The 71,824-nt window shown below is 48.5% G+C and overlaps 1 protein-coding gene across 1 annotated transcript; it reads right to left on the reverse strand.

The window, feature by feature from the left end:
• Positions 1-4,735: 4,735 nt before the first annotated feature.
• OLIG2 (oligodendrocyte transcription factor 2) lies at positions 4,736-5,731 on the reverse strand (the record flags this gene model as incomplete). The annotated part of the gene is made up of 1 exon (XM_080695679.1): positions 4,736-5,731. Exon 1 carries the CDS (start codon positions 5,693-5,695, stop codon positions 4,736-4,738), a length of 960 nt encoding a protein of 319 aa, XP_080551805.1. The 5' UTR covers positions 5,696-5,731.
• Positions 5,732-71,824: the final 66,093 nt, after the last annotated feature.

Consider the following 71,824-nt stretch of genomic DNA (forward strand, 5'->3'; position numbering starts at 1 on the left):
GCCCCCCAGACTGGGGGGGCATCAGGGACAGATGGGGTCCTGGCACTGAGAGGGAGCACTAGAGGGAGTCCCTTACATGGACTAGGAAGTGGGGGGCAGCGTCAGATCCTAGAATTCCCCAGGGACAGCTAAGCCAGCCTGGGGCTGCTGCGGTGGGGGCTGGATGTGGGCGGGGCCACCTGCTGGGTGTGGATTCTGGAGCCGGATTCCTGGCTTACAACCTCTCCACTTCCATTTACTGGCGGAGCCCCTGAGGGCGTCGCTTGCTGGTTCTGTGCCTCGGATTCCTCCTCGCCTGTAAAGTGGGATAGTAGTAACACCCACTCCAAGAGTTATTTGAAGAACTCCGTGGATTGCCTCACGTAAAGCTCTCAGGTGCCCTACCTTAAACCCACTAGACTTCCATATATGATTTCTGCCTCCTCGTCCAGCCTTTTTAATATCCTGAACTCCCAGGATAGTATCTTATTTTTTTAAGATTTAAAGGAGTTTATTAAAAAGATAGAAATACAGAAGACAGTTACGGGCCCATACCATTCAGGAGTGGCGTGGGGGGTGTTTCGAATGAATTCACCCGGGATAGTAAATACCTTGCCTGCCTTCTTCCAACTTTCCCACGAGCCCCAATGCACCCTGCCCCCACTAACCCACAGCCACAGGAGAGAGATAGAAAGCAGGGGTGTGATTGTGTGGGTTGGGAGGACTCATCCCCATCTCTGCCCTGCCTACCATGGCCCCTCACTTTGATAGCCTGGGGATGGGGGACTTACCCCCCACCCTAGCATGTGCTGTTGGCAGATTCCACACTAAGGATTGGCCACGCTGACTTTACTATCACGTATTTACTTAATAGTAAAGTAAGGAGTTCAGACAAATCGCTAGGCAGATTCTGCCCTAATGGGAGACAGACATTTCTGCAGTGCTGAGGTCGTTTTACCCAAGAGATCATGGAGGGAGCTTTAAGATGCAGCTCCTCTCAGAAGCTTTTGCTCACCCCAGTCTAGGACTGAGCGGCACAGGTCCTGCTGGGTGGCTGCGGAAGCCCCAGTTTGCCCCGGGTGCCCCAGGACCACATCTTCCTATGGGCCACGTGGGAGTCCCAGCCTTGCTGCGGGCTTGGCACCTCTGGGTCTCAGCAGCGTGCCCCTCCACTGAGATGAACAGCAGGTCTGCCAGGCTACTTGGCCCTTCTGCTCTCTGCTGGTCCCTGGGATGTAGCATTCCAATTCAGTGGACAGCAGCGTGCCTTAGAGCTCCTGACCACCCTCTAAGGAGTCCTCCAACACTGAGTCTGGGAACTCCTCCCTTTTCTATGACTCCCGCCTTGCTGGGAGTGGGGGTGGGCGCTGGAGGCAGCTGCAGAGGCCAGGGGAAAGAGGCTGGGGTTCTACCCGCTGGGCTCCAGCCTCGCCTTTCAATCTCCAGTGGAGCTCCCAGGTTCTCAAGGAGGGTTGGGAAGAGTCCCTCAGATCTTGGAATCTAGTGAGCCCCTGGGCTCCTCTGCAGGAGCTGGGGAATCTGTGAAGGCCACGCAGGACTTGAGGTTGGGAAGATGCTGAGCTATAGCTCAGTGCTGGGGGAAAAAATCTCCGGACTAAGGCTTTCCAGGTGCATGACTTTCCCCAAGTCTGCCTTCCCCTTCCCCTCTCTCTGACTGAAGAGCCCAGCAGCAACTAAGGGTACTTGGGTGCTAGCAGTTAAAGTGATTGTGCACAGTACTCTTCCTTTTCTCACTGAAGCCCAGCTGATGGCCAGAACCCTCCATCCTGTCATCATCGAAGGGCCACCTGCCCGGGCAGCCATGCACCACTCCGCCCTTGTGTGATCTGCCTGCATCCAGGGATGCTTGGTTCTCTCACGTGGAGCCCAGTGGACCCATAAGCTTAGGCGGATGGCTCCCGGAGAGCCCAGAGCCTGCCTAAATACAGCCCTTCCTTCCTTGGCTGGCGCCTGGACACAGCAGAACTTGGGAACCGGGTGGAGGGCAGGATTTATTTCAACAACTTTAGTGTGGACAGAAGGAGCAGTCCTTCTGTCCACACACCCCAAAGCCGGAGCAGGCACCAGAGCGCGCCAGAGCGAGGCACCAGAACGAGGAAGCTGGGATCTCAACCAAGTTCCCCCAGCCCACCCTTTCTAGCCTCTGTGCATCCCTCTGTATGGAGCTGCAGCTGGAGCTCGACCCGGTTTTGAATTCTTTGCAAGTTTCGTTTTAAATGGGATTTCAAAACGAGAAACTTCTAGACCCACCTGTTCTTGAGTTCAAATAGCAACACTGGGCTCCCTTCCTCTATCCCAAGTCTGCTGCTTGGCCTCCTGTGAAATCTTCCTAGCTTCTCTAGCCTTCGGTGAAAAGCAAGGCCTAAGGCACCGGATCCCTGGGCGCCTACAGTTCTGGCCGGCAGCCCAACATTTTCGAAGGAGGATGGGGAGCGCTTGTCCCCGAGCCAGAGGCTAAGGGACTCCTACATGGGCTGGGCAAGAACGAGACTCAGTAAATGGGGTTACAACCCGAGAAATCTCCATCCCGAGGCCCAGGGGCCTTCTACCCATCCTCGGTGGGACAGCCCTGGGCATCAGCCTGTCCTTTGAGGGGCGAGCATTCTTGGGCCAGATCTCTGGTGGAAGGACTGCGGCAAGATCTGTCCCTGTGTTTGAGCAGGCGAAAGATTTATTATTTCTGTTCAGAATCCCTCTAAAGAGCTGTATCCTCAATTTGTATTGAGGCTTTGGGTTGTAAGGGACCCAGTGTGCCTGAGAAGAAGTAACCCCAAGAAAGAGCACGAGGCCGAATCAGGGCACCTCGGAGCTTCGTTGCCTCCCAGCGGTCCCTGGCACCTGGCATTTGGCAGTTCACGGCTTGGGTGGGAGCAGGTGGGGAAGTGGCGGAAAGCTTGGAGAAGGGATGAAGAGTTCCCAGATCCCTAAGCAAACACTCCAGGGTGCTTGGCCCTGGATGGCCCAACTGCACTGCGGCGTTTCTCCAGGGGACCTCGGTTCTCTCTCTCTGAAGCCAAAGAAACCTACCCGAGAAGTAGGGGGAGCAGAGAGAAAAAGCTGGGCTGAAGAGCATATAGCAGCTCCCAGACGCCTAGTTCAAGGCCCAGAGTTACGCACCACGGGAGGGAAATTTTCTCTCTTAAACTAGCAATCTTCAGCTGCAGCCAAAGAAGTTTCTTGATTAGGTTTAACTGATTGGAAAATAATAATTGGGATAAACACCAGACGGGATGCTCAGAAGGCCCCTTAAAGAAAATGGGGATGGAGTGGGCTATAGACAATCCCCCTTATTTTTCTCCAGGGCAAAACCGGCAGGGCATCCCCAAATGGCCCAGAGGAGTTGTGTGTGAGTTGTATATGTCGCCATTTTCGAATCCTCCCCACTCACACGGATGAAACCGTAGGACTTACTTTAAATTTTATTTAAAATCTCAACACTCGATCATTTATTTCGTTTTTGCAACCAAACAAGTAATAAATATTATTTAGCACTTTTTTTTTTTTTTACAAAAATAAAACAGATGATACACTTTCTCCGAGGGGCCGCGCGATCAGAGTAGGGGTGTTACCGGGCGGATGCTCCGAAGCCCAGATGCAAATCGGGCAGCGCCAGGCGGTTGTGCAGACGCGGGAAACGCGTGGAGGAGTTTGCCGTTCGAATTAAAAAAACGGCAAAAAGAAACCGATACAGAGAGGAAGAACGGCTTAGACGCTGGTGGGGCTGGCCAGTCACGTGAGCAGACAGCTTAGCATCGCGCACTTACCTCGACACGGACATTTTATTTACACATCCAAGAAAGAAATTATTAAAGAGCTAACAGACCCCCCATCCCCAGAAAACCTCAAGCTATCTCCACAGCAACTTTCTTTCAGTTTTGTGAAGCACTTGGGTACCAAAATGACTGTCCCCCATCGGTAAGAAACCAGATCGCTTTTTGGGCTCAAGACCGATAGAAAGGAGGAAGGGCTAGTTTCTATTTTAAAATGATACCCTCCTCCAAAAAATAAAAATAATAAAAAACACCCGCACCCCCCATATCGGTAGTTTGGGGTTATTTTTTTTTTTACTCCACAAGAGGTTTCTATTCTGAGCGTCTATAAAACTTGCGCATACTGTTGAAAAGGGAACATTCACATATTTATTATAAAACCTCAACACCCCCTCCCCCCAAATCAACCGGAGAGGCGGGAAGAGCCAGCGTTCTTAAGACCAGGTGGGCTGCCCAGGTACGGAAATCGGCGCGGCCCGAGTGTTTCTGGTACCTGCGCCCACTTCTAAGGAGCTCGGCGCCCCCGCCCCGCGCCGGCGGCGACCCTCGAGAACCTGCTTCTGCAGCTCGGCCCCCCGGGTCCCCACGGGCCAAGAAAGTCCCGAAGGTGCCCGCCCCCCGGGGCTGCCCGGGCCGAGCCGGGAGTCCGGCCGGGCTGGCGGAAAACACTCCGCGTTTAGACGCTTTCCTCGAGGATGGGAAGGGCGCACCTGGCGGCGCCTTTTTTGTTTTTTTCCTTTTAATAACGAAGCGGAGTCTACCTGCGCAGTTTAAAGCCAGAGTGCTCCGCCAGGTCCCGGAGCGACCGCGCCCTCGCTCCTCGGGCTCCGTGCGCTCCGTCGGCCTCGGTCCCGGGGGAGGCTCGGGGTCCCCGTCGCCCCCGCCCCGGCCCCGGGCCCTCGCCGGTCCTGCACTCCCCGGGCCGGGGGCCCTGGCGCTCGCCACCGGGCGCCGGCTCGGGCGGCTCACTTGGCGTCCGAGGTGAGGCGCGGCAGGCTCGCGGCGCCCATGGCCGACACGTGGTGGTGCGGCGGCGGCACCTGGCACATGCTGCAGGGGCAGGGCATGCCGCCCCAGTGCTGGAAGCCGCCGCCGCCGCCGCCGCCGCCGCCCCCCGCCCCCAGCGGGGCCGCCGCGGCCGCCGCGGGGGACTTGAGCAGGCCGTGCGGGGGCCGGACGGCGCCCACCGACGCCAGCCCCGAGCCGGGCAGCGAGGCGCTGGACACGGCGGCGGCGGCGGCGGCCGCGGCGGCGGCGGCGGCGGCGGGCGGCAGGATGGGGTGGTGCACCGCGGGGTGGTGCGCGGCGGCGGGGTGCGCGGCGGCGGCGGGGAGCGGCGCCGAGTGCGCCAGGCCGCCGCAGGCCGGGGGGTGGAAGCCGGCGTGGTGGCCGCCGTAGACCTCGCTCACCAGGCGCTTCATCTCCTCCAGCGAGTTGGTGAGCATGAGGATGTAGTTGCGCGCCAGCAGCAGCGTGGCGATCTTGGAGAGCTTGCGCACCGACGGGCCGTGCGCGTACGGCATGACCTCGCGCAGCCCGTCCATGGCGATGTTGAGGTCGTGCATGCGCTTGCGCTCGCGGCTGTTGATCTTGAGGCGCAGCTGCTGCAGCTCGGGCTCGGTCATCTGCTTCTTGTCCTTCTTGGTGGACGAGGTGGCCGCCGACGACGTGGACGAGGAGGTGCTGGACGACGAGGACTTGAAGCCGCCGCCGCCCAGCTTGTCCGCCGGGTGCGCGCCCGCCGCGCCCACGGCCCCGCGCAGCTCGGGCGGGCAGTCGCTCGGCGTGGACGAGGACACGGTGCCCCCGGAGAAGCCGCCGCCGCCGCCGCCGCCGCCGCTGCCCTTGCTCCGGGCCGGCAGGAAGAGGTCATCGGGCTCTGGCGACGACGGGCGACTGGACACCAGGCTGGTGTCCGAGTCCATGGCCCCGGGAGAGAGTCGCGGCTTCCGGAGGGTCCTTCCGCCCAGGTCCTCGGAGCTTCCAGGAAAGGAGAGGAGAGGGGAGAGGAGAGGAGAGGGGAGACAGGGTCAGTACGCCCGGCGGAAGGGCCGCGCCCGCCAGCACCGCCGCGGCCCGGCACAGGTGGCCGCCCCTCTGCGGGCTTTGGCCTGGCTTCCAGAGGCACAGGTGCTCGTAACTAATCCCCCCCCCCGCGCCCCTCCGCCCCCATCCACAGGTTGTTTTCCTCCAGGAGCACTGGGCGACTCTCAGGGAAGGGCTAGAGGTGTTGTTCCTTAGGTTAGGAAAGGAAGAGCGGGGTCCCCGGGGCTGGTGTCCACGCGGGGCGGATGAGGGCTTTTCTTGGGGGAGTGTGGAGACCTACAGAAAGCAGGACTTATTCGTATCCTTAAACGCGTCCATCCTATCTCCAACGACACCGCTCAGCACACACACACACACACACACACACACACACACACACACTCGCACACACGTACACACGCGCGCGCTCACACCCGGCGCCGGCGAGGGACCCCGGTGCCAGGTGCTGGGTCTGGGGGGCCCCCGGGGCCGCCAGCTGACCGGGGTCGGGCGCGAGGAGCGGCGAGCGCTCGGACCAGTGGCTTTGGACTCACTCGGGAGATGCTGCGAACGGACCCGCAGGAGAGGCATCCGGGTCTCCCTCTCCGGGGCCCCCAGGACCTTCCGAGTTGGGGGCGTCGGTCCTCGGAGCTGGGCGCAGGCAGCTGGGGGCCGAGGGGCGGAGACACTTACTGGCAATGGGACGTGGGGCGCTCACTCCAAACAGCCGCAGTGGCGATCCTGGCTCCGCGCGCCGGGGCGCGTCGTCTATAATAAGCATCCGCACCTTTCGGGGATCTGCGGGTTTTTATAGCCGGGTGGCGGCGGCGGCGGCGGCGGCCACGGCCCAGGCAGGGGCGTGGACCGGGAACAATGTGCGTGTCCTGGAGGGGCGGCCGCGCCAATGAGCTGGGCGGACGGCAGGGGCTGGGAAGCTGACGTCATCCCGGCTCGATCCGCTCAATGAAACCCGCCGCGCCCGGCACACGCCTCCTCCCCGCGCACAGCCAATGAGCGCCGGCGGAGCAGGGCTGCTGGAGGAGCGACGGGAGGAGGGACCTGGGGAGGGGAGTGGGAGGCGAGGGGGAGGAGGAGCGGGAGGAGGGGGCCTTAAGTTAAGGGGATGGAGTGGGCCAAACGCGCAGGGAACCCGGGAAGATAGAAGCCCGTCAAATTTCTATAAAAACACGGTCAACACAGAGTCGGGCTGGGGGGCGGCGTGGCCCGGGGACTCTGCAAACTAACCAGATACCCAGTGCAGCTGGATCTTTCGGAGGACGTTAAGCGGATAACTCTGACGACCTAGAGCCCGGGCTGGAGTCTGCTCCTTAGATTTTCCTCGCGGGTTTCCCGCCGCTGGTTCCCCTCTCGCGGGGCTCATCAACACGCGAGCGCGCGTAAAGGTAAACCGCGCGCAAAGCCCCTACTTTTTTTCGAAGCTTCCTGCGCGCAGCCACCGCTGGATGCCGCAGCTCCGTCTGCGGGCGGTAGCGCCCCCAGGTGGGGGCCTGGCCTGGCGGAGCCCAGGGCTGCGACGAGCCGCGGTTTAAAAGAAATCACAACTCTTCCTAAAGTTGAGAATCGAGCAGGCGAAACGTCAAGATATTTCCTAAAATGAGCACTAACGGCGCAGAGGCGCGCCCAGAGTTCAAACCCGCACCTCCCGTTGAGTAAGCGGAGCCCCATGATAAACAGCGTCCTCAGGGAGGGTGTCCACGCTGGGGACAACACCAGTTGGTTTGCAGAGAGACGTCTCAGACCTGAGCAGTCTCCCCCCTCCCCGCCAGTGGACTAGGGAGAGATCGGACCGCTCGCAGCCGCCTGCAGACACATTTTGCCAATTGCAGCCTGACTCTCAAACAGGGGGACCCTTGACCAGGAGGTACTGAGTCCAATCTGGAGCAGCGCCCTAGGCAGTTCAGAGGCACCTACGCATTCCACCCATTTTACAGATGGGAAAACCTACAACCCGTCTGCCGCAAGCCTACAGATAAAAGGCTGCGACGCTTTGCAGTGCGCCCTGCCTCTAGAGAACGGCGGCGGCTGGCTGGGTGGTCCCCTAGGGGAGAGGCGCCTGCCCCTTCTTCCAAAACCATTCATTTTTCCACAGCTGAATTTCTCACACTCTTCCATTTCGAAAGCAGAAATTTGTGTCTGCAGATCTCAGATGCTAACGCGTGCGCGCACACGCACACTCATACCCCCCCCGTCCTCTCTCCCAGGGCCTATTAAAGATCCTTGGGTTACTTCCATTATTTTTGAACTTTTAATGGCGGTTTTTAAAACAAGTAAAGCCGGTAAGTAATTGATCTTCAGGCAGCAAAGTTAGAAAACACACAAACGCCCGCTCACTGCGCCCGGCTCCGCGGTAAGTCTCCGGTGGGCGCTGGGGAGCGGGGCGGGCCCCCGCCCCAGCCTCTGCCTTCTGGGGCATTATTCTCCAACCCGCGTGTTTCCCAGCTGGCTCTGCACCCATCCGTTAAATATGTTTTTAAAACACGAAGAACCGAAGCGTGCTGACACGCCGTCCAACGGTTCCCAGGGTGACCCACAACCGTTCAATTAGCGGAGTCTGTCACACAGGGCGCGGGCGCCGGGAGGGGCGGGCACCCGAGGTCCCTCCTTGGGCCTCCCGCCCCCGGCGAGGGCGTGCGTGGAGGTGTGGGCGGCGGGCTGGGGCGCGGGTCTGTGCCTGTGGGTCCGGTCTACACCCGGCCAGGCGGGGCTCCCTGCAGACCCCTCCTGCGCGGCTCCCGACGGGGGGCCCGTCTGGCCCCGGGAGGTGGGCGAAAGCGCGGCGTCCGGCACCCTTGACACGAGGGGTCTGCGGCTGGAGCTGGAGGCAGGGCCGAAAGTTGGGAGCTCGCCCCGGCACGGCGCGAGTCCGGAGTCTGGGAAGCAGAGTCCGAAGGCGGGACTGCGGCCCCGTCCCCTCCTGGACGCCCAGAAGGACGCCGGGGCCCCAGCTCTCCCCGGGCCGGGGCGCCCTGCGGTGCTCCCTCCGCAGTCCCGGGCCCCGGCTGGCCGCCTCCGCTCGGCTTCTGCCCTTCGCTAGAGCTGCTTTGGGGTGGGAGAAGTCCGCCTTAGTCCAGGGACACACACACGCACACACACACACACACACACACACACACCAGTTTTTAAAAAGCAACCTAAGCTGTGCACTAGGCACACAGCTTATTTTATTTTTTTCTACAGGGGATTCAACTTGGGGGCATTCTACCTCTGAGCTACACGCCCCCACCCTGCCCAGCCCTTTTTTAATTTTTGTTTTTGAAGCCAGTCTTGCTAAGTGTTTCACTGAATTATTGAGGCTAGCCTAAAACCTGTGCTCCTCCTGTCTCAGCCTCCCAAGTATTGGGATTACAGGTGAGAGCCACCACAAATGGCTGGCTTCATTTTATTTAATCTCTCATTGGCCCTAGAAGAAAGGATTACTCCCATTTTATGTTATTTTTTTATTTTTTTACAGTCCTGGGAATGGAACCCAGGGGCATTCTACCTCTGAGCTCCATCCCCAGTCCTATATTTTGTTCTTTATTTTGAAACAGGGTCTCGCTGAGTTGCAAAGGGCCTCGCTAAGTAGTAGCTGAGGCTATCCATGAACCGCGATCCTCCTGTCTCAGCCTCCCAAACGCTGGGATTACAATCGTGCGCCACCACGCCCGGCCTCCCATTTCACAGGTGGCCAATAAATGCCTAGAGAGCTGTGGGCATTTGCCCACAGTCAGGTGACCAGGGAGACTCCAGGAGGTTCTGGGGGCAGTGGAGGAGTGTGGGAACCAGAGACACAGAGATCTCCAGTTGTCCCTCTCCATCTGTTTCTTAAGTAGGTCTCTAGAGCCCATCGCTAGCCAGGAGCTATGATTGTGTCCACTGTGAGACCTGGGGGATAGCGAGCACTGGACACTCTCTTCTTGCCCTTTCTGCTAATACTCTTTGGCTCCTAGGGATTCTGGAGACCCTATCCTGTCCTGACTTAGATTTGCCTTCCAGCCAGTCCAGGTGGGAGAGAATTTCAGAGGAATGCCCAGAGCTCAGGGAGAGGAATTCCGTGTTAGAGAAGCTGAAAGGAAAACAAAAAACCCCAAACTAACATGCCCCCTCCAGTCTCTGGAGGGGCCATTCTTCCCTCTGCCCCTAATGACCAGGACATTGAAGCTAAGCCCTCCCCCTGACAAGTTCCAGGTGGGCCAATAGGATAGGTCCGAGGAGGGATGGGAACAAACTTCTGTTGAGGTTGGCTTACAATCACTATCTCATTAATCTTCCCACCAGCCTCCCGGTATTAAGAGAGATGCAAGTCGCTTTGCTTTCTCAGGTGAAGATCCTATGCAGGTGCTTGAGGTGGGGCGGGTTCAGTCACGGCTTGGCCCTGCACCTGCTTCTCCCCTCCATACCCAGGAGACAGGAGGCTGGCGCTGTTGAATTACTTGGCCAGTCTGCCTTTGCCCAGAGGCATCCACCTCCTGGGGGGGGGGGATTAATTCAGAGGCTGGGGAGTGGGGTGAAGAGAGGTCCTGGAGTAGCTAGAGAGAAGCGTCCCTGATCCTGTGAAGGCCTTCCATTTTGACTGATAAGGTGGCTAGGGCTACCACAGACACTCCTGGCCTGGTGCGTCTTACTATGAGGGCATGCTGGGGGGGGGGGACGTGGATATGGGGAAAAGCCTTTGATTTAGAGCCTTACCACTGTTCGTGTAATAAGTAACAATGGCCCCCCAGAGACCTCAAGTTCAAGGCCAAGCCCTGAAGGACTTGGCGCCCTCTGGGTGGTGTCTCCACAGGCTTCTTACTCCTTCCACTGAAGGTTCTGGGGCACCCAGGGGCTCTGCTCCATGCCCATCTTGGCCCACAGCCTCCGCTGTCCCTTCCCTCACGCCCTCTGCCCTCCTGTGACTTGTTTCAGTCTTTCCAGGTCAGTCTCTCCCCCACCCACCCAGCGCTCCTCTCCACCCTCCGCAGGGGGCTGCCACCCCCAAGCAGAAGGAGGCTCTGCACTCCTGGGCTCCAGGCCAGCACGTGTCCCAGAAGGGCTCAATAAATCAAAATAGGGATGGGTAGTAAGATAGTTCTTAATGACAGTGTTATCAGAATGCCCACATACCACAAAAGACTAGGGCGACAACATCAGGGTGTCCCCCCAAGCCCACCGCCCAACCAACCCAGTTTCAGAAATGCCCAAGGAGGCACCAGGCTGCCCAGTGGGGATGGGATGACAACACCTCCCCCTGTCCCATAAAGTGGGACCCTCGGCCCACTCCCAGACGGCCCCCAATACCTACCCACTGCCCATTACCCCAGGAAAGACCAGAGAGCGGCTCCTGGGCTCTCTCTCCCGGGCGGAGGGACCAGGCGCTCCCGGGTCTGTGGGGCTGGAGGTGGGCAGAGGCCACGGTAAAGGAGAAGCGGTGAGCCACAGGCCCTGCTGGACAGGCAGAGCTACCCCTGCCGGCGCCCTCGCCGGGCTGGGCTGCGACTCGCAGCTTCAGGGAACCCGCAGCCCGCGGGGACCCCCCCCCACCCCCGGCGCTGTCTTCCAGGCAGGAACCCCGACTTCGCGCGGGCAAATTGGGGCGCCGCGGCTGGCTGACCACTGCTGGGCGCCCCGAAGCCTGCAACTGCGGGTGGGAGCGGCCTGGGCGCCCAAAAAACGCCCTGGGCTGGGTCCTGGGTTTGGAAAAGGGTTCAGAAAAGACGGGAGGAAGCCGGGCGAGGTGGCGCAGGTTTGTAATCCCCGCACTTGGGAGGCTGAGACAGGAGGATCACACACACTTAGTGAGACCCTGTTTCAAAATAAAAGAATACAAAATAGGGCAGGGGGTGTAGATCAGAGGTCGAGTGCCCCTGGGTTCCATCCTCAGACCCACAAGAAAGAAGAGAGAGAGAGAGAGAGAGAGAGAGGAGAGAGAGAGGGAGGGAGGGAGGGAGGGAGGGAGGGAGGGAGGGAGGGAGGGAGAGAGAGAGAGAGAGAGAGAGAGAGAGAGAGAGAGAGAGAGAGAGAGAGAGAAGGAAGGAAGAAAGAATGGCCCTGCTCTGGGTTTGGGGGGCATCTTTGGCTATATGCACCTCCTCCCAAGGCCCTGGTGTCTCCAGTGCTAGACACAGACCCTTCCTCAGCCCACAAGGCCATCTCCTTGCATTTTGAACCTCTTATTCTGAATAGTCTTTGCCTGATGACCTACTAAATAAAATTAATGAATCATTTTAAAAAAGAGGAAACATACTTAGCAACTAAGCAAGGCCCTCAGCAACTTAGACTCCACTTCAAAATAAATTCCTAAAAAGGGCGGGGGTGTCACTCAGAGGTAGAATGAGGGTGTGAGGTTCAATCCCCCATAACATTCCCTCCAAAAAAAAAAAAAAAAAAAAAAACACTTTTTTTTCCGTATTTGGGATCGAACCCAAGGGCATTCTACTTCAAAGCTACACCCTCAGCCCCTTTTAAAATTCATTTTGAAACAAGGTCTCACAGAGTTGCAAAGGGCCTCCATAAGTAACCAAGGCTGTCCATGAACTGCGATCCTCATGTCTCCGCCTCCCAAATGCTGGGATTACAAGCGCGCACCACCACGCCCAGCTTAAAAAAAAAAAACAATTTTTAATGACACAGAAGGCAAAAGTCACTACTATTGTGCCCAGGCTGATGTCGCAGGAATTGAGAAAGAGAGCACCCACCAAACTTGGAAGATCGATTTATTTAAACGCGGAAAAAACAGACTAGCCAGACTAGGGAAGCAGTCCGACACGCTGTCCACAGCTGCGACCACGAGCTGAACTTACAAGGGTTTTTAGGGCAAAACCCACGCACAGGGTGGCTGAGGGCAGGGGGGAGGCTCATTGTTACTGTCTGACAAAATCGAGACATCTCTGGAGTGGGGCTAGTATTTGACTATAGGGTAAGCAGAATGTTGGTCTACATTTAAAATTATACCCTCTTCTGATGTTCCTTTAACCCCTGAAAATCTCCCAAGGAGCATTACTGTGCAAAATTTCTTTTAAAAGGCTGGTACAAAATGGGAAGCAAACAATTTTGGCTTCCTGGGCACAGTGGGGGAATTCCAGTAACTGTGGGGTCACAGCTGGGTCAAACATGGAGTCTCTCTTGTTACCAGGGCCTTCTACTACCCTCCCAGCATCCTCCAGCTCTCAAGCAGCCACTGTCACGAGGTCCACAAACCTCCTTCCAACTCTGCAGGCCTTGCAACTTGCTTTTCTTCATTTCTTGGCATTTCTTGGACATCTTTCCCACATCAATACAAGATCCACCCGACCCCTTTAAATGACGTAGACCTTTTGGGTCTTTCTGCTCTTTGCTTGGGTTCTGTCCAGCTGTGAAAAGCCAGTAACAGATGGAACCCTTGAAATTGCTTCCGTGGCGAGAGTGGAGGGGGACCCTGGGGTCAGGGGGCACCCCACGGTATCCGGGGCCTGTTCTCCTTTGCGGAGTCTTTCCCCCAAAGGTCAGGTGGGAAGAATTGGTTCCCACTCTGTACAAAGAAGAGCTGGGAAAGCCAAGTCCCTGGGCCTGGGCTGGCTAGAGGAAGGGTGTTCAGTGGGTGGTAGCGCGTTCCCTGGCTGGGACTGTGACCAAAGGCAATGCTTGAGTTCTGTGATTTTGGAAGACCATGAGAATTTTAGACATCCATTTCCCCTTTTCATTTCCTATTTCCAATAACAAACTCAATCATCTATTTCTGGGTTGATCACCTGTTTCTGGGCCTCTTTACTGAGGTGCCCCCCTGACCTATTTTTATATTTTATTTGGAAACAGGCTTTCACTAAGTTGCTCAGAGCCTCACTAAGTAGCTGAGGCTGGCTTCGAACCTGTGCATTCTTCCTGTCTCAGCCTCCCAAGCACGGGGATGCACGGGGATTACAAGCGTGTGCCACCATGCCCAGCTGGAATTTACTCTTCTTTAAGGCATAGTTTAAACCAGGGATGGTGCGCGCACGCGCACGCACACACACACCACATGCACATACACACCACATACACATACACACATACACCTGTAATCCCAATACTTGGGAGGCCGAGACAGGAGGATCTCAGGTTTGAGGCCAGCCTCAGCAACATAGTAATACCTTGTTTCAAAATAAAAACAAAGCTGGGTGTGGTGGTGCATGCTTGTAATCCCCACACTTGGGAGGCTGAGACAGGAGGATCGCGCAGGTGCAAAGCCAGCCTCGGCTGGTTTAAGAGACCCTGTTCCCAAACAAAAAATATAAAATAGGTCTGGGAGTGTAGCCCAGAGGTAGAAGGCCCCTGGTTTCCATCCCCAGTACCACAAAAAATAAAATAAAATAATAAATAAATAAAATAAAATTAAAATAAATAAATAAAAATGAAATTGGGTAGGGATATAGCTCAGAAGTAGAATGTCCCTGAGTGCAATCTTCAGTACCAAGAAAAAAAAACAAATTAAAAAAACTCCCAAACCCCTAAACAAACACACATGTTTTGACTAGATACTGTTTTACATATGCTTAAAATAAAGCTCAAATAGTAAAAAGAGTATTTGATTAAAAGTTAGTTTCCCTGGTACCATTGGCCTCCTTCCCCCAGGTCTCCAGAGGCAACTAGGGTTGCAGTTTCCTGTGTCCTTCAGGAATATCCTTTACATGCAAAAATATATGTTTAAAAAATTCCCCACCTTCCTCCTGCTTCTCCTCCTCCTGCTCCTCCTGCTCCTCCTGCTCCTCCTCCTCCTTCTCCTCCTCCTCCTGCTCCTCCTTCTTCTCCTCCTGCTCCTCCCTCTCCTCCTGCTCTTCCTCCTTCTCCTCCTCCTGCTCCTCCTGCTCCTCCTCCTTCTCCTCCTGCTCCTCCTCCTGGTCCTCCTGGTCCTCCTCCTCCTCCTCCTCCTCCTCCTCCTCCTCCTCCTCCTGTACCTCCTCCTGCTCCTCCTCCTCCTACTGCTCCTCCTCCTGCTCCTCCTCCTCCTACTGCTCCTCCTTCTTCTCCTCCTGCTCCTCCCTCTCCTCCTGCTCTTCCTCCTTCTCCTCCTCCTGCTCCTCCTGCTCCTCCTCCTTCTCCTCCTGCTCCTCCTCCTGGTCCTCCTGGTCCTCCTCCTCCTCCTCCTCCTCCTCCTCCTCCTGTACCTCCTCCTGCTCCTCCTCCTCCTACTGCTCCTCCTCCTGCTCCTCCTCCTCCTACTGCTCCTCCTCCTGCTCCTCCTCCCGCTCCTCCTGATCCTCCTCCACTACCTCCTTCTCTTGTACTGGGGATTGAACTCAGGGGCATTCTATATCTGAGCTACTACCCCAACCCTATTTTATTTGTTATTTTAGAATGAAGTTTTACTGAGTTAGTGCGAGTTGGCCTCAAACTTTCCCTCCTCGTGTCTGTTTCCCAAGTCCCTAGGATTGCAGGTGTGCCGCACGCGTCTGTCTGACTTGCCCTCTTCTTTTTCACACGAGTGTTAGCATCCTTTATATACTGTCTGTGCCTCGCTCTTTTCTCTTTCTGTGCACGTGTGCGCGCACACACACTCACACTCACACCAGCAGCAGCAACACCTGGAGCGTGTCTCACGTACTCACCAGAGTGGCCAGAGGTCCATCCAAATCCTCCACCCAACCAGAATGAAGACAGGCGCCCTCCCGGCCCTGGGGAAGCCTTTGGCTCCAGACGGCACTTTTCCTGCTTCTCTTGGTCACACAGAAGCTGGGACGCTCAGAGCCAGGTCACGGAGGCCAAGGGTGGCAAATACACTTCTAGAGCATCCCAGAACCGCACTTTTAGCTGCTGCCTGAGCTTGCGGGAATTCTTCCTTTTTTTGCCTTTTCCATTTTTTTCTTTTTAATTTTTTCTATTTTGTAATACAAAACAATAATACTTCTGATCTCCTATTTGTAAAGTAGTCAGAGATCTAGACAAACAGTATTGTTTTTGTTTTTTGGGGTACTGGGATTGAAGCCAGGGACGCTCTACCTTCACTCCCAGCCATATTTTCTTCTTATTTTAAAACAGAGTCTTGCTGGTTTGATGAGAGTCTCACTACTTGCTGAGGCTGTCCCAAACCTTTGATCCTCCTGTCTCAGCCTCCCAAGTGCTGGGATTATAGGTGTGCACCACCACGCCTGGCTAGACAAACACACTTGAAAGAATAGATATAAGACCACTAGGAAAAGCTTATTAGTGCTGGGCGTGGCGGCGCACGCTTGTCATCCCCGCGCTTGGGAGGCAGAGACAGGAGGATCGCGCAGGTTCAAAGCCAGCTGCGTGCCCTGGCTTAGGAGACCCTGTTTCCAAATAAAAATGTGAAAATAGGTCTGGGAGTATAGCCCGGAGGTAGAAGGGCTTCCAGGAACCCCAGTACCACCAAAATAAATAAATAAATAAATAAATAAATAAATAAATAAATAAGAAAAGCTTATTAGTTATTGCTATAGTTATTTTTATTTATTTGTTATTAGGTAACATCTTCATATAGTTCAGAATTCAAAAGCATATAACTAAAAGTTCTCACCCCTCTTCTTCCAGCCACACATTTTCTTTGGTGGAAACCAGTTCTTGTCTACTCTTCCAGAATTTTTTGTTCAAATACAAGCAAAAATAAATATATATGCCATATTCCCCTGTATGTGAATGGTGACATACTGTACACCTGCTCTCCATCGTCCTTTTTTCTTGTTATTATTTTGAAAATTACTTCTTAGCAGTGTATTAAAAGCTTCTCCCTAGCTGGGCACGATGGTGCACACTTGTAATCCCAGTGCTTGGGAGGCGGAGACAGGAGGATCGCAGGTGTGTGGCCAGCCTCAGCTACTTAATGAGGCCCTCTGCAACTTAATGAGACCCTGTTTCAAAATAAAGAATAAAAAAAATTATATATATATATATATATATATATATATATATATATATATATACATACACACACACACACACACACACACACACACACACACACACACACATATATATATATATATATATATATATATATATATATATATATGGCTTGGGGTGTAGCTCAGTGGTAGAATGCTCCTGGGTTCAATTCCCAGTAACACAAAAAATAAAATAAATAAAAGCTTCTCCCTGCTGGGTGTGGTTGCACACACTTGTAATCCCAGTACTTGGGAGGCTGAGACAGGAGATCGCAGGTTCAAAGCCAGCCTCAGCAACTTTGTGAGGCCTTCCTCAACTTAGTGAGACCCTGTTTCAAAATAAAAAATAAAATAGGGCTGGGGGTGTGGCTCAGAGGTAGAAGGCCCCTGGGTTCAATTCCCAGTAACACAATAAATAAGTAAATAAATGAATAAGTCAATGAACAAGAAAATTCCACCCTGATGTCCTGATGTGTTTAGTTAGTGCTCGGTCAAAAGACATTTAGATTATCCCAGCTTTTTTTTTTTTTTTTTTTTTACTATTACAGACTGCTGCAGTAAACTACCTTGCAAATTGCCACCGGCCCACGCGTCGCCTATCATAATGATAAATCCCTGGGGCTGGTCTTACTGGGTTACGGACTGCGCATTTGTAATTTCGATAGATGTTGCAAAATTGTCACTCAAGGGTTGTTGTCCCAATTTATGTTGCATAGGAGAGGCTGCCTAGCTGACAGCTAATTTAAATGCTCAACTTTTATTTACTTGAGTCCAGGGAAAATATGATTTCTAATTTGGATGTCGGAAAAGGTGACGGGACTGACTTCTGCGGCTCGACAGGACAGACTAATGAAATGTCATTTCCCCCTTTCCAAACACAGGCCTACAAGTTACAGTAGATTCCAACATCTGGTACTATCTCCAGTCCTTTCTGGTATTTACTCACTAGTCACGACTTTCCCAAGTAATTGCATTGAGCAGCCAAGTGTGGGAAGGAATTATATCTGTGAGGAATATTTAGGTTTTAAGCAAACAATTCAGCGGGTATTTATTGAATCCTTTCTTATGCTATGCACTGTCCTAGGTAACGGGTCTCACACATTATGTTGAAATAATTATTATTGTAATTACTAGTAAACTTTCTTTTGGCTGTTTCAACAGCTCTGTAAGGTGGTTAAAGGAGAACATATATATGTCATTAAGATCCCTATCCCCCAAGTCATAGCACAGAGTGGCCAATATGACGATTGTTCCTCCAAATCTGTCCCACCTTCTGCATAGGAATAAAACTTTTGGTTGAACACGTGACCATCCAGACTAAGGACTACATTTCCCAGCTTCCTCTGTGGCCAAGTCCTAGCCAGCAGGATGCACTTAGAGTGGTGTGGACAACCTGCAGAGGGAGCATGTCCTTCTCATTCCCTGCTCAACTTCTGGCTGGCTGGAGGCCCTACCTGATGGTCAAGGTCGCAAGACTGTGGGCCGCGTGTAAAAGAGCATGGAGGGAAAAGGAATCTGGTTCCTGACGCTGTGGGTGCTCTCCCTGCCAGGACCGAGTCTCTGATCTTTTACATGAACGAAAAAGACCTTTCTGCTTGGTTAACGCTGTGATGTGTTGGGTTTTCTGAGGTAGCTAAACCAAATCCTAAGCAAGAAAAGGAGCTTCCGAAGGCTGAGTAGAGCAGTTCGAGATGTCTGAAGGGGCATCTTTGCCTCCTGCAGGTGTCTCTGTTGTGTCAATTGAGCCTGAATTCTGCCTATTACCCAGGGCGGAATCTTCATAAGACTTGAAGTTCACATGATAGATACTAAAGGAACTAGAGAGTGGATTCTGGGGAACCAGCAACCCCTGGCATCCATTCTAGAATCATTATTTTTAATGCTAAGAGCTAAAATCTTTCTGTTGCCATTGATGCTTGACTTACTTAAAAATAATACCTTTGTCCGCTATGGCCAATTTCAGGGCAGCTACGAATACCCAGAAACACTAGGAGGAAGTTTCTGGGAAAGACTAGGTGATCATCTTCCTCACCTGCAACATAGGCACTGGGGTCTTGGGCACAGGGGTGGTGACTGAGGCCAACACACTTCAGGGCAGGACGATGGTGCAGGCAGAGCTTTGGGCAGACAGCCGAGGACACAAAGAGAGCAGCTTGGGTTTTTCCAGGAGCGAGTTCTCCCCAAAAGAAAAGGAGCCTACTAGGGGTACATAGAAGCTGCTGGAGGCTGGCCCTTGCCCCTTAGGTTGGAAAGTGCTGCTCCTGGGCCCCTTTTCTTCTGACAGCACATGCATGTCTACAGTGAGCTCTTTGGGGGCATCCTTGGCTAAGCAGCTAGCTGTGCCCAATGGACCAACACAGTCCACCAATCCATCCTGGGCTCCTTACTCTCATGCTGATCAGGCAGGACCTGTCACCTGAGCCAAGGGTGCAGGCCATGGATCCGAGTAGAAGCCAGCAGTGCCCTGATGGTATCAGGCTTCCTTCCAAGACTGTTTCCCAAGAATTAAGACGGTTATCTCTCTTACTGGGTTGAATAGTGGGATACACACACACACACACACACACACACACACACACACATCCCCAGGACTCATAAAGGTGCCTGTATTGGGGAAAACAGTCTTTGCAGGTGTAATTAAATCTTTTGGGATGAGATCATCCTGGATTATCCAGCTTGCTTTAGATCCAATGATGAGTGTCCTCCTAAGAGGAAAGGCAGAGGGAGACTGAGTGAGACAGAGGAGGAGAAGGCCATGGGGAGATGGAGGCAGGCACAGGAGTGATATAGTGACCTCCAAGGGCCTCGTGGGCCCACTAGAGCTTGGAAGGAAAAGTCAGGGAGAAAGCCCAGCTGACACCTCACTTTCAAATGTCTGGCCTCTGTGTGAGGGAATAAACTATGTGTTGTTTTAAACTACCAAGTTTGTAGTAATTTGTTACTACAGCCTGAGAAGTGCCTCTAAACTGAGACGCAGCCTCTGTGGAGAGGTAAACAGGGAGGCAGGCTCGGGGTGCTGGAGAGCTGGCTCTCCTTGGCCTCTTCAGTTCCTTCTCCTGCTCTCTGCCTCTGGTCTCCTCTGGCTGGGCTCAGTCTACCTGGCAGGAGGCAGAAAACAGGTATTTGTCTCCCTGGCTTCCTCCCTATGATTACCCTGGCACCAGCTACACCTTACAGCAGGCTGTCACTGTCCCACCTCAGGCAGCCTGCTCTTTATGACTCTCTCCTTGGGGTTCTGGTAACTTCTCTCTACCCTTTTGAGCTAAGAGTGGAGACGGCGCTGGTGTTTGTTGCTTCTGACTCCTGACGGCATGTGTTGGGCTCCCCTACACCCCGGCCCTGCTGTGGTGGCAGTCCTTCTGCAAGCCAACTCTCCTTCAAATATGCCAACTTGGGTGTGCTGTTACCTGTTTGGATCCTGTCCAGAGCCCAGCAGGGGCCTGGTCTCCCTGGTTTTTACAAGAGTGCGTTCCTAGCACATATTAGCTACAACATATCGCTACAGCAGAATACCACGGACTGGGTAGATTTCAAACAGTACAAGTTTATTTGGTTCAGGGTTCTGGAGGCCCAAGATGGAGAGGCCACACCTGCCGAGGGACTTCTCGGTGAGTTATGACATCGCAGGAGGGTGAGTGAGCTGAGCACAATAGAGAGAAAAAGGGGACAAGGGGGGGACAAACTTACAGCAGACACTCTTGCAATCGCTAACCCACTTCCATGATAATGGCATTGAGCAATTAACAAGGACTGGGCCCTCATTACGGACATCACCTCGTAATGGCCCTGTCTCTTCATACAGTTGCAGTGGCCATTAAATTTCAACCTGAGTTTTGGAGGGGACACTCAAACCATGAGCAGTGGAGTCAGTGCCAAGCGGGGACCTTCAGAAGGCAGGATTTGGGGTGTGACTCACTGGTAGAGTGCTTGAAAGATGCTGAACTCGATCCCCAACACTGCAAAAAAAACAAAACAAAACAAAAAATAATAGACGGCGACTTTCCCAAGGGCTAAAACTTTGCTATGTGTACTGAAAATCCAGGCAGAAAGATTTCTGGATAGGGCTCTGCAGAGGTCTCAGCCTGAACTATGCTCCTGGGTTCTTCCTCTGTTGAGAACCAGGAGGTTCCTCCCTCTCTCTGGAGGGGCGAAATGCTGTCTGTATATGGCATTGGGCTGGTGCTACGGCCTCCCTTGATGTCTGGAGGCTCAGCCAGAAGGAGGCATCACCTGCCTGCAAAGCCTGGGGTCTGCACTATGGATGAGCACAGAGAGAGCCCCATGTCCCCATTACTTCCCTAGGATGGGGAGCAGACACTTTCCATGTTGCAAAATTAGAGGAAATGCCCCCAAAATCTGCTATGTGCACTGAAAACCCATAAGTCAATGTTGAAAATGGGTCCCATTGTTCCCTGACAATGTGCAAATCCTGACTCACTGAGCCTCAGGATTTCTGTTGTCTGCTCTTATGGTTTACACGTAGAATGCCCCAGAAACGTTCTTGTGTAAGGCGATGCAGCCAGGCTCAGAGGCGGGGCACAGCTGGAGGAGGTGGCCTTGGGGGCTGTATCTGTCCCTGGGCCCCTCTTCTAGCTCTCTGCTTTCCAGCTGCCAGGGGTTAAGAGCAGCTCTTCTTCCATCATCCGTAAGCCCTGGTGTTGCTTTTCCTGCCTTGGAGCTGACGACCATGGACTGAAGCCTCTGAAATCTCTAAAACTGTGAGCCAATGAAACTTTCTTTCTCTAAGTTTTTCTTGTCGGGTATTTTTGTCACAACCATAAAAAAGCTGACGATGACATCAGTTCATGAAACCCAGGAGGCATATGAAACCCGGGAGGGCAGCCCCAAACCAACACCTAGAGGATTGCAGTTTCGAGGCCAGTCTCAGCAACATGGTCAGATCCTCAGCAACTAAGCAAGACCCTGAGTCAAAATAAAAAGATAAAAATAAAAGGGGCTGGGAGGCAGAATGTCCTGAGTTCAATTCCCAGTGCTAAGAAAAAGAAAATAGGCGTGTGTCCTACTGGATTTATTGGGTGGTGATTTAGGCAGGTGGGCTGTGGCTGAAGGTAGGTCTCTGTGGGTGTGACCTTGGGACTATATGTGTTCCTTGTCCCTGTCCCTTGCCCTCTCTCTCTGCCTTGGGCCCCCAGGATGTGAGGGCAGCATCCCTCCACACACCCTGCCACCACTGCCACCATTTATATTTTGGATTCTGCCCTGTGATCTGAAACCACAAGCCCCAATAAACCTTTCCTCCTCTAAGCTGTTGTTGTCAGGTGCTGTGGTCGCGGTGATGGGTAAGCTGACTAAAGCAGCCCTTAATCCAATGTGACCATTGTCAAAGAGGACAAGGTCAGGACAGAAGCACACACAGAGGAACGAACATTTGGAGACACAGGGAGAAGCCGGCCACCTGCCAGCTGGGTAGAGAGGCCACAGAAGAAACCCTGCAGACGCCTCATGGAATGGAGGTCAGCTGACTACAGACCCAACCCTGGGCACTGGCCGACATAGGGAGAAAAAGGGGCAGGGGGAAAGCATTGTTAGGGGGTAGAATTGGCAAACCTGGGTGAATGGCTTCCACTGGACAAGTGGGGGCGCTCAGAAGTGTAGGATCCTGAGGGGCCTGATGTGTGTGGGGGGGTCACCCATCTCTGGGAGCTGGAGAATCCACCAGGAAGCACTGGCGCTTGGGACATGCAGAGTTGAAGATGTGGGAGGTATCCCAGTGGGCTGTCCTGGAGCCAGCTGGTCTCATGCAGGGATCTGAGCCAGAGGGATGGACAGAGCACAACACCAGACCCGTGCAAGTGGAAACCATTCTGCAATTAGAGGAGGTTGCCCAGGTGCAGAGCCGCCGTCAATGTCCATCTGCAAAGGAGGACCCATCGGCTATTGGGCTGGTGGTCCACACCACAGCTGTTCATGTTTAATAGGTTGATTACAGCCGGGCGTGGTGGCGCACACTTGTAATCCCCACACTTGGAAGGCGGAGACAGGAGGATCGCACAGGTTCGAAGCCAGCACACTGGTTTAAGAGACCCTATTTTCAAATAAGAAAGTATAAAAATAGGTCTGGGAGTGTATACTGGAAGTAGAAGGGTTTCCAGGAACCCCAGTACCACGAAAAAAAAATAGGTTGATTACAAAATATTGTCTGCTTCCCCTAATTTTTCTTTATACCCTCTGTTTAAAAATTCCCATGATAGGCCAGGTATAGTGGCATACACTTGTAATCCCAGCATTCGGGAGGTTGAGACAGGAGGATAACCGTTCATGGCCAGCCTCAGCTACTTAGTGAGGCCCTCTGCAACTCAGTGAGACCCTGTTTCAAAATAAAGAATAAAAAATAGGGCTGGAGACATAGCTTGAGGTAGAATGCTCCTGGGTTCCATCCCAGACCTGCAAGAAAGAAAGAAACAAAGAAGAAAGAAAGAAAGAAAGAAAGAAAGAAAGAAAGAAAGAAAGAAAGAAAATCCCATTATAGAAGCAGGCAGACTATTCCCAAATGCTAAATTGGTCAAACTGGGGGAAGGCGGCCTCTTTAACCTATCCCTGTGATTCTTCGATACATATGGCAGTTGCCATGCGAGCTTCCTGGTGCAGGTACCATGGAGCTACGTGGTCAAAGGATGGGCTATTTTCCTTCTTGATACTGTTCCCATAATTCTTTGCTCCTCCTGGCCTTCTTACTTTTCTTTCTTTCTTTCTTTTTTTTTTTTTTTTTTGTGGTACTGGGGGTGGAACCCAGGGGCTTTTCTACCTCTGGGCTATACTCTCAGACCTATTTTATACTTTATTTGGAAACAGGGTCTCACTAAATTGCTGAGAGCCTCACTAAGTAGCTGAGGCTGGCTTTGAACCTGTGCAATCCTCCTGTCTCAGCCTCCCAAGTGCTGGGATTACAAGTGTGCACCACCACGCCCGGCTCCTGGCCTTCTTTCTTTAAAAACTTTTTTTGAATTTGAAAAATGCATGTCAAGGCATATTATACATGCCTGAGAAGGGAAATGACTGTCCCCTCTAAGAATAATGGTACTATTACGGTATTCGTGGCTCTAGCTAGCATATATCACAGGATACTCTGTATCAGACATCAGACTTTCCAAAGAAATACAAACTCCACCAGAACATGAGTCTTCAGCTTTGGAGAATACAAGGTTTTAGATCCGTTTTCTGTTTGAAAGCGCAGGCTCTGGGTTTGGGTTACCGGGGTTGGAGTTCTAGTCTTCTCTCTGGTTGGACTGGTCCCATCCCGGGCGCGCTCGCCGACCTCTCTGTGCTTTGGTTTCGCCATCTGTAATGGAGACTTCTCCGCAGATTGACTGTTTGGGCCCAAAGACAGAAAACATAGAAAGCACTGAGAAAATAGTAAAAGCTTCAGACATTTCACTCTGTTCTCCCTACATATGAGAATTTAAAAAATTTGCCTCAAGATTATTGTTGGGAAATAAAAACAAAAAATTTATTTATAAACAAGAGCCAACATGGTTATCCTTAGGTCTCAGATGTACTAATCTCAAACTTGATTCTTTCTCTAATACTCTGTAAGACATTGCCACTCTGTGCTTCTCCAAGGACATTTTCTGAGTCTAGCACACCTCATTCACACACCACCAGCTATCTGCCTGTTTATATTTACTGGGGATTGAACCGAGGGGCATACTACCTCTGAATTAAACCCTGGCTCTATTTTATTTTTTATTCTGAAACGGGGTTTTGCTGAGTAGCTGAGTAGCTGAGGCTGACCTTGAACCTGCAATCCTGTCTGAGCTTCCCAAGTCCTGGGATTTGTTTTAAGTAAATTAATAATTTGTCAAGGAATAAAAAGAAGCCAAGTATGGTGGCACACACCTGTAATTCCAATACTTGGGAGGCTAAGAAAGGAAGATTGCAGGCTCAAGGCTAGCTTCAGCAACTTAGTGAGACTCTGTTTCAAAATAAAAATAAAATACAGGGCTAGGGGTACAGCTCAGAGATACAATGGCCCTGAGTTCAATCCCCAGTACTGAAAAAAAAAAAAAAAATCAAACTGGGCATGGTAGCACACTCTAGCAATCACAGTTCTTGGAAGACTGAGACAGGAGGATTGCAGGTTTGCAGCCAGCCTCAACTACTTAGTGAGGCCCTCTGCAACCTAGTTTCAATAAAGACTAAAAAATAGAGCTGGAGGTATAGCTCAGAGGTAGAATGCACCTGGCTTCAGTACTGAAAAAAAAAAAAAAAATCAAACACAGGGCTTGGAGGTAGAATGCTTCTGGGTTCAATCTTCAGTGGCACACACACACACACACACACACACACACACACACACACACTTTAATAAATCAAGTTGCCTGTGCTGTCTCCTTAGTACAATGTGTTTTGCGATTTCCAGAAAATTTGTTTTAAGTGATTGTCCGAATGAAGCCAGTACCATTATCCGACTTTTATACTAAAACATTCCATTTCACTTTAAGGCAAGTTCTTGAAATTTCCTTACCCAGCGGACGATGCCGGTCCAGCTCCTGCCTGACATTTCATCCAGAATTACAGATAATGAAGCCAGCAGAGGTAGGAAGGGAGAACTCATTTGGGAAGCTGACCATGATTGCTTTTAATTTGTTGACAATGCTGAGTTTGGGGGGGGGAGGGGAGGCGGGGGAGCAGGGCGCAGCTCGGCCTTGCATTAATGGAGTAACAGCTGAACTAAGTGTTCAGAGCGAACACATCAAAGACTGTAGTCTTTGAGATACCATTTCTTCTCTCCCATGATGTCAAAGGTGGCCGCAAATATATCCAGCGCTTTCTGGGTGGCATTGTTTAGGAAGCTGGCCCCAGCAGATGGCCCCAAAATGTACCTCAGCCCGATAGCGCGGGGACCACATGTGATGGCATAGTCTTCTCATTAGCAAACAGAAAAAGAAAAAGAAGAAAAAAAAGAGGCAAGGATGAGAAAGGAAAGAGATGAAAAGAATACACAAAGACATTTACATATTTACATTGTCTCCCTCGAATTTCAAATTCTCCCTTAGCTGAAGTGCCGGCGCGCTTACGGCTCTCCTTCTGTTTGTATGTTTACTTGTACTAAATAGATTATGGTAATCAGGCACATAAATGCATGCAACTGTTATTATGGCATTTTAATCACAGAGTTTTTCCCTGGAAGCCTTCATTAGAATTCTCATAATCTTACTTGTTAGTGTAACAAACAGTAATAAATGCCAAAGAGCTTGGATTAAGGCAGAGGCCTTCAGACTTTAAAAGAGGAATATGGAAATGTTATCAAATCTCTGCATTACTTATTGAAATGTCACATAAACAGTTCGGGACTCTAAATATCTTACTCATTACAAGGATTGGGAACCAGGCAACCCAAACATAGTAATTATGTCTCTCTACCAAGCACGACAAACATATGCCTTCCATACCTACCAATGAAGTCTCCTGAAATAACCGGATAGTTCAATGCATAGTCCTGGCCATAATTCACTATTGTAATAAGATAATTTACTAGTACATCATTTCATTAATTGCATGCTTAGTGGTAAACATGTGTGAACACAAACATGTACCAGGACTTGCTAATTCTTTTTTTTTTTTTTTTGCAGGTCTGGAATGGAACCTGGGGGCATTCAACCTCCGAGCTACACCCCCTGCCCTATTTTTTATTCTTTATTTTGAAACAGGGTCTCACTGAGTTGCAGAGGGCCTCACTAAATAGCTGAGGCTGTCCGCGAACCGCGATCCTCCAGTCTCAGCCTCCCGAATGCTGGGATTACAAGCTTGCGCCACAACGCCCAGCTAGCTAATTCTTATTAGGTTTCAATTTTACAAGTTGCTAAGAAAAACTTCAGTTCCTTTTTTTTCGTGTGTTTGGTAATAAATCATGTTTTCTGAAAAAATAGGGTGGTTTTGCAAACAGGTATATAGCTCTAGATATATTAGATGGCCATCTTGATTTGATTAAACCCAGAATTTAGATGTGGTGACACAAGTTCTGGGGAAACTGTGTACTTCAGTTATCATCTGTGTTCAAAACTATCCCAAAGCCAGGCGTGGTGGCGCACACTTGTAATCCCAGCATTTGGGAGGCTGAGACAGGAGGATCGCGGTTTGCAGACAGCCTCAGCTACTTAGTGAGGCCCTTTGCAACTCAGCGAGACCCTGTTTCAAAATAAAGAATAAAAAATAAACTGGGGGTGGTGGCGCACGCTTGTAATCCCCATGCTTGGGAGGCAGAGACAGGAGGATTGCGCAGGTTCGAAGCCAGCCGCGCTGGCTTAAGAGACCCTGTTTCCAAATAAAAATATAAAAATAGGTCTGGGAGTGTAGCCTGGAGGTAGAAGGGTTTCCAGGAACCACAGTACCACCCCCCAAAAAAAAAGAATAAAAAATAGGGTTGAGAGTGTAGCTCGGAGGTAGAATGTCCCTGGGTTCCATCCCCAATACTATAAAACAAAAGTAAAAACAGGACCCAAAACTATCCCAAGATTTATGGGCTTAAAACAGTAATAGTACATTATGTCTCATGAGTCTGTGAAAGCAGCTAGGTAGAAATTCCCCCAAAGGGAAACTGAGGCCAAAGAGCCTCCACTGAGCATCCGTTCTGGGCCTCCCAGAATCCTAGGCTCTCAGCAGAACTGCCCGGGAAGCCCCAGGTGAACCGCTCTTCTGGGGATTTGAGTTACTCTTCCCTTATGATTCGCTTCACGGAATCTTTGGTTCAGCCTCCAGAAAGAAGCCTACCAGTCTCTTCTCAGAGCTTCCTCAGACCAGTGGATGCTGGAGGAGGCCGGCCCTTTCTTGGGGTGCCCATTAATCAAAGGCACTGCTTCCCAACATCATGTGGGGGACTGGAAATTAGCTCAGACGGACCGTCTACTCCATGACCCTGGAAATTGGCAGGACTTTTTTTTTTTCTCCCCTCGAAGAGCCTGTTAACAAACATTTCTCAGCATACCACTGTCCTGACCCCTGAAACAGGCCCGGGCAGCCTCACTGTACCTTCACACCCAGACCCCCACATGGAGGTTTTCAACCTGGACTGCATTGGAACCAATCCCAGGAGCTTTTGTGCTCCCCGGGACATCCCCGGACATTGTTTAATCATGATGTCCGGCTGGAGCGAGATAGGAAGGCAGTAAGTGTGTGAGTGGACATGATTCCAAGGCGGGTAGCAGCGTCATTTCCAATTTACAGATGAGGAAACTGAGAACAGGGTTGTCCAGAAACTTGCCCAAATAATGGAGCCAGGATTCATGGCAGGTGTGTTTGATTGGTTCTTGTAGACTCAAAGGTGCACAGCGGGCTGAGAGATTGGAGGTGACTGACCCCTCAGAGTTCCAGTGCCTGGTCCCTCCTACCCATCACCAGTCACTGTGGACAGCTGTGATCTCGCCCGGACAGCTCCTCCCAGGGCTCAGCAGAGCAGATTCACCACGCGAGCTCACAGGACCATGCCTTGACTCTGCGGCACACAAGACCAGGAAGAAACAATGGTGGAGATATTGGAGCATAGCTTTGGGGTCCAAAACCTTGGGTTTAAATGTCACCTCAGTGTCCTCATGTTGCAAAGTGACAGCCCCTTCAATCACTTTGGGAATATTCAGCAGCACCTACTAAGTGCCATGCGTTGCAAGTAAAACAAGCTCCAAAGCCTCTGTCTGCAGAAAGTGTAAGGAATTCTGAAGGATTCCAAAGATAAGAAATTTCAAGCTCTGCCCTTGATATGTAAGAAGGCCTTGCATTCCTCGAAATTCCTTCTCCCCCAAATGCCCGATGTCCACGGAAACAGCTTAAGCAAGTCTGTGAGCTGACCCAGTGCACAGCCCAGCTCTCTCCGGGGGTGTAACCAGACCCTGGCGCCCACTGGCTGTGGTGGGTCTTGACTCTTTGACTCCTCACCTGCTTTCCATGGTGCTGTTCTTCAGCTCTACCAGCCTGGCCTCTATAGCAAAATTTCCACTTGTAAAGGGTCTCAGAGTTGACACTTCTTGGCCCTAATCAGGACACCTGCTGGTTCCAAAGCAGTCACGAAGACCTGGTTGGCCAGGTCCAGACCACATGTCAGTTTCTAGGATGTGTGAACAGAAGCCAAGCACTGCTAGATACAAGTGGACTGAGGTTGGGGAAGAAGTGATAGCTCCCTCCCCAGCAAGGGGCTAGGAGGAAAGGAGGAGGGCTAGTGAGTATTATTAACATGCACTCCAGGCAGGAGGACTGTCTGTGTCTGCTAGGGATGTAGAAGTTGAAATCAGCAGGCCCTTGCGCTGGATGGATCTGTAACAAGACACTGGGGGCAGCATCTGCAGAAAATGAACACCTGAGGCCCCCACCCTCCCCAGTTGTACAGCCCGCAGGAGACTCGTACGGGTGTAGGGTGGACAGGATCTGCCGCCCTCGCCGCTGCTCCTGCCCTTGTAGAGCCTGGCTGTGTCTGGCCACTTGACGACCTGGGCACCAGGTCATCCCTCTGGGTCTGCGGGGACAGCTGGCATTATTCTGGTCCCTCCTATTCTGGTCCCTCCATCTCTCCCAAGCACAGATCAGGGCTGGGCATTAAGTGTGTGGGCTCAGGAGCTAAGACAGTACAGCCATTTACTCCTGTGTGACCTGGAGGGTCCTTGGTGTGTCTCGTTTTTACCATCTGTGCATGGAGAGCCAGGGTCGGCTTCCTGGAGTTGTATGGAGTGCTTGAGCTCTAGATGTGGCCACAATGGACACGCAGCCATCGGAGCCTGTGATGGATGGTGATGATGATAACGACGACAGTGATGAATGGGCAGCCTGCGCAATGGGCAGAGACCCTTTGCTTTACAGACCTGGTCTTGCCCGATGGTTGTTTTTTTTTCTTTTTCTTTTTCCTTTTCTTTTTTTATTTTCTTTTTTGGTCTGTGTGGTACTGAGGATGGAACCTGGGGGTATTCTACCTCCAAGCTACACTCCCAGCCCTATTTTATTTTTTTTTATTTGAAACAGGGGTTTACTAAGTTGCAGGGGACCTCACTAAGTAGCTGAGGCTGGCTGTGAACCTGTGTTCTTCCTGTCTCAGCCTCCCAAGTACTGGGATTACAGGTGCGTGTCACCACACATGGCTGAGTGGTTAGAAGTTCATCTCCATGAAATATTCCAGTTTGGGGGCAGGGTTCTTATAGACACTTAGAGTCATGATCTTTGCTTTTCTGGTGCTATCTTACCCCTATAGGATAGGAAAGAGCAGATGCGGGAATGCCAAGGAGCAGCAGTTGGGTTGGGCGTAGTTCTTAGAACCTGTCTGTAGGCAAAGTTGGTGAGTTGTGCCACCTGCCCTGCCATACACTGACCAGGATCTCAAGGGGAGAAAAAGTTACAGGCATGGTGGTGCACGCTTGTAATCCTAGTACTTGGGAGGCTGAGACAGGAGGATCACGGTCCGTGGCCAGCCCCAGGTACTTAGTGAGACCCCCGCAACTTAGTGAGACCCTGTTTCAAAATAAAGACTAAAAAATAGGGCTGGAGGTGTAGTTCAGAGATGGAATGCCCCTGGGTTTCATCCCTAGTAACACACACACACACACACACACACACACACACACACACACACACACAAGAAGGGCTATGGTTTGGGTATTGTTTAATTTGAGTGTCCCCCAATGATGTATTAAAACTGAAGGCTTGATCTGCAGGGCGTCATTGGACCTCCTTCTGGGAGGTCACTGGGGACTTACTCCTGAAGAGGATTTGAGACCTCAGCCTATCCTCTCTCTGCTATGATTCAAGATGTAATCCCTAGCTCCCCACAGCTCCCCCATCTCGACATCGAGGTGTGCCATCAAGGTCTGGGGGACGGCGAGCCTTGCCAAGCCTGTGTTGCACCACTTGGGCATTGAGCCTCCAAAATTATGAGCTAAATAAACTTCTCTGTATAAGTTAGTCGCCTTAGGTATTGCCTCATAATAATGGAAGGCTAACTAATACAGAAAAAGAAGAGAAAGCGGAGCTAAAAAAAAAAAAATTCTAGCAAACTGCCTGGGAATTCCCTAGTAGAAGACATCCCCATCTTGGCATTTGAGTCCAGCTTCTCTCACACCCCCGCCTCCCTCCGCCTCTGCCTGGCCCCGGTTGCCTTGTGCTTCCTGGGTGGTGTAAGCTGTGATGTGTTGAACATCAAGACTGAGGCTGAACATATGTGAACCTTTCCTAATCCCACTAATCTTTCTTCAAAAAACCTTTCTCATAGCGTAGGCAGCATCCAGATTGTAAAAAGGGAGCCAGAGGCGAGCCTGAGCATTTTAATGACAAATAATCCTTGTCTGAGCGGGCGGGGCGGACGCCTCAGCTGGAGAGGGAGCTGCTGAGCTGCAGCAGGTAGACCCCTCGTGCCCGTGAGTTCTGAATGGGGAAGAAATCTCCTTTGCTTTCAAACTGGGGACAGTGCATTCACGGTGGCTCTTCGGTGGTAATTAGTTGTGACACTGAATTACCAGCCACACAGTGGTGCTGGGAGCCTCCTGAGGCCTTTGAAGCTGATTAGAGAAACTGAATGGGCGTTGTTGGTGACCTACAAGATGTACGTGGCCGTGGTCACGAGTGGAGACGGTCCTCCATCCCCTTCCCTCTCTCCCGACAAATAGTGAACCGAACCCTGCAGAGTGGCCCTCTGCTGCTGGGCAGGTGTCACGGGGAGGGGGAGGGAGGGGCTAGTTTTGCTCCAGGTGGATCTGATACTAACTGATCTCTGAATTTGATGGAACTAAGGGTGGGGGGGGACTTTGCAGGTTTATCGAGAGGGTTAAGTTTTAGGGATTTTTTTTTTTTTTTTTTTTTTGCGGGTCTGGGAATGGAACCCAGGGGCATTTGACCTCTGAGCTACACCCCCTTCCCTGTTTTGTTTTGTTTTGTTTTTGGTGGTACTAGGGGTGGAACTTAGAGGCTTTCTACCTCGAGGCTACACTCCCAGACCTTTTTCTATTTTATTTGGAAACAGGGTCTCACTAAGTTGCTGAGAGCCTCACTAAGTGGCCGAGGCTGGCTTCGAACCTGTGCGATCCTCCTGTCTCAGCCTCCCAAGCGCGGGGATTACAAGCGTGCGCCACCACGCCTGGCCCCTTCCCTGTTTTTTATTCTTTATTTTGAAACAGGGTCTCACTAAGTTGCGGAGGTCTCACTAAGTCACTGAGGCTGGCCGCAAACTGCGATCCTCCAGTCTCAGCCTCCCGAATGCTGGGATTACAAGTGTGCGCCACCACGCCCGGCTGATTTACCAGATTTTAAAATAAAATAAAAAGAAGGGAGGACAACTGAGGCAATAAAGAATATAAAATTTGTCTATATTATTAATAAGGCCATGGTTTTAAATTGCTATGAATTCACTTCAGATTTTGTATATCTATGTCTATGGCTATATTTGTGATATAAATGGAAAACCCATCAGATATGGCTGCATTTATGTAGCTTTGCTTTTGTTTTATTTTTCTCGGCGCACTGCACCCCTACATCATGGTAAAGTTCAGAGCGACAGAGACATACACGCACAGGGCACTTGGTGCGTCTCCCTTCTGCTCCTTCCCCGGCCTCACACTTGATGCTGACTTTGGCCTTGGCGATTTCATATCTGTACACAGAGTCATTGAAGTATCTCCTTCACCACATCTCCCTCCCCTAACCTTAGCCCCCCTTTAACCCTCTTACATCACTTCCCTGGGCTTTCTCTTCCTTTTCCTGGAGTCCCTTCTGTATCCCAGTTTCCCCCTAGCTTTCACAGCTGAGGCAAAACATACGAGCCTTTGTCTTTTTGTGACTGGCTGATCTTACATAGCATAAGACTCTAGTTCCCTAAAGCTGGAAATCAAAAGCATGATCTGCGAGGAGGTATGCTCAGGAGCCCGCGGGGGTGGCCTCCCCCAGGGGCCAAGATGGAGCTGCCGCTGTCCCAACCATCACGGCATCCTCTAGTGGAGGCGCTAGGGGAGCTTCTCAGCCAATCTCATACCGCAGGGCTCAGCTCATGTCTGGCTTTCTTCTTTCCTTTCCTTTTTGTACTGGGAGTTGAACCCAGAGCTACCACTGAGCTACATTCCCAGACCGATTTTATTTCTTACTTGGAAACGCAGTCTCACTAGGTGGCTGAGGCTGTCCTTGAACCTGCTGTCCTCCAGTCTCAGCCTCCCAAGTACTAGGATGACAAGCGCGTGCTACCACGCCCAGCTTCATGTCTTTTTTGGGGGTGGTACTGGGGTTCCTGGAAGCCCTTCTACCTCGGGGCTACACTCCCAGACCTATTTTATATATTTTTTGGAAACAGGGTCTCTTAGCCAGCGAGGCTGGCTTCGAACCTGCACAATCCTCCAGTCTCTGCCTCCCAAGCGCAGGGATTAAAAGCGTGTGCCACCACGCCCGGCGCTTCATGTCTTTTCATTTCTTTTTCTTTTTCTTTCTCTTTTTCTTTTCTTTTATTTTTGCGGGTCTGGGATGGAACCGAGGGGCATTCGACCTCCTAACTACACCCCCTGCCCTATTTTTTTATTCTTTATTTTGAAACCGGGTCTCACTGAGTTGCAGAGGGCCTCACTAAGTAGCTGAGGCTGTCCCCAAACCGCGATCCTCTGGTCTCAGCCTCCCGAATGCTGGGATTATTTCTAAGGAGCACATAGGCTTTTCTAAGGGGATTGCAGAGGCAGGGATTCGGAGCTTACTACCTTTGTGCTTTTATCAGCAACCTCAATGCGACCGTTTCCAATCTCAATAGGTAAGCCGCTCCATTTCTCCTATATTATTACTAAGGCCATGGTTTTAAATAGCTTTGGATTAACTTCAGATTTTGTCTATCTATGTCTATGGCTATAGTTGTGATACTCTCTAAATTCACATACAAATAGACAGGTGGATACGTAGATAGAGTTTACATCCTGTTGTATGCAGGCTGATGCCCCAGGGACAGAGAAAGAGAACACCAACGAACTTGGAAGATCTGTTCTTTTCTGGAAGATTAGTTTATTTAACCACGAAAAAAACCAGACAAGCCAGGTTAAGGACGCAGTCCAACACTCAGTCTGGAGCTGCGACCACCAGCTGAACTTACAAGGTTTTTTTTTTTTTGGTGGTACTGGGGTTCCTGGAAACCCTGCTACCTCCGGGCTACACTCCCAGACCTATTTTACATTATTTTTATTTGGAAACAGGGTCTTTTAAGCCAGAGAGGCTGACTTCGAACCTACGCGATCCTCCTGTCTCCGCCTCCCAAGCACGGGGATTACAAGCGGGCGCCACCACGCCCAGCGCTACAGGGGCTTTTAAAGGTTGAAAGCGCTCACAGGTGCTGAGGGTAGGGGGGAGGCTCATTGTTATTGTCTGACAAAACTGCAACTTTGTCTGGAATGGGGATTGGGTTCCAGGATGTTGACCGCAGGACGTTGGTCTATGCTTGCTACATTTACCATAGGGTAGGCAGGGATGTTGGTCTACATTTAACACAGCTAGGTCAAACATGGAGTTTCTCTTGTCACTAGGGCTTTACAGTACATGGACTTAAATAATTTAATGTATATCTGTAAAGTTAAAGCAACTCCAGTTCTAAGCAAGCCACTTCCCTTGTAAGTGATGGTCACTCATATTTCTCTCTGTTGATTTTCTTTATTTTTTATTTTTGGTGGTACTGGGGTTCCTGGAAGCCCTTCTACCTCCGGGCTACACTCCCAGACCTATTTTTACATTTTTATTTGGAAACAGGGTCTCCTAAGCCAGTGCGCACGGCTGGCTTTGAACCTGCGCGATCCTCCTGTCTCTGCCTCCCAAGCGCGGGGATGACAAGCGTGCGCCACCACGCCCGGCTCTCTGTTTATTTTTGATGCTCGTATTTCTTTCACCTAATGTTACCCCATCTTTATTTTTCAATTGACTTGCCATGTACCCTTAGAAAGAATCATATATCTGGGACAGTCGGTTTCCTTTCCTGAAAAGCAGATCTGATTAGCCCACCTGCCTGGATATTTAAAGATAAATTAGAGCCTTAGAAATCTCATTCACTGATAAGAGAAACCAGTTCGATTCTTGCATTTCTACCCAGGCTTATTGGCTCACATCTTGCCAGGAAAAAGGACTTTGGTTTCTGCTTCTGCCTGAAGTTACGTTTCTTCTATGGCATCTGGATCTTAGGCCATTTCTGTGGCTTCTAATTTATCACAAATTTCGATGGTAGCCAAAACTCTGGTTCCTGTGTTCTGCTTCTTGTATAATTCCAAGTTCAGCCCTGTGTGATAATGTCCACTATGTTAAGTTTACATAGTGTCTAAAAATAATTTCTAGAGCTTAGAGACTGGCTTCCAAGAACAAGAGGACATGCATATGGGGGAAAATGAAACAATTGTCGGGGCCCACTCGGCAGGACTGAGGTGGCACCCAGGCTTGTTGCCAGCGTGGACTCAAGATGGCGCCTGGGCTTGCAGCCAAGTCACGAGGCTCACGAGGCTGGCGGTGCCCTGAGCCTGCGCAGTGAGCCCTATCAGGCGCCTTACGGATGATTAGTGACGCAGCGCCTCGTGCTACCACCTGCCCGCCCAGGAGAAGGTTAAAAGCGCGCATGCCCTAGCGGGGGGAGCTAAGAGGGTTGGTGGAGTGATGAGGGAGAGGATAGAAGACTGATGTTGTTTTTACCTGAGAGGGCGTTGAGAGAGCATTGAAACTGGGGTAATAAAACTGCTTGAGGAAGATCGTGTAAGAGTCGTCACTGCGTGCGACAAGTGGTGGCCCGTACGGGGAACTTCGCTTTGATCAGAACCTCGGCAGTCCAGGGCAGCTGGCTGGTAACTGTACAAGAACCTGGGGTAATAAAACTGCTTGAGGAAGATCGTGTCTTTGATCAGAACCTCGGAAGTCCAGGGCAGCTGGCTGGTAAGTACTCCTTTGACTCCGAAAAAGGAGGAGGAGGCTCCGTTTACGGAGGGTTATTTTCCCCGATCAAAGGGGGCTCCATTAAGGAGGATATTTTTTAGTGTAAGCAAGTTACCCCGATCAAAGGGGGCTCCATTAAGGAGGATATTTTTTAGTGTAAGCAAGTTACCCCGATCAAAGGGGGCTCCATTAAGGAGGATATTTTTTAGTGTAAGCAAGTTAGAGAATCGGGCTGGTCCTGATTCGACAAGATAGAAGTAAATAAGGCTCGCGGATAAGCGAGGCTCGCGGATAAGCGAGGGACAGCGTTGTGAAGGTTCGCAGGTGTTGCGACGAAAAGGTCTAAGGTTGCTAAAGTGAAAGCAGCCATTTTAGAAAATTTGAAAGCGAAAGAGATTTCTAAGAAGGAAGAAGCTCTGTTAGAATTCATAGAAAAAATGAAACGCCCTAAACCTTCCGCTCCTCCCCCTCCCTCTCCTAATCCGCCACCATAGATGGAAGACACCTGAGGTTAGTTGGAAAAGGCGCCTAATGTGTAAAGGATAGGTCAGAAGATTAGTTCCTAACGTAAGAGTTGTAAACTGCTGCTCGGTACCGTAGAGATGAGTTGTTTTCTTTAAGATCTTTGGGGAATTATTTCTACTTTCCCTCTTCCTTTACCTTGGTTAATGAGGTTGTTTTATTGATACCTGTTTTCTGACTTTCTGCTATGCTTCTATGCACCCTTGGAGACTTTGGAATTTCTGCTCTTATTGCTGTAATTGTGGCCTCTGTGGCCGTGGCAGTTATTGCAGCCACTATGAATGCTCTATCCTCACATGTGGCTGCTGGCATGGCTCAGCAAGCTCAATTATCTGGACTATATGTATAACGTATGTGCAGTATCAGAATTTCTCCCATGCAGGCAATTTGTTTCGTCAATTAAGCAAGACGCTTCTAGGAACTTGGAGCCGTGAATTTGAACACACCATGATTGAGCTATGAGCATCCATCGCTGCAATTAATTCTACCCGCGTGGAAGTCGCCGCAGTACAACAATGAATGGACTTAATACATGGAACATTGGGTTTTTTAAAAGACTGGGGTGGCATGGCGTTCTGGGCATTCTTGCTGATGGTAGCATGATGTTTCATGGTTGGATATATCAGGCGAACTCGACAACGCACACTGCAACAACAGCGCATATTGGTGCAAGCTATGGCAGCCCTTGAAGCTGGCTTATCTCCCCATGTATGGCTCAGTATGCTGGATCGGTAGTCAGTGACGGGTAAGATCGTCCCCGGGACCTTTCAACCTAAGACAGGGAAACAATCATGCTATTGTTCTCCCAATGACGGGTAAGAATGGTCCTTGAGGGTCGGCAACCTAAGACAGGCACGATCCCGAGCCTTATTTTAATAAAACAAAAAGGGAGATATGTCGGGGCCCACTCGGCAGGACTGAGGTGGCACCCAGGCTTGTTGCCAGCGTGGACTCAAGATGGCGCCTGGGCTTGCAGCCAAGTCATGAGGCTCACGAGGCTGGCGGTGCCCTGAGCCTGCGCAGTGAGCCCTATCAGGCGCCTTACGGATGATTAGTGACGCAGCGCCTCGTGCTACCACCTGCCCGCCCAGGAGAAGGTTAAAAGCGCGCATGCCCTAGCGGGGGGAGCTAAGAGGGTTGGTGGAGTGATGAGGGAGAGGATAGAAGACTGATGTTGTTTTTACCTGAGAGGGCGTTGAGAGAGCATTGAAACTGGGGTAATAAAACTGCTTGAGGAAGATCGTGTAAGAGTCGTCACTGCGTGCGACAAACAATATAGTGGTAGAACGAAATAATTAGCAGCAAAAGCAAGAAAATCCGAGTTCTAATTTTGGCCATATTTTCCATTAACCCTGAGCTCTTGGCATTATTTATTGATAGGATGGGCTTCAGTGATCACTCCAGGAAAGTGGAGATTTATGAGAAGCGTGAACCAAGACATGTAATCATCATGAGAATCATACAAAATGGACCTTTATGAGAAATCATGTGAAATAATACATGAAATCTTTATGAGAATCATATGAAATGGAACTTTATCGGAATCATTTGGAATAATACACGCAAATGGTTGTGTGAAATATAAAGGAAAGCACAGTACTATGAATTCAGACATGAGGGGGGCTCATATACACACTGTAATCATATTGTAGTAGAAATTATTCCAAACTAGGATATAGAATATATATGTATAAAATGGAGACTACTAATGGATTTGTCATTGTAGAAAATGAGGTATAAACATCTTGCGGAAACGGTATTGACCTTTACAGCCTTGCATTTCCGGTATCTAATGCCGCCATTGGATCTTAGTATGTGCTTAATCGATATTTGTAGAAAGGAAGGAGGTGGAGAGGAAGAGGATGTGGCGTAACTTTGATGCTCACTTTCATTGGGCTTAAGTAAATAGTTCTTTTTATTTTTAATGAAAACTTTTTGTGAAAAATTCTTTTTTTAAATGCTTTTATGTTATATACATTTTTTTGTTTGTTTTTGGTGGTACTGGGATTGGAAACCCTTCTGAGGAGATAGAAAGGAAATAGGCAGATAGGGGAAAGGCCTTGGTAGAAAAAGCTAATTTCCTAAGCTTCCTGAGGGGTGACAAATGCCTGAAACTCCAAAGGCTCAGGAAATAAGAAGGCCAGAGCTTCACAAAGCCATCCTGAGTTTCCTAATCAACAAACCCACCGAGCAAGTCTGGCATTCCTGAAAGGAGACCCTTCAAAGGACTTGCAAATGCCCTATGCAAATTCTCCTTGGAATCCCAAAGTCACCCTAACCACAAACGGACTTGCAAGCGGTCAGGCATCGGCCAGTCAGATGGCAAAAGTGGGGGACTTTCCCGCTCGGGACCCCCTCCCCTTGTGGGGAGCTGTTCTCTCTCTCTCTCTCTCAGGTCCTGTTGGCCCTGAGAGAAGGCAGAGTGCATCTGAGGGCACGTGGCTCGGGCGACTCTCGAGTAGTGACCTGAAGGCCTCTGCTGGACATCTAGGCTGACCAGGCCCCTAGGGGTGACCTGTGCCTCTTTTCTGGCAGATCGCGTGGACTCTGGGAGAAAGTAGTTTGCAACTGATGGGCACTTGGCTCGGGCGACACTCGGGTAGTGACCCTGAAGGCAGCTACTGGACCCCGGAGTTCCGACCACCCCTATGGGGTGTTCGGCCACTTTTCTCTATTCCCTTCTGGCAGATCACGTGGACTCTGGAAGAAAGCAGCCTGCTCCTGAAGGCAATTCGGCTTGGGCTACTCTCAAGTATTGTCCTGAAGGCAGCTGCTGGACCCAGAGTTCCAGCCCCTTTGGGGTGTTCAGCCACCCTTGCCCCATTCCCTGCTGCTTCCAATAAACCTTTTAGTCCCCTTCCTGAGGTCTGCGGGTGTCATTCTTTGCTCACCGTAGACAAGAACTCGCCGGGGTTTTCTCTCAAGAAACCCCCGTTTCACTTCTACCTCTAGTCTATACTCCCAGACCTATTTTATATTTTTTTTTCTTTTTTTTCTTTTTTTTTGGTGGTACTGGGGGTGGAACCCAGAGGCTTTCTACCTTCGGGCTATACTCCCAGACCTTTTTTATATTTTATTTGGAAACAGGGTCTCACTAAGTTGCCGAGAGCCTCACTAAGTAGCTGAGGCTGGCTTCGAACCCGTGTGATCCTCCTGTCTCAGCCTCCCAAGTGCGGGGATTACAAGTATGCGCCACCACGCCCGGCCCTATTTTATATTTTTAAAAAATTTGAAACAGGGTCTCTTAAGCCAGCGTGGCTGGCTTTGAACCTGTGCGATCCTCCTATCTCCGCCTCCCAAGTGCGGGGATCACAAGTGTGCGCCACCACGCCTGGCATTTTGTGAAAAATCCTATAGAAAAAACCCTAAGTGAACACTATTCTGGATAATGTCATTGCAGATTTAAAACGTTCTTCATCAACATTGCATATTTTTATAGTTATGAATAGTTTACCTAAGCTTCCCATTTTCACTTATTTTTCATGGTACAAACAATCTTGTAATTGTCTTATCTATTTTCAAAAAATCAACCAATTAGAAAGCATATAAAATACAAAATGGGAGGCAAGTGGAATGGCACATATCTGTAATCCCAACACTTGGGAGACTAGAAGAGGAGGATTGCAGGTTGGAGGCCAGCCTCAGCAACAAAGCAAGATCCTATCTCAAAATAAAATAGAAAAGGGCTGGGGTGTAGCTTGGAGGCAGAACATCCCTGGGCTCAATCCCAGATATAAAAGCAACAACAAAAACAGGACAAAATGGGAAGTTCAGACTTTCAGAAACTTACAATAATAACAACAACAATAATATAAATTTCTATATAACCTTGATTTAGGCTCCCCAAATGTTAACATTTGATCATATCTGTTTAATTATTGCTTATTTTCTCTTTAAATATATTTGGAATCATTTGAGAATAAGTTCTACCCACTTTATCTTGACTTGATTTTTATCTTCTGTTATGTGTGCAAAAGTTTCTTTGAAGCGGGCATGGTGGGCATGCTTGTAATCCCAGTACTTGGGAGGCTGAGACAAGAGGATTGCGGTTTGTGGCCAGTCTCAGCAGATTAGTGAGGCCCTGTGCAACTCAGTGAGACTCTGTTTCAAAATAAAGAATAAAAAATAGGGCTGGGGGTATGGCTCAGAGGTAGAATGCCCCTGGGTTTCATCCCTAGTACCACAAAAAAAAAAAAAAAAGAGGGAGAGGGAGAGGGAGAGGGAGAGGGAGAGGGAGAGGGAGAGAGGGGGGGAGAGAGAGAGAGAGAGAGAGAGAGAGAGAGAGAGAGAGAGAGAGAGAGAGAGAGAGATAAGATTAAGGGAAGCTTACAGGCTGCCTTGCTCTGCCATTTGGTTATTTTTACACATGAGTTAATTTTGTCGCATCCTTTATGATTTCTAAAATTAATTGTTCATCTTCTGACCATGTTTACATCCAGGTATATTTCAGTTATCATATTTATTCTCATTTTCCTTTTATGTATGTATCTTGTTATTATGTTGTTTGGCACATATCAATCAAGTATTCTTGTTTCCACTGTTACATGTATCTTGAATCAGCATTCTTATTTTCCACAAAAAACCCACTTTATCTGATTCTATTACTGCCACAACACATTATGTGTGGATTAAGCCTTCTCCAGTGTTATTCCTAATCAAGAAAATCAAATTGCAATCATGGCAGCGAGAGAAAATTTTCAATGCATAGAGGAAGATGTGATTGAGTTTTCTGATGGGGCCGTCTTCCAATGGCACTTGGAAATGTTTTATCCTCTTCAGAAACACAAAATAATCTCCAGGGAGAGGGACGACTGTGCCAAGAAAGCTAACGGTAAAGCCACCTTTGCAGGTTGATCCGTCAGCACAGCCCACGCCAGCCCACTGCCCGGCACACTGCGGGCCCCCAGCAAGTGGCAGATCCCCTCAGGCCCCCCAGCAACCCAGGGAGGTGCTCAGCATGATCCCGATTCACAGATGGGGGACTGAGGCTTAGATGACACACACACAAAAGTGTTTTGAGCACACATGACCCAATCACTTCCCCAAAGCCCCACCTCTGAACACATGAGACTTTGGGGGACATTCAGATCCAAACCATTGTGGGAGGTCCTTAGGTCACTGGGGTATGCCCTTGAGAGGATTCTGAGATGCCCCCCCCATCTCTCTTTCTCTGCTGCTGCTGCGGATGGAGATGAGATCACTCTCTCACTCCTACATACTTCAACTATAATGTGCCACTTTCATCAGATTTTACACAAAAGAAGTTTCCCAGTATTAGACTTGAAACTCCCAAACTGTGACCAATATAGACCTTTTCTCTTTATAAGGTTAGATATCTCAGATAATTCACTGTAGTAAAGCAAAGCTGACTAATACATAATCCATACAAATGTATATTCAGATCTCTTGCCTTTTTTTTGGTAGTACTGGGGATTGAACCCAGGGGGTTCATCACTGAGCCATACCCCCAGCCCTTTTGATTTTCGATATTAATTCAGGGTTTCACTAAGTTACTCAGACTAGCCTCAAATTTGCAATCCTCCTGCCTCATCCTTCTGAGTAGCTGGGAATGCAGGCATGCACCCCTGTGCCTGGCTGTCTTTACCTATTTTTTAATTGGGTTATTTTCTTTTTTGTATTGACTTGTGGTATATATTATATATTTAGTATATATTTTATATGCTAGTTGGAATTCTACTGTCCACATACAGATACACATATATTATTACAATTTCTTTAGTAATCTCTATATGTGTGTGTATAACATACATACACATCATATCTGCATATTATATATGTGTGTTACATATATAAATAAAATACACAAACACATACCTTTTGAATTGCTTTTTAATGATGGTGTCCATTTCTCTCTAGCATTTCTAGTTTTATTCTGGTCTTCCCCCTCAGCATCTTTGCACATGTATTCTCTGAAAGGAAGAAAGCAGCCTCCCATCACCCTCAGCATATCCACTTATTTGTTCAATCATGTATTTATTAGTTTCCTGTAATCAGTCTCCAAAGGGTTAACCCTCTCCGCCCGCTGCCTCCGTACCCAGATGTAGATACTGGTTGTACCGGTCATCTTGCTTTATGCTACAAGGGAAGAAAAGAGGATTGGAATGGAAGGGGACTTCCACACTGCTTGTATGGAACTCAGGTGATAAATTTCACCTGGCTTTCAATGCCAGAAAATAAGTTAATAACTTTAGGTTAGCCGGGCGTGGAGGCGCACGCTTGTAATCCCCGCGCTTGGGAGGCTGAGACAGGAGGATCGCACAGGTTCGAAGTCAGCCTCAGCTACTTAGCGAGGCTCTCAGCAACTTAGTGAGACCCTGTTTCCAAATAAAATATAAAAAAAATAGGTCTGGGAATATAGCCCGGAGGTCGAAAGCCTCTGGGATCCACCCCCCAGTACCACACAAAAAAAAAATCAGGTTACTTTGTAGGCTATTTGGACTCAACTTGGCTTTCTGGTTGCTTTGAATGATGTCCCCTCCCTGCCCTGCCCGCCATGCTGTTGGGCCGGTGGCCCCTTAGAGGTGCGTCAAGGCTTAGCTATCACTGTGGAAGTGATGCTTTCTGCACATGGCTCCTCCCACGCTTGCTTTTGCCGGGCACCAGAGACCAGAGACAAGGTTCAATGACAAGCTATGAACTGGCAAAAAATACATGACACATGGGGCAGATGAATTTCTTCAACAGACTAGTGGGCAGAGAACACCAACAAAACGTGAAAGACACCCAACCTCAATTTAAATCGACCGAATGCATCCCAAAAAGACACCTCATCTTTTTTTTTCCTTTTCATGCTACTGAAGATGACAAAGCGTGACATCAAGAAGTACCGGTGAGAGTCTAAGCTTTCTGGGGAGCGCTGTGGTGGTATTGTCTGTCCTTGATCCAGTAACACTCTTTTTAAGAAATTTACTCCAAAGAAATAATAAGGACGATATTAAAAGATGCATATGAAGATGTTCATTGCCTTATTGTTTATGGTATCAAAAGATGGGAAAACCTAACTATCCATCTTTAGAAAATTAGTTCAGTAAATAATGATAGGATGGACTAAAATGTAGGCTTGAAGAAAGCAAAGGTAGATCCTTATATATCGATATATCCAGCTGTATGTTTTGATCTAGAGAACTAACTATATTTTGTGTATTCATGGCCCCAAAGACCCATTTATATAATACTATTCATGTGTTGGACTCTGTTGTAAAAATATTACAGATGTTAGCTCACTTCTTAGCTCAGCCCTGTGAATTGGGGCACAAAGTGCCCCAGAGCCACCTTCTTAAGCACTTCCCTCTGCTGGTAATAGGCAAGCAGACAAACATTTTCAAGTATATAATTGTGTGTGTGTGTGTGTGTGTGTGTGTGTGTGTGTGTGTGTGGTGATAAATTATGTAGAATAAAATGTCTGGTCCTTTCTGGAAGTTGAGATTAGTTTACATCTATCATGTACTGGGGTTTGAAGGTATCTGCTAAAAGTCAGTGTATTGGGAACTTAATCTTTGAATTCTTCTGTAAATGGTTTTTGGAGGTGGGGTTTTGGAGGAAGGTAAATAGGATTAGATATGGTTCTCAGGGTGGAGCCTCCAGCATTAGTGGCTTCAGAAAAAATGAGCCCTGAGCTAGTACTCTTTTTCTGTCTTACTGTATGATGCCTTCTGCTGTGTTAGAATGCCACAAGGCCCTCATGAGTTGTGGATACCTCGCCCTTGGACTTCCCATCCCCTAGAATGGGAATAAATTTCTATTCTTTATAAGTTACCTGGTCTCCAACATCCAATTATAGCAACAGAAAGTAGACTTACGACTTCTTTTATTACCAGCCAATGGCAAAAATAAAACGTGACCCAGCAATAAGTGCAGGTTGGCTCGGTCTACTCTCCTTTCCTTACTCAAGGTTTGCACTTTGGATTCTCAGTACAGGCAGATCTGTGTCCTGATTTCCTGGAGCCAGGGAGCCCCTTACAGCCCAGCTGCCACCTGCCTCCCGGCTCCTCCTGACCGTGCTTTGCTTTGCCAAGATGTGACAAGGACATCCCTTAGGTGAGACTCGAGAAGGCAGCATGGTGTGGTGGCAAGGGTACTGGGTTGGGAGTGAGTGGATGAGGATGCTCTTGGCTGGCTGGGTGACCATAGACGGGTCCCTCTAGCTCCCTGGGGGTCAGCCACTTATGAGAAATGAGTGAGTCTGCAGGGAGTTAGGGCTCCTTTGACAAAGCACAGTTTAGAGGCTACGGACAGTGGTGTGTAGGTGGGGCCGAGCACCAGGCCTGAAGGGACGGGTGCTCCGTGAGTGACAGTCGTTGCCATGGTCACCCTTGCTTCTGGGTGAAATTCAAACACGAGGATGAGGAGAGATGGGGTCCAGGAGGGTACAGACCAGGGTTTTGTGCACTTAAGAAAATATTCTCATCTGATGAGTGATAGGTTGGGTCCCCCTACCCCACGTGACCTCTTGGCAGGGACAGGAGGCGGAACCCTGGAAGCCAGAAGCAAAGATATCGCGAGACTCCAGGTGCCTCAAGACTCCAAACATAGCGAGACAGACTCCAGAGGTCACGAGACTACAGATGTCATGAGAGAATCGGCATGCCTATAAAACATCAGTACTTCCGCTCTACCACGTGACTCAGCCAGCTGATTGGGACTAGAAGCAACTCTCCAAACAGTGGCTCATTGGTCCTTTTCCCCATGGCCTGCTGCTCCCCGAGGGTGCCGGGTCTGAATAAAGCAGCAGCTTTTGGTAACCCGGCTGGTATTTTACCTCCTTTGCGACTCCCTAGCTCCATTTTTCAATGTTTCGATGAGCTTAGCGTAACAAGGAGCACGCTGAGAATCACGACTGTTTCCTTGCCAAGTCCCAGCTCCCCCTGATCTGGCTGCGTAATACAGCAATCCCTCAGTTTTGTGGGAGCTCAGTCTCTATCCACCTTACAATATGGAAGTAAGCCACAAAGCTAGGAATAAGCAGATGGAAATCAAAGATCGTGTTCTTGTACGAAACACAAGCCCTAGCATGCGTGCCTCTCAGTTTATAATAGGAAGCATCTTTCATTTCTAGTAATGCTAAATCTAATAATAACTAATACTTAACCTTTTACTAAACCAGGCCTTGCCCTGAGCCCTTGATACGTATTATTTTTCTTCATAACATCCTACAGGAAGTACTATTTCCATTCCATTTTATAGGCGAGGAGCCTGAGGCTCAGAGAACTCAATAACTGGCCAGGCCGCAAAGCCAGAGTGTTTCCACACTTGTTACACTTTGTTACCAGGCTTGGACATCTGGTTCCTCAAGCCAATAGAAATTGCAGGGCAGGAGTGGAAGCATCGTGACAGACCAAGAATACACAAAAGCCATGACTCCGAAGCTCCCGGCCACGTCCCCCCGGGGCACCTGAGGGCTCAGCGCCCAGGAGAAGAGCAGCCCACTCTACTGTGCGTCGGGGCCTGCAGGACACTTTTTTGAAGCAGTAGATTGAACTCAGGGGCATTCTACCTCTAAGCTACACCCCCAGCCCTATTGTTTAGTCTTTACTTTTATATAGGGTCTCGCTAAGCTGTGGAGTGCTTCCCTAAGTAGTTGAGGCTGGTTTCAAACTTATGCTCCTCCTCTCTCAGCCTCCCAAGTACTGGGATGACAAGCGTGCATCACCACGCCCAGTTAACACTTTTTCACACATTGTATTTCATTTGACACTGAGTCAATAAAAAAGTCTAATTGCATTTACTATCTATTTAAAACCAAGAGAGAGTGTGTGTGTATGTATGTGTGTGTGTGTATGTGTATGTGTGTGTGTATGTGTGTGTATGTGTTTGTGTGATGCCAGAAATGCTTGGTTTGTTTGTTTGTTTGTTTGTTTGTTTCTTTCTTTCTTTCTTTCTTTCTTTCTTTCTTTCTTTCTTTCTTTCTTTTTTGCAGATCTGGGGATAGAACCCAGGGGCATTTGACCTCCAAGCTACATCCCCTGCCCTATTTTTTTATTTTTTCTTCTGAAACAGGGTCTCACTAAGTTTCGGAGGGCCTCACTAAGTAGCTGAGGCTGTCAGCTAAATGCGATCCTCCGGTCTCAGCCTCCCGAATGCTGGGATTACAAGTGTGCGCCACCATGCCCGTCTGCCTGGTATTTTTCAATACTTGTTGCTTTTAAAGAGTGTAAAAAAAACACCCTACTGCTCATGAAAGTCAGAATATCATGGCGATATATCCTTCTAGCAGCACAGTTCACGTACCCAAATTATGGAGCCAGCCTAGCTGTCCATCAGCAGGTGAACAAAGAAACGGGGTGTATACACACAATGAAGTTTTCCCTCAGTCATAAAGAACAGAATTATGCCATCTTCTGGAAAATGGGTAGAACTGGAAAACATCGTATGCGGATGAGCCAGGCAGAAAGTCAAGGGCCGGATGTTCCTTCTCATAAGTGGAAACTAGAGAGAAGAAAGGGAAGAAGAGGAACCGCATGGAAATTGGGAGAGAACATTCGCCTAGGGGAAGGGGCTGGGGAGGGACAACAGGAGGGTGGGGGAAAGGAAGCAGACCAAAAATATTACCTGCATGTATGAATCTTACCATCACATACAAGTGCACTACGGCAGTAACACTGAAAACAGACAGACAAAAATACTGCTCAGGAAATGAAGTCAATAGTAATAGGCCAGCTTCCTCAGGGGACAATGTCTTTCCTGATAGAGGTCAGCAGACCTTGGCTACAACTGTCATATACAAATACAAAGCTCACCTCTGCAGACTTTAAATCCGGGAGGAGAAGCCCGGTACCGTGGCGCACACCAGCAATCTCCATATGCGGGAGGCGGAGGCAGGAAGATTGCAGGGTTGAAGCCAGTCTCAGCTACTTAGCAAGATCCTGTTTCAAAATTAAAAAAAAAAAAAAAAGCCAGGCGTGGCAGTGCACGCTTGTAATCCCAGCATTCGGGAGGCCGAGACAGGAGGATCGCGGTTCGCGGACAGCCTCAGCTACTTAGTGAAGTCCTTTGCAACTCAGTGAGACCCTGTTTCAAAATAAGAAATAAAAAATAGGGCTGGGTGTGTAACTTGGAGGTAAAATGGCCCTGGGTTCCATCCCCAGTACCACAAATAGAAAGAAAGAAAGAAAGAAAGAAAGAAAGAAAGAAAGAAAGAAAGAAAGAAAGAAAGAAAGAAAGAAGAAAGAAAGAAAAGGACTGGGTTGGGAGAGTGTAGCTCAAAGCTAAAATGTTCCTGGGTTCACTGCCCAGTACCCCCCAAAAAAATCAAGGATGAGAAACTCATTTTTAGCAAACTCATTCCTTTCTCATTCTTAGTTATGAATGATGATGGCTCCTTCTTTTCTTTCTTCTCTTTTCTTTCTCTCTTTTCTTCCTTCCTTTCTCCCTTTCTCCTCCCTCCCCTCCCCTCCCTCTTTCTCCTTCTTCTTTTCTTTCTTTCCCTCCCTCTTTCCTTCTCTTCTCTTTCTTCCCTCCCCATCTCTTCCCTTTTCTCCTCTCCTTTTCTTCTTTCCGATGGTGTCGAAAGCTGGAGGTCAGTAGATCAATTGCAGGAATGTTACCAGGTAATAAATTCTGCCTTGGTCCTTGCTTCTCCGAGAGAAAAACTCCTGCCAAATGCGGCGGGGGGGGGAGGGGGGCGGATGCAAGAGGATTTTTTAGGGAAACGAAAGGCTTATGTAAAGACGTCATGAGCCGGGCGTGGTGGCGCACGCTTGTCATCCCAGCATTCGGGAGGCTGGAGGACCACAGTTCGCGGACAGCCTCAGCTACTTGGTGAGGCCCTCTGCAACTCAGTGAGAACTGGTTTCAAAATAAAGAATAAAAAATAGGGCAAGGGGTGTAGCTCGGAGATCAAATGCCCCTGGGTTCCATCCCCAGACCCGCAAAAAAAAAAAAAAAAAAAAAAAAAATCATGATAAAAAGGAAAGGAAGCTTTACATTCCGGAGAAAAATGTCTGGAAAGGGCTGCTTTCTGGAGTGGAAAATTGGCTTGAAACGAAGAAATGACGCTCCAGAGAGGGGTTCTGGAGTGGTCCATATTTTGGAAGCGGAGTCACCCCCGTGCCAGTTTTTACTCGTCTTGAGCATCATCTTTCCCCCTCGTGCACGTGTTCTATTCCATGGGGCGGGGTCTGAGGGAGCCCCAGGGTGGGGACGGTCCCCAAGACAGCCCTGGCGGCACCCTTGTCTCTTGCCACAAGGTCGGACTGGATCCTCTGTCCCCATCTTTTCCCTGTCTCGATCATCTCTATTCTGACTACCTGAGTTAAGTCTCTCACAGCTGGGTGACATGTTGGGGCCTCCCCTGGTCCCTCCTCCAAGGCAAAGCCGGGCGCCCCAGGTGGCCTGCTTGTCCCTCCAGCCCATCCCGCCTCCCCAGCTGCCCTGTTCCCTGGTCCAGAGGCCTCTGATGGGCTGCGGGGGCTGCGGGAGAAACGGCCGGGCGCCCGGTCTCTTCCTGGGCTCTCCTCCACCATGCGGCCATAATTTATTAGTGGGGGTCCTGGGGCAGAGAAGGAGCTGTCTGTTTTTGTTTTTGTGGTAATTTACAATGCAGGCCGCCCTCACGGTTACCTTCCCCTCTGCTCAAGTAGGTGAACACAATGTCCCCATCTTGGTCGCCACAGAAAGGGTGCTTTCTCCGAGGGCACCATGAATTGGCCACGACTGCGCCCCTTACAGCCAGGAGGGGGGCAGGGGTGATTATCCGGGGCAGACGAGAGCCATTAACGAAATAGAGTGTACCATCTTCACAGCACAAATATTTTCCCTGGCCATAATACCCTCTCCAGGAGACCTCAAGTGGCCCAGGCTTGTCCCCAGCACTCCCAGGCACACCACCGGTCATTTTTCACTGCGACTGGCATTTGCAGGGAGGAGAGGGCAAGAGAAAGGCAGGACCCGAGAGCATCCCAAGAGATCGCGCCCATTGTGGCCCATTGTACTTTATCTCGAAGACAAAGAGACCCCAGGCCTTTCTCTGGGTGAGTTGCTTAAGCTACATCAATAAATCAGAGTCCAGATAAAGCCATTCAGATGTGGCCCAGGACTCCGAAGGCTCTCCACAGATCCCCTTCCAGATTCCCTCCCTGGGCTGTGCGGGATAGGAGAGATTTTCTTTTTAAGCTGAACACATTTCGTGTTTCTTCTGTCTCATGCTCTTGGTCACTTTCGTCCTTTCTGTTGGGCTCTGTGCGGAACAGAAGATGCTGTTTGTAGGCCTGAGTCAGGGGGACTGTCCCCTCATCGGCCCATTCACCCGGGCCCCTCCCCTGTTGTAAAACACAAGCCCGGCCAGGAACAGCGGCCCCATTGTGTCCCATGCCACCCAGATTTCACCTCGGTCTTCCCCAGAGCCCCCTTTTTTGTTTCCAGTCAAAAGAAAGCATTTGCTCAGGGGAGGGGCGGGGTGTTCCTATTGCTTCCACTAACAGGGAGGGTAAAGAAAAGATTGATGGGAGAGGGTTTACCTAGAAAACCAGGAGACACTTCTGGCTGGGCAAGGCCAGTTGTTTCATTGTCCGGGGGCCATGTTTTTTGTTAATTATCTCTCACTCTCTCCTTTTATCCAGGAGAAAAGTAGCAAAGCTGGGAGGAAAGAACAGGATATAGGGGTCAGGGGTCCTCCTGGGCCACCTAGGTATTCCATTGGCCGCGCTGGGGTGGGCGAGGCTGAGGGCCGAGCCCCGCAGCCTTGGGTCGGAGCCAGTGGCGACCAACAAATTAATAATGAATTTGATCCTGTTATTTATGGAGAAACGTCCCACCCTTTGCCTCAGGCGCCAGCCCCCTGGGCCCTTTCTGCAGCTCCCAGCATCCTTATCTTCTTCCCAGCTCTAATCCCGGTCCATTGCCTCCAACACACACACACACACACACACACACACACACACACACACACACACACACACACTTCTTCCTTTCTGATTTTAAGCTCCACAAAACTAACTATAAGGGCGATTTTCAGGAAGGCCCAGAAAGTGTGTGTGCGGCGGCGGCGGCGGCGGAGGTGCCAGGAGAGAAAGACTAAGAAAGTTTGTCCAAACAAGGACAGGTTGTCAAGGAAATAAACCTTGGAGAGGGTAGGCATGAGGCCACAGCTGCTGGATTTGGCCAGCCTCAGACGCTGGTGGTAATGACAATGATCCTTAGTGGCAGTGCCCCAGCTCCCAACATAAATAGGGCTCAGCCTGAAAGGGGAGGAAATGGCACAAAACATTTCCTTGGGTACCACTGGCAGAGAAATAACATCAATTTCAGCTTGGGAGGGGGAGCCAAAGAATCTCCCTGTTTCCCCACATTAGCAAAGGCAAATTCATAACTGGCCAACAAAGTGCCTTTGAATTACAGCTGCACTCCACGAACACACTGCCTTTTTCCACCCAGAGAGACAACCTTGTCTTGACCAGAAAGAAGGGGGAAGAGAAAAAAGGCACACACTATTGAAAACCCACAAGAGGGGGCCGGCGGAGGGGGGCAGGAGCTGGGGTGGCGGCTCGGAGGGAGGGGAGGCCGGGGGTCTTGGCAGATGCGAATGATAAGCTTTACCTCGTATAATGCAAGCTTCTTTGCTTTTCCAAGAGGAGGCCCGGATGAATGGCCGTGCAGACTCTGCGGAGAGGGGCTGTGCGCAGGCAGCTGCTGGCCAGGAAGGAAGGCCGCTGGGCAGGCCCTGGCCTGCAGGTACCCCGTGCGCCCTTGGCCCCCCGCACTGGCTGGGCAGCTGCCACCCCCCGGAGAAGAGGGGCCCTGGGAATGTCTCCGGCCAGGAGGCAGCAGCCAGCCATGTGTCTCTAGGACCGCGCTCTGGGAGGAGTAATGACCATGAACTGGACACGTCCGGTTTGTACAGTTGGGAAGAAAATTGTCAACGTGGGAATTCAAGATTCCATGTGAGGATGGGGATCCATTTAAAGGGTAAAAAGGTAATCACAACGGAATATACAAAGTTAAAATTGACAAATAAAAGATGTTACAGAGTCAACGAATATTGTGTGTGGGGGGGTGTCTGTGTTTTCAATTAAATGCTGAGCTGGGCCTGTGGGTGCATGCCTGTAATCTGAGGACTTGAGAGTCTGAGACAGGAAAGTTGCAGGTTTGAGGCTTGCCTCAGCAACTTAGTGAAGCCCTCAGCAACTTAGAAAGAACCTGTTTCAAGAAAAGAAAAACAAAACAAAACAAAAAAACAACTAAATGCTGGACACAGGCCTGTGATACTTGCCGCAGACCCGCTTCTCACCATCGACATCTCAAACCCTGTTTCTCCTTGGCCACTTGCTTATTTCTGAGCCTGGGGATCCGAGGACGCGTCTTAGCACGATATGATTTCCAGCTCTGTAACTTCCTGTCATCCCCCCAGGGACTCGGCACAGTGGCCAGCAGGGGATTTCTGGCAAGTGAGGTAGACTATCTTCTAAGCACCTTGTATACCAGGAAGCGAAGGTCTCAGAGAAGTGGGGTGCCTTGTCCAGGATCAGGTCCCTGTCAGGAGACCGGAGTTGGCATGTGAAGCCAACTCCGAATATCTGTGAGAGTCTGTCACCCAGCTGGGAAGACAGCACAGAACAAATGTTTACATAATGGTGGAGGTGAGCATTCAATATACCCCAGTGACTAGCAGAAATTTAAATAGAGAAACCACGGCAAAGCAGAAATCCCACTAAATTAAACACCCCTTAATTGAACTGCCCATTAGCCACATCCCAAAAATGTTTTCTGTGACCACAATACCCCAGTGACTAGTGACCAGCAGAAACTTAAATATAGAGAAGTCACTGCAAAACACACAAATTCCATTAAACACCCCCTCCTTCAACCCAACTTCCCAGTAGCTACTTAACAGATACAGATTAATGAAAACATATGAGTACGTGAAAAAGTCTGTAGGGTCCTGTGCAGCCTTGGAAGAAACTGTGCAAATATGTGTGTGTGTGTGTGTGTGTGTGTGTGTGTGTGTGTGTGTGTGTGTATTTCTGAGGAATGAACCCAGGGGCATTCACCCTAAGTTATTGGGGGTGAATTACACCCTAAATTGCGGAGGGTCTTGCTAAGTTGCTGAAGCTAGCCTTGAACCTGTGATTCTCCTGCCTCAGCCTCCCAAGTCTTGGGATTTCAGGCTTGCACCACTGTACCTGGCAAATGAAAGGCCTTTAAGTTTAAGCCTTAGGAACTTCATGGTACAGCAGCCTCTGTGTGACTGACTCTGTCCATGTGAGGATCTGTGGAGCTGGGTCCTGAGCACCGCGGCAGGGTGCTTCCTCCACAGACCTTTCCTGGGCCTTATTTGGATGCTTTGAGCCTTCCACCTTGCGTGGCCCCAGATACTGCAAGCCGCCGCAGGACGTGGGCTAGGTGTCGTTCCCACATGAGCACCCATTGCCGAAGTCAGAGTCCGTAGCACAATGCGAGTCTCAACACATATGTGCTACAAAAATAAGGAAATGAGAGCGTGATGTCAGATTAGAACCAAGGTTCACAGCTTACCCGGAGAAGGCGTCCATTCCCACGCCTGGCCTGGCTGAGGAATGAAGGGAATTCTACATGACGTGTTGGTGTTAGGGAGAAATGACCCTTGTGACTAACCAAAATGGTGCCAATGGTGCTTTGTGAGCTTTCAGAAAATAAATGTCTCATCCCCAAAGTGCCTGGTGACTCCGTCCACCCCTGACCCCACGTTTACCGACAGTGCCTGAGAACCTTGGCACAAGGAGTTTTTTTTTTTTTTTTTTTTTTTTTTTTTTTTTTTTTGGTGGTACTGGGGTTCCTGGAAGCCCTTCTACCTCTGGGCTACACTCCCAGACCTATTTTTACATTTTTATTTGGAAACAGGGTCTCCTAAGCCAGCGTGGTGGCTGGCTTCGAACCCGCGCGATCCTCCTGTCTCCGCCTCCCAAGCACGGGGATTACAAGCGTGCGCCACCACGCCCGGCTCACGGAGTTTTATTTAATAAGCGTGTTTATTAGCTGTGTGCTCGAGGTTGGAAATTGCTCAATGGGTAAAGCTGGGTAAACCATTATGTCACCCAGCTGGGAAGACAGCCCAGAACAAATGTTTACATAATGGTGGTGAGCCTTCAATCAAATGTAAGCCAAGTGCTCTTTGAGGTGAGAGAAAGATGAGTCCGCTGGAGAGGAAGATGGGAAACGATTGGATACGGGGACCGGGGGAGTGAAAAATGTTCTCAGCCTATTCCCTCACCTGAGGCCATGGCTGCCGGGTTGGACAACTGCCCGGCCTCGACATGTGTGTCAGGATCCCCGAGTTCCAGGGCAATGTGGAGAAACACCTGGAAAGCCAGACCGGGATGTCGGGGTGGCTATCCATCCCTCAGGCTGGGATGCCCCCTCCCTTCCTTGGACTTTACAATTTAGGGTGATGGGGGAAGGGGTAAGAGTGAGAATGCTTAGGGGGCACAGAGAGAGGGACAGAGAAAGCGACGGAGAAGGGAGAGAAGGAGGAGGGAGAAAAAGGAGAGAGAGGGTAGAAATGAGTACGGTTTCATGTTCTGAACTGGCCGTTAATGTGGGCAGATCCTCTCTTTGGAGCTGAGCTGGCTCTTGTTGGCCTGTAGGCCTTCACCCCCCAGAATTCCTCTCTCTAATAAAGGGTCCACTCTGGGGTATGGCCATGCCTTCCTCTAGTCCACCCTTCCAAGGACCAAGTCCTTAGAAAGAGGCAGCCCCAAGCTGGGTCTGGTGGTACAGGACTTTACTGCCAGTACTTGGGAGGAGGAGTCAAGAGGATCCCAAGGTCAAGGCCGGCCTCAGAAACTTAGTGAAAGCCAAGGCGACTTAGCAAGACCTTGTTTCAAAAAAATAAAAAAAGGGGGGAGACTGTAGTTCAGAGGTAGGCTGCCCCAAGGTTCAATCCCCAGTACAGGAAGGAAGGAAGGAAGGAAGGGGAAGGAAGGAATGATTCCCCAAGCAGAGCTGAAGGCCATCTCTCAGGATCCAGCACCCCCAGCTGGGGGTCACCTGTCGGCACCATCCTGCAACAAGCAAGGCAGTGGTTGCTCGCAGCCGCAGGGAGCCACGGGGCGTCCTGGTCCAGTCTGGGGAACTCATGGTGACACCCCAGCAGATTTCATGTCGCTTCCCATTCTGATGGCTCTGGGCTCATTTCCCGGCACTTGGTCTTCCCTGGTTATTGGTAGTGATGGGAAGAAGGACGAACGTGAGCTAACATTTGTGCGTGGTTTTTACTTTTCTGTTATCAGTGTGGGGCCTAAATGCATGAATGGACACGCATTTGTTTCTCAGGCCTCAGAGCTAAAAGCACCAAGAACACGCTCCCTGATGTGGCGGGCAGAGGAAAGCAGGGCAGCCGGCACAAGGGAATCGGATTTGCTTCCCCAGTACGACAATCTGTTCTCAGGACACCGGTATGTTGCCCACAGGCCTTCGATCGCGCGCCCCCAGGGTCAATAAACGTCACATCTGACTCAGCCACCCACTCCCTGGACTTTAATCGTGTATCCACCCCGTGCACGATGCTGTGTGCAGGAGAAATCCTAAGGCCAGTTTTTAAGAAAGAATGCTAGTTGAGCTGGGCCGTTCCTGAGAAATAAGACATTCAGAGATTTTTCATTTAATCACGCCATCTGCAAAGCACCTTCACAGACTCCTCCTCCATTTCTCTGTTTGTACGATATTGCTAGAAAATGGAGCCAGGCCCGAGGCAGAAGCTATAAAAGGCACGAGAGAGACTGGCTAGTTTACTTCCACCCTTTCATCTTCTCTGCGGACTCAAGATAGTTTGAGGCCTAGACGGAGGACAGAAAAACAACCGGGAAATAATTGGACGTCTTTGCACAAGGTCACAGAGAGGAAACTCGCTGCTCCAAATCATTAATTTTGGCCTTGATAACGTAAGTGAGCGTCCGTCTCTTCCAGCCTTAATCTTTTGGCAAAGTTGAGGGCTTTGTGAGCACGTAAATGTGCGCATAAAATGAAAACAAAGTTATCTACCTCGTCGTTTGGAACCCATTGCATTGTGCTTTGGATTGAAACGCTGGCTCGCAGGCATCCAGTTCACAAAAGGTTTCAGCAGTACTGAGGAAGTATCGCCCCGGCTCGTTTTGTTTTATTTCCCGTTATGTCCTAAGCATTATTAAGTAATTAATGGGCTGTCTAGCTCCTTGTAACTAATACTCTGGAGGGCATGTTATTTAATTTTAACCACCTGAGATTGAAGAAATGAAAATACAGGAAAATCTGACCAATCAATGCTGAGGAGACCAGGGGGAAGCAGATATATCATTCTTTGAAAACTGGCACAATGCCTTTTGAGGGTCTTTGGTAATCAATGCGGGTCAAAGGTCATTAAAATGTTTGTACTCTGTGACCCCGTATCTCACTCTTTGGAATTTATTTCAAGGAAGTAATTTAAAAGAAGAAATGGTGTATGCATTGATATATTTATAGCAGTGTTATTTATGGCAGTGGAAAGCTAGAAATAACCTTAAAGTTCAGCAATGGGTAAGCTAATGATGGAATATTGAAGGAATATAGTATTAATTGTTTGCTAAAAACGACGACGATGTTAAGGAACTAGAACAGTGGGAAAAAACATGAAAATATATCTGCAGAATTGTCAAAATGATGATAAATCATTAGATATGCCAGCAAAAATCCAAAGAGATGATTTCTCATGATGAAGAAATGAAAATAGTTGTTACATAACAGAACGGCTAGATAGTATAATTATGGACACAGTTCACTTAAACTGAAAAAGGCCAGCCGGGAGTGGTGGCAAGCACATGGAACCCCAGTGCTTACAGGCTGAGACAGGAGGATCACAGGATTGAGATCAGCCTCAGCAGCTCAGCGAGACTGTCGGCAACCCAGAAAGACCCTGCTTCAAATTAAGAAAAAAAAAATTAAGTAAAAAGGGCTGGGAGTGTAGCTTAGAGGTAGAATGCCCCGGGCTTCAATCCTGGGAACACACACACACACACACACACACACACACACACACACACACCACGTTATGTTTTAACTTTCATTTAATGGCAAAGATAGTTTTGACTTAAGGGGACACTTCAAAGATATAGTATCTTAGAATATCAAGCAATGCATCTGTCTGCTTATCTTCTTTTTAAAATTTTTTCTCCCCCTCCTTCTCTCTGTGCTGTCCTTTCTTCCTTTCTTCCTTTCTTTCCCTTGTGGTACTAGAGATCGAACCCAGGAGTCTTCTAGTCCTCTGAACTACTCGCCAAGCCCCTTCTGTATGTTTATTTTGAAGTAGGGTCTAATTAAATTATTACACGCTAACCTTGAGCTGTGCTCTTCCTGTCTTAGCCTCCCAAGTCCTGAGATCACAGGTGTGAGCCGCTGCCAGCTTCTGCTTACTCCCTCTTAATCTTTACATTTTGTTAAGTCACTTGGGTTACTACTTTTAAATTAAATAATTATTTTAATAAAGATACTGCAATCGTCAGGGCGTGATGGCCCACACTTGTAATCTCAGTATTTGGGAGGCTGAGACAGGAGGATCGCAGGTTCGCAGTCAGCCTCAGCTACTTAGTGAGGCCCTCCACAACTTAGTGAGACCCTGTTTCAAATAAAGGATTAAAAATAGGGCTGGGGGTGTTGCTCAGAGGGAGACTGCACTGATAAACAAAGATACTTCAATAGGAATAAACTAGGAGTGACCAATGAGTCAAAATCTCTCCCTGTGATATGCCAGGGCCACAGACCAGGCCAGGTGTAGGAAAGCCGGGGCTGTTTCTCCTACACCCAGAGCAAGACACCGCAAGAGAGAGGGACTGTGATCCTCTTTGGGGAGTATGAGCTAGCTACCGAGTTAAACACACACACCAGAATATTGTTCTTGGTTCCTTCCTCTGCACACAGAATGGGAATCTGTTCAGAGCTGTGTGAACGACACCCCCTGCTCTCAACATTAATATTGAGTCGTTCACAGAGGACAGGAGCGGGTCTGGTATCCAGCCATGGAGGATGCTGGACAGGGTGATGTCACAGATAATCCCCGGGTTGTGTGGAGAGAGAAAAGGCGTTGTGTGTTGGTGGGGTCCTGTTCTTGCGCCCCAAATGACCGTCCGCCCTCATCCTTTTGGCGCTGTGTAAGGGACCATTTGGCTCCCGGACTCAGAGGCTGTTTCCCAAGGTTCTGCATCAATCGCACATTCTGTGAGTCCCACGCTGGCGGGTTGGGTCCAGCCGCAGCTGTGTGGTGTCCTCAAAGTGGGGGTGCAGACATGTGCAGGGACGTGGGGGGCAGGATGTTGCTGGGAGCCTTTTCTAACAGTGAACTCCCAGCGAGACCATCTGCAGATAAAACCTATACAAATTTGCTCTAACAAGCAGGGCCACCCTCTCCCATTCGAGCAGGGCGATTAACTTTTCAGATCACCCCAAACAATGCCTTGTTATTTGGCCTTATAAAGCAAAGAAGTTTCATGTTAATTACATTTCTAAATTTCTCATAACAATTTCATAGGGCACTAAGTTGGTTCTAAAACTGGCAATTTTAGGCAAAAAACTACTTTCAGAAATTTATATATGCAGGACCTGGTGACGCATACTTGTAACCCCAATACTTGGGAGGCTGAGATAGGAGGATCGTAGGTTCGAGGACAGCCTCAGCAAGTAGTAAGACTCTCATCGACCTAGTGAGACCCTGTTTCAAAATAAAAATAAGAGAGGACTGGGGGTGTAGTTTGGAGGTATAATGCTCCCAGGTTCAATCCTCAGTAACACACACACACACACTTATAAATATCCCTGTCTTCCTCAACAGGATTTTATTAATTAACACAGATTCAATTTTCCTAGTGACTTTTGGTTACTTTTTTTTTTTTTTTAGTGAGGATTGAATCCGGGGGCATTATACCTCTGAGCTACACCACCATCCTTATTTTATTTTATTTTTAATTTGAAACAGGGTTTTGCTAAATTGCTGAGAGCCTCACTGAGTTGTGGACACTGGCTTTAAAACTGTGATCCTCATGTCTCAGCCTCCCAAGTACTGGGCTTACAGGCGTGGACCACCATGCCTGGCTGACTCTTCATTTAGAATTTTAAACGTATTTGTTCATAGGTGAATAGCCCTGACTTTAGTTTTATGGACTCATTTCTCTTTTTCTTTTTTTCTATTTGACACTGTCCTTTTTTATTATCAAGCATCTCTTCTTGTGGCTCTGGACCTCTCTCTCTCTTTTCAGAAGAAAACTGATACCATTATTTATTGAAACTCATAAATATTTGTTGAAAGAATAAGGGCCTACATAAACTGTGAGACAGGAGCATAAATAGAACACACACAGGTTGAATACGAGTCATCCTTGGGTATCTGAGGGGGATTAGTTCCAGGTCACCCCACCCTCTTCCCAAAACATGCTAGAATCTATGGGTGTCAAGTTCCTTAAATAAAATGACAGTATTTGCATATAACGTATGCACAGCCTCCTGTATGCTCTATTTATTTATTTCAATTTGTTTTGTGATACTGGGGATTGAACCCAGGGGCACTATACCTCTAAGCTTTTTATTTATTTATTTATTTATTTATTTATTTATTTATTTATTTATTTATTGGTGGTACTGGGGTTCCTGGAAACCCTTCTACCTCTGGGCTACACTCCCAGACCTATTTTTATATTTTTATTTGGAAACAGGGTCTCTTAAGCCAGGGCGGCTGGCTTCGAACCTGTGCGATCCTCCTGTCTCGCCTCCCAAGCGCGGGGATTACAAGCGTGCACCACCGCGCCCGGCAAAAATTGTTTTTTAAATTTATTTTTATTTCATTTTATTTATTTATTTATTTATTTATTTATTTATTTATTTATTTATTTATTTATTTATTGGTGGTACTGGGGTTCCTGGAAACCCTTCTACCTCCGGGTTACACTCCCAGACCTTTTTTTAAAAAAATATTTTTTATTTGAAAACAGGGTCTCTTAAACCAGAGAGGCTGGCTTCAAACCAGCGCAATCCTCCTGTCTCAGCCTCCCAAGCACGGGGATTACAAGTGTGCACCACACCAGGCTTAATGTTTTATTTTGAAACAGTATCTTCCTAGGTTGCTTAGTCTTACTAAGTTGCTGAGGCTGGTCTTGAACCTGGGATCCTCCTGTTTCCGCTTCCCAAATACCAGGATTACAGGTGTGCACTGTCACATCTGGTTTCTCCTATATACTTTAAGTCATCTCAAGGTTACTTATAATACCTAATGCGATGTCAATGCTATGTAATAGTTGTTGACTGTACTAGTTAGAGAAGAAAGTCGGCACATGTTCAATTTTTTTCCAAGTATTTTTGATCGGCCATTGGTTTAATGCAGACATGGAAACTTTCATACAAAGGGCTGACTGCATTTACAAGAACAATCCTGGACAGACTGGCTAGGAAGTCCTCACTGGACCACATAGCTCAGATCCACGAAGGCTCCTTATAGGCTCTGTGCAAATGGCTGGCGCACTCGTTCAGTGCCACCAGCTTGGCCCGCCTTCTGGTGTGCACGTTTGATTTCTGAGTAAAGCCACTGATATAGGACATGGATCTAGGTGGCCTAGAACAAGTAAAAAGCAGATATCAGAGATCAAGAACATGCAGAGAAGTTATAGCAAGATAATGCATCAAATTGGTCTTAAAAAGCTAAGTGTCGGGGCATACACTTATAATCCCAGTACTTCAGAAGCCAAGACAGGAGGATCGCAGGTTCACAGCCAGCCTCAGCTACTTAGTGAGGGAGGCCCTTTGCAACTTAGTGAGACCCTGTTTCAAAATAAAGAATAAAAACATAGGGCTGGGGGTGCAGCCTGAAGGTAGAATGCCCCTGGATTCCATCCCCAGGACCACAAAAAAATTAGTTTTAAAACTATCAATTTTAGGTATTTGTATGTGTGTATATGTGTGTGTATATATGTGTGTGTATAAAATAGCAAAAAAATCCGTTTCATATATGATTTCTTGCCACCTTTTATACGTATATCTGTTGATTTTTCTAGATAGGATCTGCCCCCTCCCTTTTTCTTATCCTCAGAGATCAGCTGGACACGCCCAGCAAATAAGGATCTGTTCATGTAACCAGACATGGAAGAATGAATTCTGAGGGTAAGCCAAAGATGCGGATACTCTCCTTTACAGAACGCTGAGAAAGACAATTTTATTGTCACACACACACACACACACACACACACACACACACACACACACACTATACAAATATATATGGACAAAAGCCTTCCTCTTTTTTCTCTCCTTCATGAAGTGAAGTGGCATGGCCATGAAATCAAGGAAGGGACCAGGAACTGTCCCACATTGGAGGAGGCTATGGAGAACTGACAGCTAAATGCAACCCGGGAGCTGGGCATGGTAGCACGCTTGTCATCCCAGCACTTGGGAGGCTGAGACAGGAGGATGACACAGGTTCAAAACCAGCCTCAGCTACTTAGTGAGGCTCTCAGCAACTTAGTGAGACCCTGTTTCCAAATAAAGTATAAAATAGGTCCGGGAGTGTAGATTGGAGGTAGAAAAGCCCCTGGGTTCCAGCCCAAAGTACCACAAAAAGAAAAAAATTTAAAAATAAAATAAAATGGGCTAAGGGTGGAGCTCAGTAGTAGAATGCCCCTGGGTTCAATCCCCAGTACCTAAATAAATAAATGACTACAGTGTAGGATCCTGGATGGAATTCTGGGACAGACAGACGGCATTCATGGACAAATTGGTGACATGAATAAGTTCTAAAGATAATGGTATCTGCAAAGTTAACGTCCTAATTTTGATAAGTGTTTGATGGCACGTAAGATGCTAACAGGAGAAGCAAGGTGAGGGGTCTGTAAGGACTCTATTGTTTTTGCTACTCTTCTGTAAGTTTAAAATAACTAAACAATGCCGGGCGTGGTGGCGCACGCTTGTCGTCCCAACACTTGGGAGGCTGAGACAGGAGGATCGCGCGGGTTTGAAGCCAGCCTCGGCTACTTAGTGAGGCTTTCAGCAACTTAGTGAGACCCTGTTTCCAAATAAAAATATAAAATAGGTCTGGGAGTATAGCCCAGAGGTAGAAAGCCCCTGGGTTCCACCCTCAGTACCACCAAAAATAAAATAAAATAAAATATATATATATAATAGCTAAATAACTAACTAGAGAAAGTACTGCTCTAATTCCAAATGGCCAAGTGCAGCTGGAAATGTACAAAACGACCGTGCTCTGCAAAGAAGAAAATCTCCTCTTTCAGGAAGGAGCTGCCAAGGAGTCTTACAGAATATTAGGCAGGCTTAGCGCTTTCTCAATGTGAGAAAGAAACCAATAAATCATCCTGAATCCTAAGGAGATTATCGATGGTTTTTAGTCCTCGATCCAGTTTCTATCTCCCAGCTTATTAGAAGTAATAAAGATGTGCAGGTTGGAACCAGATTTGGTCTTCATCTGCGATTCCCGTTTTGTTTATTGTTCTGTACAACTTCCAAAAGCTTGGCTTTACCTTTAATTTGATAGCAAGAACCAAACTGAAGTAATCAAATCAATCCGCTGTTACTCTGTAAAGCTATTTTGCTGGACCCCTGCTTGGAGTAAATGATTTCCATTAACATGCAGATTTGCTGGGGATTACCAGAAAGTCTCTCCAAATAATCATCAGAAGATATCTTTCTAAAGAATACTTTTCTCTCTGCCTTGGACCAGGATTCAGTCCATCAATCTCCCTCTTCTACTTAGGAACAATTCAGGACTGCTTCGTGAGCAGGATGGGAAGATGGGGACTTCTTATACACAGAGCCCAACCAAACTGAAAATACTAAACTCCTTCTTCCTTTCCGCCATTCTGTGGATTTATTTATTTATTTATTTATTTATTTATTTATTTATTTATTTTGGTGGTACTGGGGTTCCTGGAAGCCCTTCTACCTCCGGGCTACACTCCCAGACCTATTTTATATTTTTGAAACAGGGTCTCTTACGCCAGCGCGGCTGGCTTCGAACCTGCGCGATCCTCCTGTCTCCGCCTCCCAAGCGCGGGGATTACAAGCGTGCGCCACCACGCCCGGCTCATTCTGTGGATTTGAAAACTCAGTGACACCAGTCACGTTAAAAGGGGGCTGAGTGTTAGCAGCACGAGGGCACACATACGAGTGTGTGTCCGAAGGGAGTAAAGTGTGGGTTTTCTGTTGTGTTTTTTTTTTTTAACTGCACTAACTATATACTTTGGCATAATAACTGGAGTGGGACGGAACAGAGAGCCCTGGATAAGAAGGAGAAAAAGCTTCAGAGTCAACGGCTTGGGTTGGCGTTTATTGTTCTTCTGCTGTTTAGCTTTGGATGGGTTCCTTAAGCTCTCTCAGCCCCTCCCTTTGAACTGCTTTAGTAAGGATGAAGGTTATACCACCAAAAAAAAAAAAAAAAAAAAAAAAAAAAAAAGATTAAATGAGCAAAAACTCCATGCAGGCCGGGCATGGTGGCGCATGCGCTTGTCATCCCAACGCTTGGGAGGCGGAGACAGGAGGACCGCACAGGTTCAAAACCAGCCTCGGCTACTTAGTGTGGCTCTCAGGAACTTAGTGAGACCCTGTTTCCAAATAAAGTATAAAATAGGTCTGGGAGTGTAGCCCAGAAATAGAAAAGCCCCTGGGTTCCACCCCAAGTACCACAAAATAAATAAATAAATAAATAATTTAAAACACAAATTCCACACAAGAGCAAATTCATTAAAGATCAACTATTGAAAGCTAGGAATTTTCCTATTTTATTTAAAGCCCCCCCTCCCCCCATCTCTGCTAAATAATGATCAGCCAGACCATGGTTTGACCAAGGGTGCCGCTCCTCTGGTCCATGTAATCCTGCATCTCGTGACAGTTGCTCCAAAGTCGAGGCTGGGAACGCTGGCCCCCTCGTCTTCCTGGTATGGCCATACTTATTAAAGCTCCTTGCTTGCTTCTCAACATTACGTTTCTGCATGGTGTTTGGAGCCAGTGGCCTGATCTGATTTGTTGAGGCCCCCAGAGTTAGAACACTGGCCTAGCACTCTGGTAACAGCTGTTATACTATATTACTTAGGTATAATAATAACTTAGGTATAATAATAAGAAGAGGGCACATATTCATTATGTTACCATTTTTTTCTAATATTTTTGATCTGTGGTTGGCTGAATGTTTATCTGCATCGCAACAGCTGGGATTACAGAGCTCTGCCATCATGTCTGGCTTGAAGTGAAAATTAAGAATAAGAGCAAGGAGGAGGATTTTGTGGTTTTTTGTCACAGAATATTCTAACTTTTGGACACTTTACCTCTCTGGTCTGCTTTCTCCCTGCTCCTACTTCATCTAAAACAGATCCAGGAGCTTCATTCAGAGATCCCTGTGCCCTTCCAGGTAGGAAGCCCTTTGTGCATTCACTTTTGAGGAGACTGGCTGGGGCTGGCATCTGAGCTCTGCTCTCAGACCACAGGTTTGATTCCCAGCTTGGGAAAGAGTTCATCTCTACCACCTGCAACCTCACTCCACACCTTTTAAGGATCTAGTTTCTTTTTCTTTCTTCTTATTTTTCTTCTTTCCTTCCTTCCTTTCTTTCTTTCTTTCTTTCTTTCTTTCTTTCTTTTTTTCTTTCTTTCTTTCTTTCTTTTTTGTACTTGGGATGGAACCTAGGGGCATTCTACCTCCAAGCTATACCCCCAGCACTATTTTTCATTCTTTATTTTGCAACTGGGTCTCACTGAGTTGCAAAGGGCCTCACTAAGTAGCTGAGGCTGGTTGCGAACCTTGATACTCCTGTCTCAGCCTCCCAAATGCTGGGATTACAAGTGTGCGCCACCATGCCCAGCTGAGGATCTAGTTTGTATATGTACAGAACTGATGTCAATATTTGGATCTATTTTATTTATAAAATGACTTCCTAACAGGCAAATTCTGCCACTTGATCTATTATAAATAGCTAAGTTGTGAAGTTAAATACAAAAGTAATAAACGAGGCATGTTATTTTACATCTTATTTCTGTAGCTACTAATTACAACCCATGTTTTGCCATTCTCCCTATCAACTGGCTGCTTCCCCGCCTTCCTTGATAAATATATGTTGTAGATATGACATCAGGTTGAATGAGAAATGAGCTGCAATTTTTTTTTCAGTTTTATGTATTATCACACAAACAGGAGATCCAGAAAATCAGCTTTTTCTAGAGTCACTTAGCAATCCTATCTTTAGAAATAGCCTTAAAAAAGAAAATAAATAAAAATAGTCCTTAGACCATTCATGGTGGGAGGAAGTAGGACTTTGAGAATAAGAAGAATTCTTCTTAATTTTGCCAAAGAATATGAAACTCATAATGAAACTTATGAGAAAGTCTCATGTCTCCTATTCCCTCTCCCCCATCAGCAGTAGCAACAAGATTTGTCTAAGGAAAATCACAATTGCCCAGACCTGTGATCGAAAGACCATCTTAATCCCCAGCTTGCCTCTGCTATTTATAGCCTTCCTCACTGAGCCAGAGGCTCAAGGACATCCCTGTGTCCCCGAGGAAGAGGCTGCTGACTTGTTATTTTCCTCTAACTCTGCCAGTCCTTGCCTCTCCCAAGATGATGGTCAGTTAGTTTAATGTGAAACCGTATCCCTCCCCCATGACTCCCAACTATAGCATTCATTTTCTTGAACTGTGGAGGTAATTTGCACTTGCTACAATCGTGTGTGTGCGTGTGTGCGTGCACACATGTGTGTGTTACTAGTGATCAAACCTAGGGACATCCTACTCCTGAGCTCCACCCCCAGCCCTATTTTATGCTTTTATTTTGTTTGCAGGTCTGGGGTTGGAACCCAGGGACATTCTACCTCCGAGCTACGCCCCCAACCCTATTTTATTTTTTATTTTGAAACAGGGTCTCACTGAGTTGCAAAAGGCCTCACTAAGTAGCTGAGGCTGGCCGAGAACCGCAATCCTCCCGTCTCAGCCTCCCAAATGCTGGATTACAAGCGTGCGCCACTGTGCCCGGTCTATACTTTATTTTGAAACAGGGCTTCACCAACTTGCAGAGAACCTCAATTCCTGAGGCTGGTTTAGAACCTATGATCCTCCTGTCTCGGCCTCCCAAGTACTGGGATGACAAGCGTGTGCCACCACCCCTGGCTCACTTTCTACATTTAAAATTTTATTTTAATTTCAGGAGTTAGTGAGAAAGAAAGAGATAATCAAGAAGCAGCTCACAAGATTATAATGTCTTCCAAAGAGCCCAGGGTCCATCCATCTCCATGTCTTCATAGCCTTGCACAGTGCCTGGTAAAAGCAATAATAATAAAACAATCAGTATTTGATATCTTTGCATGCATCAACTATTTAATCATTAAAGTAATCACACATGTAGATACTATGATTTTTCTTCATATAGACAAAAGGAAACTAAGGTTCAGAAAGTAAGTAATTCGCCCAATGGCTTTTAGCCAGGACTAGAATTCAGGTCTCCATGCCGAATCACATACCCTTACTCACTGTGCTAAATTGCTTCAGAGCATGTTGAAGGTGCTTAATAGATGTTGGCTGCATGGCTAAAAGAATGTGTGAAAACTCCTTCTGCTGTGTAGTGTTGTTTTAGGCATGGTCCTAGTCCGTGCTGTGAAAGAACTCAGATTTATATTATGCTATATCTACACCTTCTTCTTTTGCCAGAACTGGCCTTTCAAAGTCAGAGCCCAGATTTTCACACAGAAAGTGTTACAGTTAGATAAAGATTGCCCCCTGAAGAGCTCCTGTATTAATGCTCAGAGTTGATGTACTGAGGTCATGAAGGTTCTAATCTCATCAGTGGAAAAATCCATTGTAATAGATTTACTGGGTGGTAACCTAGGCAGGTGGAGTGTGGCTGGAGGAGGTGGGTACCTGGGGATGTGGCCTTAGGAACTGTGCATGTGTCCTTGAGTCCCCTTGCTTGCTCTCATTTGCTTCTAGGCTCTGTGATGTGAGACCAGAGTCTTGTCTCATTCTCTCTCTGTCTCTCTGTCTCTCTTTCTTTCTGTCTCTAGACATCATGCCCTGAACTCCTCAGACCCGGCCACACATGGACTGAAACCTTGAAAATCTCTAAGACTGTAAGCAAATAAATCCTCCTTCCTCTAAGTTGCGTGGTCAGGCTTATTGGGTTACAGGGATGAGAATGCTGACGGAAACAGAGAGGCTTCCACTGGGTCTGAAACCACAACCCCCTGTGGGGAGCATGCTCGGTGCTTCCTTAGAGCATGCCAAGGGAACCTCACCTGCTACTTCCTTCCCCAGATGCCCTAGTGGGCTCTGTGCTGCTATAACAGAATGCTGTAGACTAGATAATTTATAATGAACAAAAATGTATTTGGTTCGTGGCTCTGTAGGGTAGAATGTCCAAGATCAAGAACATAGGATGAGAGCAAGAGCAAGAGGGGTCCAGGCATGTTTTTTTTTTTTAAAAAAAAAAAAAGAAAAACTCACTATTGTACGAATTTATATCCCCTATGATATTAATCCAGAACCTTCAAAGGTCCTACCTCTCAACACTGTTGCATCGGGGATTACATCTCAGCACCTGAAGAGGGACTTGATGAATGGCCCTCTACACAGCACCCTCGCCTTCCTCCTCCTGTTGGGTCACTGCATCATTGTCCACCAGCAAGGGCAGGACCGAGGAGGCAGAATCCGCTGCCCTCCATGAACAGCACTGACAAAAGCACAAAGGAGTGAAGGGTGGTGACGACACTTGACTTACGAGTTTTCTGTGGCTTTGAGTTACCCAGACCACTCCAGTTTCAGAGGCAACTGAGTTCCGACTGCTGGTGCGGCTGAGCGGGATGCTCGCTGCTCGAGGGCCCTGGACCGAGGGGGCAGGCAGGGACGCCAAGCCAGCCAGCGCTCTGTTTGCCAAAACCTGGTGCCTTGTGCAGGGCCGAGACCCCTGGGCTCACACAAAGCCATGGTAGCAGGAGGCCCCTGTTAAACATGTTATTTTACAACTCAACTTTCTGAACATGTATTGGGTAGAAAATGCTAAAATTGCCAACCAGAAGAGAAAAGCCATTTTAATTTTATTTATTTATTTATTTATTTATTTTGCGGTACCTGGGATGGAACCCAGGGGCATTCTACTTCCAAGCTACACCCCCAGCCCTATATTTTATTCTTTATTTTGAAACAGGGTCTCACTGAGTTTCAAAGGACCTCACTAAGTAGCTGAGGCTGCCCTCGAACTGCGATCCTCCTGTCTGAACCTCCCGAATGATGGGATTACAGGCGTATGCCACCACGCCTGGCTGAAAAAGTATTTTTAAAATGAGTTGCAAATGGAGACGAGGTTGTAGGTGAAGCAGAGGGTTGAGATCGGTCGCGAGGCAACTTTTGCTGGTTGGCACCAGTCAGATGGTTCACTTGAGTGAGGGCCCATCTAATGGCGCTTAGAAATCTTTACACGGAGGTGGGCTGCTTTCCAAATGTTGTCTGAGTGGCAGAGGCTTTCTTTGTCTCCCTGAAGCTCACTTTCCAAGGGAACTTTCACAGTTGAGGACACTTGTCATCCAAGTGAATTTCTCCCTGTTGCCTTTTATCGCATGTAGACATTGCCCCACCACTGAGGGCACAGCAGGCTGCTCCTTCTCCTTCCCCGGGGTTAATGGCCCCGGCGCTGTGCGAGAGGTGGCAGTTTGTAATGTAAAGAGGCTGAATTGTTTGTTTAACAGTCAAGTGACAAATTATTTAATTAGCAATATGCCTTTTGTCTCCACAGCTGTGATCATCGGTGCTAATTGCAAAGCAGCCTTAATTTATTGTCGATATAGTGTTCCGCCATGCTAATGTGACCGTTCCAAACAGCCCCAAGGCCCCTGCACCAGGTTGGACAATGAGAGCAATTCCATCACATGGGGAAAACCACATTTATTTCTGGCTCTGGCTAATCTACGGAGCCGCAGCCATCTTCCTTCCGGGAAAGGGGGTATTCAAGACAGAAGTGCTTCTTTGAGGTGTTCCCTTCAGAGCTCGGGCCAGTTGGCGTAGAGCGCCTGTAGCTTTGAAGCCTGTACCTGACCCTACCTCTCCGCCTGAAACACAAAGCACAGGCTGCCCAGGAGCTGGCCTCGTCGCTCGCCTGCCCACCTGCCACTCACAGATGCAAACCTGCTCCTTTGCTCATCAAATACAATCCACCGTTCCATAAGTGGGCGACTCAAAGCTTTGTGCCCACCTCTGGATAAATCTTGGAGTCCAACTGGGCTTAGTGGCTTATCAACAAATACCAAGGCTCACCAATAGCAATCGGATATCCCCAGAACTGGGCACCAAGGCCAGGCTCACAAGGTTGGTAGAGTGCTGGCCAGGGAGCTGGTGGGGCTGGGTTGTGACACTCAGTCCCAGATGGGTGTAGAGTGTGCACAGACCAGACTGGGGACGTGGTAGTGCCATCTCCAAATCTTCCAGTAAACACTATGTTGCTGCTAAAAAAAGAAAAGAAAAAAAAAAAACAATTGCTGAGCCAGGCATGGTAGAACATGCCTGTAATCCCAGTAACTTGGGAGACTGAGACAGGAGGATGACGGGGTTCAAGGACAGCCTCAGAACCCTAGTGAGAACCTGTTTCAAAAAAAAAAAAAAATTCAACAGGATTGAGGGATTGAGGGTGTAGCTCTGAGGTAGAATGCCCCTAAGTTAAATCCTCAGTACCAAAAAAAAAAAAAAAAAGGTGAGGAGGTGACTGAGCTGCCCAGTGTCACTGGTAATGGCCCCTGGTTTGAACTGCAAGTTTGGAGGAGGATTTTTTAGCACCGCTGGGAAATGAACATCACGTTACTCAGGCAGGCCAGTTAGCCACCTCAGCAGGAAGGAGCTACCCATCTATTTTCTCATCATCCTCTTAACACCCTGAGAAGCAGGCAGGAGCTGCTGATTCCCAACAGGTGAGGGCCAGGACTTGCTGGCCGGAGAAATGTGGGGCAGGAGTGAGATTGCCATGTAAAATACAACACACACATCCCGTTAAATTTGGATTTCAGGAAACTATCTATCCATCACTTTTTTTTTTTTTTTTTTTTTTTGGTGCTGGGGATGGAACCCAAAGGCATTCTACCTCTGAGCTACATCCCCAGCCCTATTTTTTATTCTTTATTTTGAAACAGGGGTCTCACTGAGTTGCAAAGGGCCTCACTACTTAGTAGCTGAGGCTGTCCATGAACTGCGATCCTCCTGTCTCAACCTCCCAAATTCTGGGATTACAAGCATGCTCCAACATGCCCGGCTAGTTATCACTTTTTAATAGTCACTGTTTTTCTGAAATTCAAATGTAGCGGGGCAGCATTTGTGTTTCCTGTGTATTTATTCCTAGAGGAGAAGTTGGTACCTCTTTCTAGAACCTTCGCCTGGGGTACAGATTCATGGTGTAAACCCAATGCCTCTGCGTGACTCCAGCCACACACCGCAGAAGCAGCCTGGGGGAGCTTCCCCCTGGGGGACACCTAGGGCCACCTGGTGTCTGGGCTTCAGCCCCAGATGCCTTGCCCGGTAACTTATGTAGATCTGGTTCCAAAAAATGCCAGCCTGCATGAGCCGGGCCTCTTCCCCTCTGGGCTGCCAGGACCCTGCCTTCCCCAGCCACTCCCTTGAATAAAGGACTTTATTAAATCAGGCAAACGTCAGCCCCACCGCTCAGTCGTAAGTTAACCAGACGACAGGGCAGGACGGATGAAAGTCCCCTGGGTAACATCAGCATAAAAGGGGGCCCGGGGGGGTGGTGGTGGAGGGAACAGTGGCCAGGCCCCCAGTACTAATTTTTGGGTGGTCATTGCTCAGGCCTATCAGCTGTGCCTGTTCCCCAGACAGCACATTGAAAACAGCAAATGTAGCTCTATTCTTTTTTTATTTCCCTCCCCTCTTTTTCTTCTTCTTTTTTTCTCTCTCTTTTTTTTTAAATCAATGCGGAATACAAGGCCACTGCCAAAAACATATCCCACACAATCAAACATCAGATGGTGACTCCTTTCCCACAGCTTGCGTGAGGGAAAACAGGGAAATTATACCCATGTTTCTGCGGCGGGTCCCCCGGTGCTCCAGCGAGGCCGGGCCGGCGCTGGCTCTTGTTTCCTGCCTTTTTGTCCCCGCGTCCGCAGTGTTTTTAGCGCTGGACACCATTCAGCTGGCATTCAGTATTGTATGTCACTTCGCATATGGTTCATCCGCTCCCAATGTGTGCATGTACCCAGAAAATGCAGCTTTTCATGATGTATTCTCTATGTAACAGAAAAGATTAAGATATAAGCCCAGTGAATGCGGGGGGAATTAGTTAGACAGATGAATAAGGGAAAAATGAATCTAGAATGATGTGGATTTGGTCTAATGATTGTGGGGGGCGGTAAGAACTTGCTGGTAGGTTTCAGCCCTTTTAATCCCAGGCTGCGTGTATGTATTTTGGCAGGAGAAATACTTTTCCCAAATCTATTTCGAAGGGTACAGTCTCTTTCGTGGGCACACGCGTGCACACGCACACACACACACACACACACACACACACACACACACTTACACAAACCTCCAACCTCAGGAAGGCGAAAGGTTTCATCAAGCCGCCGTCCCTGGTCTGCAACTTCATTGCAGTTTCAGAGAATTCCATGTTTCACTTTTAAAGGAAATTGGGATGCAAGCAGAACGACTTCAAGCCATTGATGATCTTTATTTTTCTGCTTGTACTTTTCTGTTCTTTTATTTTATTCACCTGGACTTTTAGAAGGATCCAGGCTGAGAAGCAAGACATCTATAATGGACTCGATTTTTGAACAACTGGCAAAAGCTAAATTGCGCTGACATGCTTTTCACAGGTGCCCAAATTTGAGAAGTATCGGGGGAAAGCCGTGGTCATTTCTACTGCGCACACTCAAGGTCGTCTGTGACTAAAACGGTAGTTACTTAACAGCGCCAGTGGACACAGTTGAGTGTTCAGTCAGCATGTGTAAGAGGCGTATGTGTTTAATAGCACTTGTTTTATGGCTTAATAGGAAGTTGGGACAGAGAAAATTTAGATGTAGGCTTACTTACTTCCTACGCAATTTCCAGAGAAAGATTTTTTTTTCCTAGCCAATTTTGATTGAAAATCAAGATTTGCATCACAATGGAGATATTTCAAAAGTGTAAACACAAAAGGCTGCCACTTCAGAGACCTCTTGGTCAGATGTGCTGGTTTCTAGCATATCATAAAGCTTTGGGAAGGGATGGTCTCAGATTCGGGCCAGAGGAGGCTCTGTTCCCTGCTCACTGCAAAAATTCACACGGCAGGCTCCTTCTGGTAGCTCCTATGTGACTATTTAATGTGGAGGGAAGGGAACAGACAGTTTTGCTTTGGAAGAAACTGTTTACATAATTTAGTTCATAGATATTTTTGGTGCGTAGAAAAGAACATAATTGATTATCCAATTAATTCTCGTACAAAAAATAAGCCTTTCAGAGATTAACAAAATCTGACAAAAGCTAAATCCTTGCACTGTTGAATATTCTATGTTTTTTGGTGTTCCTCTGCATAAGTCCAAAACTTTGACCAAAAAAATTTTTATATTCTTTTCCCTCCACCCCTTGGTACTGGGGTTTTTAACCAGGGGCATTTTATCTCTAAGCTAAACCTCAGCCTTTTTTATTTTTTATTTTGAAATAGAATCTCACTAAGTTGATGAGAATGGCCCCAAACCAGCAAGCCTCCTATCTCAGCTTTCCAAGTGTAGGAATCACAGGCATGGCTCATGCCTGACTCAAACTTATTTGAGTAAAATGTTTCTATATTACAAAGGTACATGCTACCAATGAACAGGAGTATCAATTTTTTCATTCTCTATTGAAATGAATATGCTTTAATTTTTACCCATGATGTGATCAATATTT

This window comes from Muscardinus avellanarius, assembly GCF_963383645.1.
Source record: "Muscardinus avellanarius genome assembly, chromosome: 5".
Classification (NCBI taxonomy): Eukaryota; Metazoa; Chordata; class Mammalia; order Rodentia; family Gliridae; genus Muscardinus; species Muscardinus avellanarius.